At 41.7% G+C, this 72,089-nt stretch overlaps 1 protein-coding gene and 1 pseudogene across 2 annotated transcripts; one reads left to right on the forward strand and one right to left on the reverse strand.

Annotated features, from left to right (window-relative positions):
• Positions 1-8,156: 8,156 nt before the first annotated feature.
• On the forward strand, positions 8,157-11,663 carry LOC309808026 (dipeptidase 2-like; the record flags this gene model as incomplete). Its single annotated transcript, XM_082628040.1, has 6 exons — positions 8,157-8,349; positions 8,931-9,072; positions 9,329-9,443; positions 9,564-9,740; positions 10,120-10,409; positions 11,645-11,663. 6 exons carry the CDS (start codon positions 8,157-8,159, stop codon positions 11,661-11,663), a joined length of 936 nt encoding a protein of 311 aa, XP_082484166.1.
• Positions 11,664-21,575: 9,912 nt separating this feature from the next.
• Positions 21,576-53,662, reverse strand: LOC309808027 (3-hydroxyisobutyrate dehydrogenase, mitochondrial-like; annotated as a pseudogene). The gene is made up of 2 exons: positions 53,513-53,662; positions 21,576-23,495 (listed from the first exon to the last, which is right to left on the reverse strand). The product of its transcript is annotated as a 3-hydroxyisobutyrate dehydrogenase, mitochondrial-like (transcript).
• Positions 53,663-72,089: the final 18,427 nt, after the last annotated feature.

Genomic DNA, 72,089 nt, shown 5'->3' on the forward strand with positions numbered 1-72,089 from the left:
TTCTCCCAAGAACTATGTGCTCGCAGGGTTCGTTCAGGAAGGTGAGTGCCCTACCACATCGCAGTCGTATCTCATCACCTTCGGCGGGAATAGTTTACACTTTAACCTCACATGCAGGCTTATTAAATTAGTATTATTCATCAGAACTTGCTTGTTAATAAAACAAGCTGAATTAGCCACTGCAGAATCATATTTGGAAATTCAATGACAATTTTACATTTTTAATAAAGGCTCAGAAATATTATTGCAGAGCAGGTGGTACAGAAAACTGTGGTCAAATTTGACATTCATTAATCATTGAAGTGTCGAACGTGACAGGTGAAAATTGATATTGAATTCTTTCCTCTAATATTTGGAAGAGTTCTAACAGGTAAATCAAATGAGATAACAAGACATATCAAGTCTCACTCATTTCTTTGATCACCTCTTCCCCACATATCACTCCTTCGCCTGCCATGTTTTGAATAATTCAATGCCCATAGTCTTTCCACTTCAGTGCATTATAAAACACACTCAAGCTGGGTTTCAATCATATTAGACTGAAAGCTGAACATTTTATGGAGGATTATTTAAAACAAAATGCGACTTGAGCCCAACAGCGTTTGAAACCAAACAATCCTGGGAGTTCAGTAAGGACATGTCAACACTGTGGAGAACTTTTGGATTCAGAAAATTCAGTAATCCTATTTGATGTATGTTAACCTTATCAATATTAACAACCTTCTGCTGGATTTCAGCACTGATTTGAGAGCTGAGTTACTACTGGTCTTATATTTTAACTAGTTGTGAAAGCACTCAGAGAGTTGTTCTTGGGTTGAACTTGACTTGCCCCTGGGAATGCTCTCTGTTCTATCCATCTTGAAAAGTTTATTCAAGTGCATTTCTCTGCCTTCCCTATTCTCATCTGTACCCCTTGGGAAAACGAAAGATGCTCAAATATAGATGTGAACACTGCAGATGCTCTGCTTGGCAATGGCGTCTTTCAGCTTCCCAATAAAAAATTATATTGCTGACCACCCATTTGACTGAAAAGTGACTCATTTTACTGACAGATATCTGGATTGAGATGCCAAAAGAAATAGGTCATTTCACATTTCCTTTTGAAGTCATAGCTTTGCGTTGCCACACTACTTGTTCAAAAGTTAGATCATGAAGGTTCCTTCCTATGACCTCCAAGTAATTAATCAAAATATTCTTCAATAGGCTATATAAAAAGCAAGCAGAATATTCCTACTTATCAATATTTCTCTTGAGTCATATAGTTCTTGTAATTTCAAGGAAGAGAAACTCAAATGGAAAGTGTTACAATAGCCAAGCATACCAGCACTGTTATCTAACCATTCAGCAATTTTCTCTGCCAAGTAACTCTGAATCTTAGACTACTGAGAATGTCTTTTTAATTAATTAAGATTCTCTTTTGAGTTAAAAAATGGTCACAATTTTATAAGTAAAATTAAAACACAAATAGACCATCTGAGATATTTCCATTAGGCATTATATATATATATATATATATATAATTTTAATATATATACATATATAAATGCATTGGGATAAATCTCCATCTTCTGTGTCAGTCGGACATAGGTCCATTTTCTTAGGAATAGGGAACTCCTTTCACAATGGAAGTGGGGAAATTTGTTAGACCATCCTTCTAGAAAATAATTCCATGAAGCCGCCATTTAAGGTTGTCTGGATCTTGGTTCCTTCTAGCAATCTACTACTCCAACAGTGTGTAGTTCATCAAATTCAGGTCTTTCTGAAGCCAGGCTAGAAAAACAGAGTGAGCTGGACGACTGAGGTAACTGACCAAACAGGAGGAGGAAGAGGAGCAAAACACTTTCCCAATTTCATTCTTTCCCAGATTCTCTGTGCTTGACAAGGGAAAAAATATTCGGGTCTGAGTGCCTTTCATTCTTAGCCATTGTTGGTTCAAAGTCAGAGAAAATAAAAGAGGTAAAAACGAAAATATGGAGTCCAGAATTCCGTTAGCTCTCTTGCATGCAATGTCACAACATCAAAGGCCTTCCCAAATGAAGGGATAAACTTTTAAAAATATAGCCCAGGGCTTCCCTGGTGGCACAGTGGTTAAGAATCCGCCTGCCAATGCAGGGGACACGGGTTCGTGCCCTGGTCCAGGAAGATCCCACATGCCACGGAGTGGCTGGGCCCATGAACCATGGCCACTGAGCCTGCGGGTCCGGAGCCTGTGCCCTGCAAGGGAGAGGCCATAACAGTGAGAGGCCCATGTACCGAAAAAAAAAAAAATATATATATATATATATTTATAATAAATATATATATATATATATATATATATATATATAGCCCAATGCTTTCAATCTAAACAAGTAAACACTAAAAATATATTTTAGAAATCCAGCAAACACACTAACCACACTCAAAGCAAAGGAAGGCTTATGGCTTACCAAATGACAGCTGCTGTCTATGAGAGAGAGAAAGAGAATACTCCAAAATTCTATCTGACCTCGCAAAGCTCAGCACAGCAACTATTCTTCTTTCCTAACATCATGGCATAACGAATTTGAATAAAACTTGCCAAAATGTCATCCGCTGCCTCCAGAAGCAGATTAAACTACGGAGTGTCCAGAAATCCAGATGAAGAAAACTGTTTAGAGAAGACCCTTCTCCTATTAGTGGACCACCAGGGTTTATCTGGGTAATAAAATGATAATAGGCCTTTTTGTCATCTTCTTTTTATAATTTATACGTTTAAATTTCAGTTAACATTTTAAAAATATCCAATCAGAATGACAGGCATTTCCAGAAGTATCAGTTATTTTCATCCATTAAACGAATGTCCCAACTTTGCTTTTTCAGGGTCGGCAACAGGGAGTTCCCTCTTCCCTCCTAAAGAAGGTTCTCTCTCATTGCCACACTATCAAGGCTGCACCAAATGTGGTTGCTTCCTGTGGGCCTGATCAGGCTAAGGGCAGATTTGACTCTTTCCTTCTCTGAGTCGGACTAAATCGTCTTAGTAACATCTCTCCACACTGTTGACCATGTTTTTCACGGGGGCTGCTGCTGAGCCTTTATCTCATCCTTTCATGGTGGAGAGAGAGAGGATTCTAATGACTTTTACTTCTAGGGGAGAGGGGACTGTAGTGATTATGTTGTCATTTTGTATTATGTCCTTTTGTCATGAATTTGTTTTCCATTTCATGTTCAAATGGGCCCACCATTCCCACTTTGTGAGGTCATTCAGCACCCTCATTTTGCACCTTTAACATCTCTCTCAGTATCACTTGGAAATGTTTGAAATGGCATGAGCTTGTCCTTATATTCCTATCAGCTGTAAACCCGGAGCCCCAACATGAACCTAACCATTGAGCAGAACACCTCTCCACTACCTGTGTAACACTGTGTAGGCTCCTTAACCTCTTGGTTTTTTTAAGTCCTCAGTTGTAGAAAATTTCAGGGTGCTATGAAATTATATTTGGGGCAGGACAAGGTTGAGAAGAGTGTGTCTTTGCTTTTATTCTTCCAAACTGGAATGTCTTTCCTCTCTTCCCCATGGGTCCAAATCTCACTTGTCCTTCAGGCCCACTGCAAAGGAACCTTCCCTGATTCCCCAGTCCACACAAATCTCTGCCTCTTAGGGTCAGTGCCATACAACCTAGCTGTCTCTTATGTTAATCTTGCCTCTCAAGCCAATCTCAGAATGTGGCTCTCTCTTGCCCTCCTGGGGCCCCTGGGGATGGGCCCGCCCACCAGCATGGCCCACGTGGGGTGTCTAGTAGACTAGGGCATTGGTGGGAAGACCCAGGTGTGAGGGGTCAGGCAGAGTACCTCTGCCTCCACCCTGCTCTCCTCCACAAAACTGCCCCTCATCCTGAAGCCTGCCCCTCAAGTCACAGGTTCCTCATATGACTTCACTGGGTAGTGATGCCCTCACAGACCTTCTCACAGTTTCCATGGCAGGGTAACTATGCAAAAGTGCTGCCCTCAGAGAAACTTCCCTACCCGGGAGGGAACTTCTTTCCTTGGAGAAAGTTCTCCACCACATAGCAATCTCTTTGGTTGTCTGAGAGAGAATGTCTGACCAGATCTTCTATATTTACTCTAACCTGTCCTTTGTTCCCCGGGAGGGCAGTGCAGCAGGTACACCGAGACCGGGCATCTGTACAAGAGGCATGGTGTACACACAACCTCCCCTGGCTGCCACATGTTCCTGAGGGGCTTGAACACCACATACACCTCAGCACTCTCCCAGCTCTAAAGAATACCAATGACCTGGGACACCTTCAGTGCCCACAGGGCTCACTGCTGAGGACAAGTGAAAGGTAATCCCTGGACAAGTGTGCAGGAAGTTTCTGATCTTTGTAAATGTAGCCTTCCTCTTTGGGCTACAGGATGCTTGCATTCAGACCCTTTCCTGATTGGCCTCTTAGCAAAAGACAAGTGCATTTTTGTTGGCAAAAGGTAAATGGAGCAGTTTGAGGAAGACGGCCACTCTTGAAGCGCACTTTCAAACCTAGGCACCTCTGTGCTGTCATGCAGACATCTCTATCGGTCCCCTCAGACACATCCCATACTGAGTTGCTGAGTACTCGGGGAGAGGGTGGTGCCATATTGATGGGAAGACCGGAAGAATGAAGGGGGGTGATGAAATGCTAGTGAGACTGGAGGGCTGAGGAGATGGTGTCCCAGGAGGCTGGGTTGATGTGAGCCTAGACTTGGTACCCAGACCCCGGTTCTTAGTCTCCTGATCACTCTGCCTCAGTATTTCGCCCTGTTCTAATCTAGATAAAAGTATCAGAGGGCTCGAGTTCAGTGTGGCTGAAACAGGCCGTATAAATGGGGCCCAAGAGGGGTTGCCAAAGTGGGAGGGGATCTTAACCAATTTATACTAGATTATTTCTTTCCAAAACGTGAAAGACATTTCCATTAAAGCCTCAGAAGTGACAGACTGCAAGAAATGTTTCCTCTCTTGTGGAAGGGAGAGATGGGGAGGATCATGATTGCAATTTTTTTCGGGTTCTAGTGTTTTCCCTGGAAACGGTGAAGAGACTTCCTCATCTGCTACAGCCGTAGGCCCTGGGGATTGCTTTTGCAGCCAGTGTCCCTTCTCTAGGGACTCATAGAGGTGATGGGCCAAGGCTGTGTTCTGGGTATCAAGTAGATTAAAGGTCTTCAGCCAGAAACTGGGAGAGACAGGAAACTGGGAAATTCTGGCAGGAGACTGTGCACAGCAGAAGTGACTGATCAGTTCTGAATTTCTCCTTTGGCCCCGCCAGCAAAGGTGGAAGCAGAGAAGCCAGTCCTCAGATGTGCTCTGAAAAGAAAGCACTCTCCGGAAATGTCGGACAAAGACCTGGGTAGCCCCAGACCACAAATCCGGCGATTGTAGCATGATGCCAGGAGGCAGACCCCACAGAACCTTGCAGGTGAGACATCCTCAAGAGAGGGCAATGCTTTAACTGCGTAAGGCAGCGAATGCCTCTTCCTGCAGTGACCCCCCACCCCACCCCAGTGCCCACGGCCACAGACTAGAACCTGCATCGTTCTGTCTGAGCCTTCCCCAGCCAGGAGCCTCCTTCCACACTAAATGGCCATAAGCCAGAAGCCTCAGAAACTGAGGTTTGTAATGAGAGTCTGCCCTGAACATCCCAGGGCAGAAGCTGGCCTGGAAGAAAACCTGACGCTCATCTCCTCAATCCTCAGGGGCCCCGTTGTGAGCTGAAGAAAGAAAAGTCTACACTCGGTGAGCCAAGGAGGATGCAGGAGCAGAGACAGGGTGCAGAGAAGCCTTAACTGTCTACACATGGGCTCCTGCCCTGAGCCATTGTCAGCGGCCACCACCACAAACCAGGGGGGAGCTGGGCTTTTTGAAAGGGAAATCCTGCCTGGGGTCTCAGGAGGCAGGATAGAGAGACACAGGTGGACCTGCTCCCTGAAGCAAGAACAGGATGGAGAGTCAAGCAGCACGCACCCTGCCCCGAGGGTCACATGCTCCTTTATTGCCAGCCCTTTCTGTCCCCAGTGGGGTCCCTTACTGCTCAATAAAATGTTTTGGTATAATATTTCTAGGGTCGCCAGTGCTCAGACTTAGGTCACTACCCCTGTGCTAGGCACTCCTGCCACCTGGGAAAGGTTCCAAAGCTGGAACAGCTCCAGGGGGTGCCAGGGATCAGAGCAAAAACTTGAGAGGCCGGGGATGAAGGAGTTTGGGCACAGTCCCTAAAGCATCTCTGTGGTTGAGCTTCTGTGAGAAGGCACATCGTGTGTGTGTGTGTGTGTGTGTGTGTGTGTGTGTGTGTGTGTGTGTGTGTGTGTGTGTGTGTGTGTGTGTGTGTGTGTGTGTGTGTGTGTGTGTGTGTGTGTGTGTGTGTGTGTGTGTGTGTGTGTGTGTTGAGGAGACGGGGTCTCTAGAGGAGGCAGCTAGGGGGAGGGCCTGAGGCTGGAAATGGGGAATGGCGTGCGGCCTCTGAGTAAGCACAGGCACTTAAGCCCTTGAGGTTTCTGGGAAAGCTAGAGCCACAAGGGCCACGAGATAAGGCAAGTGTAGCAGCAGAACCCAGGTGCCAGGTCTTTCCTCAGAACCTAGACTTCTCCACGAGGCCGGGCCTTCCACGCTGAGGTAGGAGGGATCCTGGCCAGAAGGTCAGCCAGGAGCTCTGGGAGGAAGGTTGCTGCGGTGGGGGCTCTGCTACCATGGAAATCACTTCATTTCCTTCCACTCAAATAGCCTGCTGACTGGGTTCCTGCTCTGTTGAGTAAAAGGGTCGCTGACTCTCCCCAGAAGGTCGTTCAGTTCACATCCCAAAAGTCCCTCTATTCAGGCCCTGGGGAGGTGTAGCGACTCCTGAGGGCGCTCTTTCCTGAGGCTGGCTGACAGAAGTGGGGGAGGTTCCTGAGAGTTCCCAGGCGCTGGTTGAAGTCCCCAGAGAATGGTCACGCAGGTTTGGGAGTCAAGTAGGTGGAGAGAGACGGTCGGGGGCAGAGGGCCCCTTCCGGAATCCAGAGCTCACATGGTTACTCCCCCCCATTTCCAGAAACTATCTCTTCCCCCACACCAGCCCCCATGGCCCAGTCCCGGGAATCCGGGAGCCCAGAGCACTTGTGGCCACAGAGTCACTGGCACGCAGCCCTCGGGGTGGGCGGGGCCGGCTGCAGGCAGATGGGGACGAGGTGTGCTCCCGGGAGGCCTCGGGCTGAAGGTGGCCCTCTGAGAGAAGCACCCCAGCTTGGACAGGAAGGTTACAGGCGGGGGAGAGCAACCTAGGGCGCCCCCTCGGAGCAGTGGGAGTGGGAAGAGGGGCAGGGGTGGAGGGACCCCGCGATGGGAGGCGAGTGGGCTCTCCGCAGAGGCCAGCTTAGCCCGCGGGAGCTGCCTGTGAGCAGGGGGCGGGAGGGCACTGCCGCCCGGTGGCTGCTGGGCTTCCCGGATCGCGGCTCTGCACACGAGTCACAGGGTCCTGTGACTCTGTATCCCTCCCTCAAACCGCCCCCCTCGTGAGGCCCCGCCGCTGGGTGGCCTGTGTCGACAGGCCCACTGGGGATTCAGTCTTGTTCTGAGAACCTCCATTCCCCTCCCGACCCCAGGTTCAGGGGTCGACAGGCCCACTGCCCGCCCCTCTCAGACCCGCCTCTGCCCGCCTGCCTGGCCCTGCGCAGCTTGTGGCCCGGGGGCCTCGAATGTCCCCGCACACTCAGCCAGCGGCCTCTGCTGTGTCTGCTCCTCCTGCTGGGTCTTCTGCTGCGGCCGGTAACCGTGAAGACCACGCCGGGCACCTCCAGCACCCCAAGTCTGCGGGAGCGCTCGCGGGCCCTGATGCGGGACTTCCCATTGGGGATGGGTGGCTGCAGTGTGTGCGGGCTGCTGGGGGCCGCTCGGGGCCTAGCCTGGCCCCGGGCAGGGGAAGAGGTCCGGAGCATGCAGAGCTAGTGGGGAGGCTCCCTCACACCACCCCTGGATGTCCTCTCCATCATCTATGGATGCCCTTCCCCTTCTCTGTCATCCCCTCCCTGGTGGGAACCCCTAAGCCCAGGCCTCAGCTGCTCCTAGTACAGTCTGTGTGACAGTGTGAGGTGGGGGACCCACAGGCTGGCCCAGGCCAGGCAATGTGTCCTGCCTGATCCCAAGACCTAAGGAGCCCACCTATTTGCCTTGACCTCCCTCCAGCCACAACGACATGCCCCTGGTCCTGAGGCAGTTTTACCACCACGGGCTACAGGATGTTAATCTGCGCAATTTCAGTCATGGCCAGGCCAGCTTGGACAGGCTGAAAAATGATCTCGTGGGTGCCCAGGTACCAAAGGGACACACAAGGTGCCACCATGGCTGCTGGGGAATGTGGGGCAGTTTGGGGGCCTCAGAGACCACAGGTGAGTCACATTGGAACTAAGTTACCATAGTGACCTAGAAAGTGCCATGCCATGGATGCTGGGGGCTACAGGGGTCACAGTGAGCCAACCTGACGGGCATCCACGTACCACAGAAAAAGCAACGCATTACATGTGACTTCTGGGCACAGTGAGTGCTGTGCCAGCTGAGGAGGCTATGAGAAGCCCAAGGAGCTCCAAAGCCCAAACTAAGCCCTTGCCTTCCCTCAGTTCTGGTGAGCCTACGTCCCATGCCGGACCCACGAACGCGATGCTGTGCGCCTCACCCTGGAGCAAGTTCACCTCATCTGCCTCATGTGTGCCTCCTATTCTGAGCTGGAGCTTGTGACCTCAGTTAAAGGTAGACGGGGGAATTCCCGGGTAGTCCAGAGGTGAAGACTCCATGCTTCCACTGCAGGGGGCTCGGGTTTGATCCCCGGTGGGGGAACTAAGAGCCCTCATGCTGTGCGGCACAGCCAAAAAAACAAAAAAAAATGGTCAACAGACTGGTGGTGGTAGGTGTTAGGAACTTCAGTTAGCTACCCCTGCCTCTGAAAATGATCATCTGACCTACCTGCTCCCAGCTCTCAACAATACTCAGAAGCTGGCTAGCCTCATTGGTGTGGAGGGCGGCCACTCACTGGACAGGAGCCTCTCCATCTTGCGTACCTTCTATGCGCTGGGTGTGCGCTACGTGACACTCACCCAGACCTGCAACACGCCCTGGTGAGCACAGTGCAGGTGGTAAGGGCCCAGTGAGGCAGGGATCTGCCCAAGATCACGCTGGGGCCCAAAGCAAGTTTATCCCTGGGATCCAGCCCTGAACCTGGGGTCGGGAGGGGAATGGAGGTTCGCAGAACAAGACTGAATCCCCAGAAGGGCCCTCCTACTGCCAGGCACAGCCCAGTTTGGGTCCCTCCTCTTGCACCAGGGAGTTGCAGGTGTAGACGGTTCGACAGAACCTCTTTCTACGCTCTTGTAGCCAAGTCATGGCCACCAGTCAGACTGCCTCCTGGCCATCCTGCAGGGCACAGAGCTCAGCAAAGGGTATCCACCCCTTCTACAGCAATGTCAGTCGGCTCACTGGCTTTGGCGAGGTAAGGACCCGGCTTCCATACCCTGCCCCACATGAATGTACAGCCCCGCCTGTTCCCTACAGATAAATACACACAAGATAAATGCAGCCCTCATGCCCTCTCCCCATCCTGTCCCTGCAGAAGGTGGTGGCAGAAATGAACCGCCTGGGCATGATGGTGGACTTGGCCCATGTCTTGGATGCTGTGGCACGGCGAGCCCTCCAAGTGTCACAGGCACCGGTCATCTTCTCCCACTCAGCTGCCCGGGGTATGTGCAAGAACACTCGCAATGTTCCTGATGATATCCTGCACCTTCTGGTGAGAGACTAACCTGGCCCTCAAACCTAAAGCAAGAGATTCAAACCAGGAGCCCTTGAACCTGAGCCTCTTCTCCCTCCATTTCCTCAAACGCCAGGTTAAATATCTTCTGCCCGCAAAACCCACGGTCCACAGCCCCTGAACTCTTCAGCCCTAGGTGGGAGTCTAGGTGGTAAGATACTCCTCCAAACCCAGAAACCCAGGGCCAACACACCACCCAGACCAGGGCTGAGGCTCCTCCATTCACACAAACCCAGAGAGGAGACGACTCTGACCTCAAAGCCAGGGCTGAACACCTTCCTCACAGGGGCCGAGAGAGTGAACAGGCAGCTGGCTGTGCTGGGGGCCAAGCTGACTGTCCACCGGTCCACCCCTGCAGAAGAAAAACGGTGGCATCGCGATGGTGTCCTTGTCCGAGTGGGTGCTGCAGTGCAACCCGTTAGCCAACGTGTCTACTGTGGCAGGTGAGCCTCACCCTGGGCTCTCTGAAAACTCGGATTTGGAGCTGAAGCTGGGTCCAAATTTAGGGAGGACTTCAGAAGAGCCCCAGTGCTTTGACCCACCTGTTGGCAATAGGTACAGCACCCAAAAACCCAAGAATGGACAGTACACAGCACCTTGGCGCCATGTGGAACTGGAGCCACAGAATCAAAACTGCGATACTGATGGGTATCAGGGAAGCTGTCAGACACTGCTTTATGTCAAAAACATAAAGAAAATATCCACTATCAGAACCGTTGTTTGACTGACTTTTTTTCACATCTTTCTGACAAAATTCGTGAAGTTGTGAGTACCGCGTCATTACACTTCTGTTCAAGATGTAAATCTCTGGCTCACAGTCATTGTTTAGCTTCTGTATATTGCAGTGTACATGAAGGTCTGTATTAGTCTGGTTGGGCTGTTATAGTGAAATACTATAGACTGAATGACTTAAACAGCAGAAATTTATTTTCTCACAGTTCTGGAGGGTGGAAGTCCAAGATTAAGGTATTGAATACCATAAGAATTGGTTTCTGGTGAGAACAATCTTCCTGGCTTGCTGATGGCTGTCTTCTTGCCGTGTCCTCACACGGCCTTTCCTCTACGAGCAGAGGGAGAGAGATCTCTGGAATCTATTCCCCTTCTTATAAGGACACCATCAGTCCCTGTCAGATTATTACCCCACCCTTATGACTTCAGTTAACTTCAGCTACCTCCCTAAAGGACCTATCTCCTATCTTCTACAGTCAAATTAGGAGGGGTTTCAACATATAATTTTGGGGAGGACACAATTCAGTCCATAACAACAACTTAAGATAGCTTTCTCTGATTTTCAGTCTTTCACTAATACTTCCCTCTTTGTCTACGAATTATTGAAGTTTCCTTAATTAAATTTTTTAAATTTTCTTACATTATCCCTTCCCTTTAAATGCTGTCTTCACTTCTTAATTGGCATTTCTTGCAAATGAAGGCACCTTTCCTCACAATGTATTGATTACTCTCCCCACTGTAACACAGCGTCTTCTCCCATGACTTTCCTGAAATGGTTCCATTTTTGTTCATAAAAGTTTAGTCATCAAATCAGATGGTTTATTTTCAGTTCCCATAGCATTTTGCCTTTGGGAAACAACTGACTCCATTAAATGGTGCTTCTTTTAAAACTACCTTCCTTTATGTTTTATAGCAATCTTAGGATTTCTGTTGGCATACCACCTAGCTTCTTTCTGATCATTCTTTTTATTTTTATTTTTCAGTTGTTTCTCTCCTCACTCCTTAGCGTTAGATACTACATACAGTTGGCCTTCTTCTCGTCTCTTATATACTCTCTCTCTTACTCCAGCAGCTTTGTTTACCATTTAATATATTATCTGCCAGGCGCCTTCCATCTGTTACCAACATCTCTCCCTCTGTCTTTGTCATTTCAGCCTTCGCTATGCTCTCTGAGCTCTCACAGGCAGATCTATTGAACACAGGAATCTCAGTGGAAAATATGAGTACGTTATTTCTCTACTAAGTAAAGCCCTTACAGATCACATGGTCCCGATCCATCTTGCAGCCACGTCATCTGGACTATTTGACCTCCAATGTCACAATAGCACAGGACCAGACAAGAGGGACACTGGCTCCTAATGACCTCAGCTCAGAAGTGATACACTTTATTCTGCTTCTTTGCCACTGGCCACAACTAATCAAAGAAAAACAGTTTAACTACAAAGGAGGATGAAAAATGTAGATAAGCACATAGGATATTTGATGAGCACTATCTCGAGGTGACATCACCTCCCATCAAACTTTTATTTCACAGAGAAAACACAGACTATAAAGCAAAAACACCCCTAACTAACTTTTTCTCTTTACGGACAAGAATAGCTTGTCGACATAGTTTATAAATACCTATTCTCACTTCCTCAGTATCTTCCATTCATTTTCCCACCTCATTGGTATTGTTAAGCCTTTCCTCTTTAGAGATTTTATTTTGGCCCCCTCCCATTAAAAAGCTGCCCCCCTCCCATTAAAAATTACTCTTGCTTGATGCCAAGTAATTCTCTAGTTACCTTTTCTCTCTTCCTAATTTCACAGTGCAGTTTATCAAAAATTGTATTTATTCTCATTGTATTTTCTTATCTTTATGTACCTCGTGACTCACACAATTTTGCTATTTCCTTCTTACTTATCTACACTGGAATTGCATTCACCAACATTTAATTTGTGATTAAATTGAGTGAATATTGTTTGGTCATTCTGTCACCTTTCAGCAATATTTGATTTTGTTGATCAAACTTGTCATCTCAGAAAAATCTTTCACCTTAACAACAGTAGCATCTTAACCTGCTACTTCTTCCTCCTGCCTCTGGACATCCTTCTCTCTTTCACTGGGCACTCTCACTTTGCCCTCTGCCAAGAGATGTGTATTTCTCAGAAGCTCTCTTCTGCCCTTGATAGATGGTCTCATCTACTCTTGTGATTCCAGCCATCATACATATCACAGATCTTGACCTAAAACGTACATATCTCTCTCCTGAGTCTCTTACAAACTTAACTAATTGCCAACTGAACAACTCTGCCCAAATACAACATGGACACTTAAAATTAATTATGTGATGTTACTGAACGATTAATTTTACCTTCAATACTTACTTCCACTATTCATCTCTCTACATCATTTATACCACCACTATTTGTACAGTTGTCCAAGTTGGATACTGGGTGAACGCTGAAGACTCTGGACTCTGACAACCCTCAGAATGGGAGAAAATATTTGCAAACCAAGCAACTGACAAGGGATTAATCTCCAAAAAATAGAAACATAAACAAATTTGTAAAATATATAAGCAACTCAAGCAGATCAATATCAAAAAAAAAAACAAATACCATATAATATCACTTATATGTGGAATCTAGAAATATGGTACAGATGAACTTATTCGCAAAGCAGAAATAGAGACACAGATGTAGAGAAGAAACACATGGATATCAAGGCGGGGGGAAGGTGGGGATCAATTTGGAGATTTGGATTGACATATATACACCAGTATGTATAAAATAGATAACTAATGATAAACTATGGTACAGCACAGGGAACGCTACTCAATGCTCTCTGGTGACCTAAATGGTTAGAAATATTAAAAAGAGGGAATATATGTATAGGTATAACTGATTCACTTTGCTGTACAGCAGAAACTACCACAACATTGCAAAGCAACTATACTCTAATAAAAATTAATTTAAAGGAATAATAAAACTCTGGACTCTGTATAATCATCCCTCACCTTCACAATTAATTCAGTAACCAAGTACTCTCTAACCTAAATTCCTACTATCTCTCAATATTGTCTACTTTTATTCAAGCCTCTTGCCACTACTTGGTTCTGAGCTACATTTTCTCTTATTTATGGAACATAAACAGTCTCAACTTTTAACAGAATAAATCTTTTAACAGAATAAATATTCATTGAGTACCTACAACACTGGTAAATAACGACATTGTTCACATGCAGTTTACAATGTAGTAGGGGCAACGAACTATAAAATAGAACTATACCTCTCATAGGTAACTGGACAGCCAAGTTTTATAAGAACACGTAGAAAGGGAATTTAATCTCTAATGGAAGTCATGAAAAGCCAGAAATTCAATGTTTATTTTGAAACTTATATGATGAGAGTGCATTAACCGAGGATTGAATGAGTAAAGTATGATACAAATTGATGACATTACCTGGAGAAAGTTCAGCATTAAGAGAAGTCTAACCCTGAAGTCTACTGAGTATTGCTGAAAATTTATGGAAGAAGGAGATGCTAAGTAAGGATAGAGAAAGCAGATGAGGGTGGACTAGTAGGCAAGAGCACAGTGCTTGAAGCCTTTTCCCCAAAATTAAAGAGAAGCTATCAAAGAGCTCTAAGCCTTTGAGTGAAATTTAGGTTGCAATGCAGAGAATAAACAAGACAGAAATAATACTGGAGTCAGGGAAAAAGTGAACTGGGATGTTACATCCGAGTAAGAAATGTAAAAGATATGACAATGGACATAGAGAAGAATGGACATATATATGTGTGTGTGTGTGTGTGTGTATGTGTGTGTATATATGTGTGTATATATATATGTGTGTATATATATATATAGTATAATTATGACAACTCTTAGGGATTGTTCCAGAGTTTAAGGGAGGGGAGAAGAGTAAAGAATGACTCTCAGTTTCTTGCTTGATTAACTGGGTTAAAACAGTTTGCAATAAAAAAGATTTAGCTTAAGTCATTTAATCATTTTAAGTGCATTCTGAATCCTATACAAATAAGTTTGAGAAATTTAAGAAAATTGTGTTTCCTTAAGTTTTGCATATCTTTTGTTATTCCATGTAAATTCCCTTCTTTTTCATATGATTAAAGAAAAGTTATGAAAAAATGAGAGAAAATAAGATCTTATGAAAAATTATGAATGATCTTTATCTGTTTTTGTGCTTACTGTAATTTCTTATTGTTTATCTCTCTATATACATATTCTGAGATATCTTCTCAGACCTGCTGAATCGATCTGTGAGGAGTAAGTTTAACTAATCACTCAGATGAACCTAAAACTGGTTCATCTACAGGAATAACCAACATAAGAAAGTAGTCATGGTAGTCTCAAAATTAGAGAAGACTTCCCAATTATTCCCATTATGTCAAAGAGAGAATATGAGCAGGTACTTCAAGTATCCGAACTTCATATGATTAGATTCTGCAAAAGCATTTTAAATAGAAAAAATACATAGAAGAAAGGTTAAGACAAAACTTCCCCAGGATAAAATGGGTCCCATATTTTCACCAGATGCCTTTACTTAGGAAAAAGAAATGTTAAAGACTTGTAACAGTATCCAACCTGGAAAACAAAATACAGAAAATTTCACCACTAAGCCTGAGCTCTGTACAACTCTGATTTAGTGTTTTTTCAAGCCTTACACAGCAGTCTCTATTTTTAAAAGATTTATAAGTAACCCATTTTGTAGGAAAACACCTAACTTTCATCATAAGAATTATGACACTTTATACTTTTATTCCAGCCTAACTTTTATACTCTATTTTCTACCATTTGGCAACTTATACCCTACGCTCTAGTCAAAAAAATCTCATTTACAATCACTTAAATATACTGTGTTGGTTCTCAAGTCCAGGATGTTCCTTCTGCCTGGTATGCCCCTGACCTTCTCTCCACGTGGAAAATTACTACTGACATTCAAAACCTAATTAAAGACCCCCTCATTGTTGGCATTCTCTTTAATATCCCCTAGCAAGGTTATTGACTCCAAGTTCTGTTTTACAAACTTACATTTTTATGATCTATTTATTTAATAGCCTCTCCCTATTTGATTGTAATGAGTTGTTTATGCATCTCTCACACTCTCTTTTGAGTTCCTCTGGCCTTTATTTTTTCTTTTATCTCTTACCCGTAAGCACAGTGCTTGCCCCATAGTACGTGCTCAACGTGTTGGCTGAGTGAAAAAAGACACCTTTTAGCTCTTATCATTTGTGAAATTTCATTTAAAATGACATCAGATTACCCTTTGTTTCCTAACTTAATTTCTAGTACTATAGAATGTACACTCAGAACACCGTCAGCGGCCTACAGAAACAGTGTTCTCACTGGACTTCATGCATATAGTCAACTCCCTTATAACTTTCTCTGGCATACAACTGCCAGACATGTTATTAAGAAAAAAAAAAAAGATGTACCAACCCCTCACCTATTGGAAAACTTCCAGAAGCTCTCCATTCCTTATGGTATCTTTTCTACTTGATTTTTCAAATACCTCTGTCTTACTTCATCTATTCAGAACTGCCTTTTCCACCTTTGGCTTTTCATTTTCAATTTCATTCATATCATTATCTGCACTTACCCATAGAACCTAAGCATATTTCAGTATCTTAGGCAAGTTTCCTCACTAGAGGTCAAAGGGGCAAGGACTATTGTGATAAAATATTAAATAAATAGACGATAGAACTTTGTTCTATTGGTCTGGGAAAATTACTACCTGAAACAAAATAATTCTGGAAACTGAAGGGATCAGACCAGTCAGCTTTGTTTACTTCAGACTCAAATCAATGTCTTGTCTTTACCTGAGCTCTGGTTACATTTAGAAAAAAGTACTGTAAATACAGTGAATGAGCAAGGCCACTACCTGAGACGTGTCTGGGTCCTTAGTATAGTAACTGGGGGAATGGTAAGCGTTGGTCAATGTTTGCTGATTGATGACTCAATACATCTGGTTAAGCCTCACCATCAGAATTCCAGATTTTTTAACAAGCTTCTCAGTCTTTTCAACCCAAAGAAAAAACTAAAGAAAACCAGATGACAAGAATTTCAAATTGTAAAATATCCTGGTTGTCAAATTTAAATAGGGATATCCTGTGCAATGGAGAGGCTGGCTGCTGCCAATTTCACATTTTGTTCTCTAGTGTCCGGACGAAGCCTGCTCTGCCAGTGAGCTGACAGGTCGAGAGCACTCCAGCTTCCACAGACACCCGAGAACTTTCTATTTTTCATGGTCTTCCTGCCTTACCTAAGGGAAGGACTATATTCACAATGAAAAGAGTTATGATTAATCACCAATAGAGAGATTCTTCCACTTTCTGGGTGCCCACGTTAAAAGTCTGGTATAGTCAACACTCCCTCTAACATAGATCGTGTATTGAAATGAGAAAACTATCACCTAATATGGCCAGAGAGATGAAGGGACTTGGCCCAGCTGAGTCCAGGAGACACCTCTAATTCAAAACCTCAACCATTAACATAGTGATTGTGATCAAGGAGACTTACAGCACATAAGAGATTCAAAAAGCATATTAATCCACCTCCGGCAACACTGCCAGTTTAAAAGAATGATTAACCTTCTCTCCCACTTGATTCAACCTGGCTATGTATTATACCACTCTAAAGGCTAGCAGACTCTATGCTTATGGCTTCCATTAGGTAGCACTTAGTATACACGAAAACTTTCTTCAAGAAGTAATTAGTTTTGAAACCATAAACCTTTCAGTTGGGAAAAGTGAAAAAGAAAGGAGGTGCAAGTAAAGGGAACTAGGAAAAAATAAGAAAATACCCTCAAATATAAACATGTTGATTCAAAAAATAATTTAAAGGGGATTTAAACGATACTAGGTGAGCATTTATTCTGTTTCTGCTTTAAATAAAGCATTCTGTTCTATTTGTTAGGTGTTGTACTTGTTTAGTATCTAATGTCTGTTAAAAACCTCTCGAAAGAGATGTATTCATTCTGGTATCCTAAGCACCTATCTGGATGAACAGCACAAGCAATGGGAAGTCATGGGGCATAATGGACCTTGCAAAGGCTCTGGAATCCCTCTCTTACTTATGGTCTTTGAGACTCAGGCTCCTCCTCTATGTAGTGTTCATAAAACTTAGTGGAGATAGAACACTAGGGACACAGAAGGTCAAAGCAGGTATTTACTACGATTTTTCAAATATCTTCCTTTAGGAAAACAAATATATTTTATTTGCAATGAGGCTTTCTTGTGAATTTTATTCTTCTAAAGAAAAATATTTTTAGTGAACAATTGATTCGTTTGCCTCCCTGTGCTACTTTATTGACAATACTCAGGTAGGGGTGGTTTTCTCTCAAGCAGTTACCTCCATGTGATTTGTATTTCAGACCTTCCTAAAAGCATGTTTGCCTGCTCTTTCTTTCCACCCCATCCCAGCTCTACTTAAAATATTGTGATCCTCTATTAAAATGCACAGAACCCTGTAAGGAGAAGCAAAATGTTTGTCACTGCCAGCTCTGGTATGCATATATCAGAGAATAAATTATAACTGATGAAGACAGAAATGGGACCCATATCTGACTGACTTCAGAAACCAGAAGTGTAGGGCTTCCCTGGTGGCGCAGTGGTTGAGAGTCCGCCTGCCGATGCAGGGGACACGGGTTCGTGCCCCGGTCCGGGAAGATCCCACATGCCGTGGAGCGGCAAGGCACGTGAGCCATGGCCGCTAAGCCTGCGCGTCCGGAGCCTGTGCTCCGCAACGGGAGAGGCCACAACAGTGAGAGGCCCGCATACAGCAAAAAAAAAAAAAAAAAAAAAAGAAACCAGAAGTGTAGCTACTACAAGCTGATGAATTGGAACTCAGATCAAGGCCTAGAGTGGAGAGGAGTCTTCTGATCAGAAGGGGAAAGTAAACAAAGGGCAGCGTTTAATTATTTAATAATAAGTAAGAGAATGACTATGGTGTTTTTACAGAACAGGATATAATATTGAAATAAAACCCCCCAAAGTGACACAGAAACATAATGCAATCCTCTTAAGCTACAACCCTTCCTAAACCAAACCATACCATTCTCTTCACACAGCCTGGAAAGTCAAAAGAAAGGGAATACTGATCTGCATCACACTGGCATTAGAAGCAGATCTAGTTTTAATGAAGTTTTACTTCATGGACTGAAGTTTCCCCCAAAAAAGGGTAAGCTTTTTTCTCAAGAAACATCACTGTGTAATAATCAAGGAGCCAGGGATGGTGGTATTCATTGTTCTAAGTACAGGGATTTCTTTTGCAGAAAGAAGTACCAATCAGAAAGAGAACTGACCAATAATTACTTAACAAAACTGCTTCAGAAGTAGATTTCTAAATCTACTTTTAGATTGATAGTTAGAAAAATCTTACTAAGTTTATTCATTTAGAGGAAATCTGTGCAAGCCTCTGAAACCAAGAGGTATTGTATCAAAGGAGATAAGGTCACTAGACACTTATGTAAGAGCTACTTCTTCCTCAAATGGCCACCATATAGTCATTTTGACTATTACATTACCAAGAAGTAACAATGCACCTTTAGGAAACTAGTATGAAAGAAAAACATAATAAAATTTTTTGCAGGTGACTCTTTGATCTCATAGGTGTGTGTTAATTTTCCAAAGTTGGGACTGGATCCTGCCTTTACAAAATGCTCCTTGAAATATCGCATTGAAAATCTTCTCTTTTACTCCTTATTGTAAACACTGTATATGTTTTTAAGAAGACCAATAAAAAATATGGACTATGGGGCTTCCCTGGTGGCGCAGTGGTTGAGAGTCCGCCTGCCGATGCAGGGGACACGGGTTCGTGCCCCAGTCCAGGAAGATCCCACATGCCACGGAGTGGCTGGGCCCGTGAGCCAGGGCCGCTGAGCCTGCGCATGAGGAGCCTGTGCTCTGCAACAGGAAGTGCCACAGCAGTGACAGGCACGCGTACCGCAAAAAAAAAAAAAAAATATATATATATATATATATATATATATATATATACACACACACACACACACACACATATATATATATGGACTATGAAATTATTTTTCCAGTAGTGAAATTATGGAGAATACGACTTGCATTTCTACTATATTCCCGCAAAAAGAGGAAGTCCTTTTCCACAAAGACTCTCATCAATGTTAACTCTGGGAGAGAAGTATTTGTAGTTGTCTCATGCTTTGTGGTGAGAGACTCTCACTTTTCCCCGTCTCTATTGTGGGAAACAGGGCACACTTTGGGCTGAGAATTCATGCTGTGGTCGGAAAAGAAAGAAACGAAAACTACCCTCATTAACACTGCTCTTTAACAAGTTCAGCAAATGGGCCTCAGGCATTCTAAACAGCAGCAATTAAAAAATAACTCTAGATTTCATACATTTCTTCCAGTAGGATGAAAAGCTGAGGTATGTTAACTTTAATTTTATGGTTTGGGTGAATACAGAGTTCGATTACTCCCTGTCAAAGCAGAAATCAGCCTCTTACAGGGAATAAGTGCTAATTAAGCAAAACAGAGTAAGCATGTTATATGAAGTATATTTATTCTTTCCTGTGCACTGTGGCTGCACAAGCTCTAACCACAGTTTCCAGAGGGACCATCAGTGCTCCCTAAGAATGCCAATGCAGTGTTCCGTCCAGTTAGTGGGGTGCAGAGACCACTCAGAATGCTGATGCTTTCCACAAAGGAGATGGGGCTAGGGAGGCAAATGCAATCAGGGAGTATTACCTCTGTCTTGTGTGCCTGCTACAAAACAGTGTCCTCTCAAGACTACTCTACCCCTTCTTTGCTTTATACATGTATGTGTAAGTTTGTGTAGGTAAGCTTTACAAGTCTCTCATAAGAGAAAACTGAAAATGCCCAGGAAAAACACAAAACTGCTTCAACAGAGAAAGGTCTCTCTGTTCCAGTTGAAGAGGATATAGAGTTAATAACAGGAAATATCCATCCCCTGAAACTGTAGGAAACATGGATGCTTCCACAATTTACTCAAGGTCTCACTGACCAGGCTGTAATTTTTATTATTATTTCTTATGATTATGGTAGATAAAAAGTCTCAGTAGTATGCTAAAACTCTTGAACACTTGTTGACCTTTTTTCTTGATAGCTTTCCTCCTGCCAGGCTCCAGCCAACAGTAGCAGTAACAGATATCCAGATCTTAAGAGGATAGAAGTATAATGGTGCACTGAATATGGAAAGGAAGAACCAGTAATGGTTCCTATACATTCATAACGCGAATCAGCATCAAACTAAGGAAAAAAGCTTCCCCAAGAAGAAGTTGACAGCAAATAGTTTCGCCTCTTAATGCACTGAGGAAACAACTTTGAAGTTATCCGTAGCCACCGCTTCTGAAGCGACCAGTAGCTTTGCGACTATTACTTTACTTGTATTAGATTAATTTATATTAGAGTTTATTTAATGTAATTGCTCACAAATTTTAAACCATTTTGTAGAGTAGTGTTCTGTATCTGTTTAAATGAAATGCTTTCCTAAGCTCAAGATCAGTGTTTTTATGTTGTGTAAATTATGAAATTACTGTGGAATATCTGGTAAACTTGATAGGAAACCCCAGATGTCAGCACTTTGCTGGGCAAGATTTAAAGTGGCCCACACCACTAACCCTCATCAGGAGCAGTAGCAGTGGGCTAAGTCATAAGGGCACACCCATCCATTACATTCACCCAGGATACCGTGAGTGAGAATCAAAGGGCAGTGAGACAGAGACCTCTACGCTCAGATTCCACTGCCAAGAAATGGCCTAAGTCAGCTCTTGTTGTTGAAGAAAATAACCCTTTAGGAATCAGACTGAATCCTATTTTAAGTTTTAGAGGAGGAAGGATACTATTTAAACATTAATGAAATGTGCCTCTCTTTTTTTTATCAGCATAGAAATTTATTTCAATTCAAAAGAATATGGTTATATTTAGCATAGTGTAATAATTATCTAAAGCACGTATCATCGCTGGCTCTGAAACAGTTCTAAAGATGTCATTCTTTTGAAGTAAAAAATATGCAGTAAAAATGTACAAGGAAGCAAAAATATGAAAAAAACAGTTTGCTGAGTATGGGAAGTTGTTACAAGAGGGGCACACCAAGATAACTGTAAGAGTCCAAATTACATAACGTGCAGCAAGGAGTTCTCTTGCTTTAACAACTCCTAGAAAATAAACCAGTAATCTCAATGCAAGAATATCACCACTGGGATAACAGGACAAATTTTCTGAGGGACACAGGTAGTAATTCACTATACTTCCCCTTTCTCTAATACCTTTTCTCACACCAATTTCTTTTCTTTCCTCGAGGATAGATTTTATCCTGTTGAAAACAATTTTAGTTTTATTTGTAAAGTGGAGTAAATAATATCCTGAGTGAAGTAGGCAGCGTTTTAGCTGAAGATGCTCAGGAATCAAACTTTTGAAAAAGGCCAATCAGCTAGCTAGCTAGCAGTTACCATCAGTGGCTTGCAGAAAAAAAAATTACAGATGATATGTTTGTTAAATAGATAAAAAGAATAAGCAGTTTAAAATGGGTGAAAAATCCCAGGATCTATTGTGACCTAGACCAGAGGTCCCTAACCTTTTTGGAACCAGGGACCGGTTTCCTGGAAGCAAATTTTTCCAGGGAGGGGAGGCGGGGTGTGTGGGGTTCAGGCGGTAATGTGAGCCATAGGGAGCGGCAGATGAAGCTTATAGCTGGCTTGCTTGCGACTCACCTCCTGCTGTGCAGACCAGTTCCTAAGAGGCTGTGGACTGGTACCCGTCCGAGGCCAAGGGGTTGGGGACCCCTGACCTAGACACTCAAAAGCAGACAGTTGACCTTTGATTAAGCCCATTTTCCTGTGGAGTGAGCCATAAGGGGCTCCAAGACACAGTTTGGTTTCAATGTTTCAGTGTTCACAGCCAGAGGGCAAACTCAGAATGTCTCCTCCTCTTGCAAAAACTGGACCACGAATGAGAAGTCTTTTTTAGAGTAGCCCTTCACGCACAACATCCCTGCAGATCTGATGGGCTTGACTGCCCAGAAGGATTGGGCTCTTCGTGCTGGTAGCAGAGCCTCATGCTAATCCCAGATCCTTAGCCATGAGTGTTGCTCCAAATCCACCCTGATAGTAATTAGCCAGGTGAACTCCATCCATCACCCCAGGTACAGGATTTTAAGTGTCACTTGAGCAACATCGTCCTAAGCTCGTATTTAGGATTTTAGCCAAGAGTTTTGGGTCAAGCCCTAACCTGAGTCCCAGATTCATAGCTTCAGCAGTTCCAATCCTACTAATACCTAACAGCAAGTGTTTGCAGATCTTCGAAGCCTGGCCAGTCCCAACAGCTCTACGATGCACCACATGGGAGCCCCTGCACCACAGCAGCTCAACCCCTCCCATCCTAAATGTGAGGTTGCCAGACCGAGCTGTTCCCACACCACCAGAAACAGGGGCATCCGAGAAAACTGCTCCCATTTTCTCAACTTCTTTGGCCAATTCTCTCAAAACCATAGGATCAACAGTACTGGAATCTATTAATAGTCTTTCTTCACTTTTTTTTGAATTCCATTTGCTTCAGTATAAGCTTCTAGCGCATTGATGCACTGTAATAATTCTGTCACCTTTTTCGGCTACATCCGCTGCAGAAGACACTACCGGGTTCACTTGCAACTAGCAGCTCTTTGCATGCATCAGGGAACACATCAGCAATAGTGAGTGGCTAGCCATGTTTCAAGAGCTCTTTTGCCATTGGATTCCCCACGTTGCCTACTCCAATGAATCCAACTGGAGTCTTGGAAGCTACTGACCTAGAACACAGCGCTGCAAGGCTGGCCACCGACGGCTGCTGTGGACGACTCCCTGTACCAGAGGCAGGAGGTGGCTCCACGGAGACGGAAGGAGGCTGACACGTTGCCCGCGCCCCTCCTTCCCACGGTGACCTCCTCGACTCCCGGCTCACCCACTGGCTGCTATAGGGTGCGTGGTGCGGAGGGCCGGCTCGGCTGTGGCGATTCTTAATACCTCTTTGGTACTAGGTTACACATACAATTTCACCTAGTGAGCGATTTAACAGAAGGAATTTTTTTCGACGGCATTTTTGTGGCACAGCAGATAGAAGCGAGGTCACTATTTCTTTGAAAAACTGAACTAAAAATGTATAGAAAGTCATGATTCATTCTACAAATATGCTGAGTCAAAGAAATGTGGAAACTGATGCGATGGAGGAAGAGCGCTAGACTTCCCTGATGCTCAACTGGGACCTTTCTTCTGGTGTCAGAACATGGTTGTGTAACTCCTTTAATCCCAGTGGATTTTCCAAAAATTCCAGAATCTTCAGATTTTGGTAGTCCCTGTTTACTGCCTTTGCCCCCGCATGCCAAACCCCCACCCCACCCCGCACACATTTATTTTTGGCCAGTTGTCCTCCGGGGGGCTTTTCTTTATATAGTCATTGCAGCAGTTTGTTAGACTACTGACCCCCAGTGAAAATGCCCCTCCCCCCCGTTTTCTCACCCTGTGTAGTTTTGTTCCACCTTGACCTGGGTTTGGTCACATGACTTGCTTTGGCCCAATGGCATATCAAGAGCTGAAGCTTGGAGAGTACTCGTGCTTTAGGGCTTGTCCTCATGGAAACCTGACATGTTAGGAAGCCTGGCTAACCTAGTGGAGAATAGGCCCAGGCCACAGCCAGCATCAATGGCCAGACATGTGAAAGCAACCAGCCCCAGTCCAGCAACCAGATGATGGCAGCCTCAGTAGTCACCTCAGGTGAAAGCAAGATAGATCCACCCAGGGGATCCCAGCCCATTCTGCTGATTCACAAATTGTGAGGAGATAAAGTGCCTGCTGTTTTAAACCACCAAGCTTAGGAGTAGTTCATCACACAGGAAGAGATATAACTATCTTCACTGTTAGATTATCTTCCCATTTTATACCATGTTTCCCCTCAAACGACTGTTCCTTTATCCAAGATTCTAGAAAAGAAATAACAACTGATGACGCTGACAGAGCCTTAACATTTTTTAAAAGCTTTATAAACTTTTAAAATAACTATGTTAATAAAATCAATATTTATTTGATCACAAAATTATTTTCTTCAGTTGCCTTAAGAAGTAATGCAGACTTGTACTAAGTTTATAAATCTGGAGGCTCTAAAAATGTCTTATTCCTTGGATTCAAGTCCTAGTGTACTTTATGTGGGCATTCACATTTGCAAAATGATTCCAGGAAATTTGCGATTTCATTTTACAACTTGGGCCTAAGGAGTCTTATGATATTTTACCTGAGAAAAATAATACATTAATTCCACTTTCAGCTATTAAACCCATGGCTTCCTGTATTTTCTAAATTCCCTATCAGTAAAGAAGACTACAGGGCCTCCCTGGTGGCGCAGTGGTTGGGAGTCCGCCTGCCGATGCAGGGGATGCGGGTTCGTGCCCCGGTCTGGGAGGATCCCATGTGCCGCGGAGCGGCTGGGCCCGTGGGCCATGGCCGCTGAGCCTGCGCGTCCGGGGCCTGTGCTCCGCAGCGGGAGAGGCCACAGCAGTGAGAGGCCCGCGTACGGAAAAAAAAAAAAAAAAAAAAAAAAAGAAGACTACATATAGCGTACAAGGCTGTCATGATTAGGAGGAAGGTAGTACAGAAAGAACCTGTCAAATTAGGCATTGCCCAGTCATGTCAGTATACTAACGTGGGAAGCCACAGGCAGCTTGAAGCCTGGAAAAAAGACAGATACAATGTAATGATTATCCTAAGGATCCGGATAATGATTCCTATGATTTTCTTTTAAATATTAATGGCAGAGGATTCTGGGGAAATGATGGTGGCTACAGAGAAGATTTTTATCCCTGAATATGCCACCCCTCCCCTCAATACACAAGCCCCCACCCCCACAAAGAAGAAAGAAAAGCATCTAGAATAGCAAGATCAAAAACCCACAGACAACATCTACAACAAGGTGTCCACATTAACTGCAACATATAGCCAGGTAGGAACAAATCAACAACAGGAAAAAGACCTACATATGTGTATCCCAAGGTGTGTGGGAGGAAGACAAGGGAAGGACTCTCTCTCTCTTTCAGGAGAGCCAAAGGTTACTATGGTTCAAGAACTCACTGAGATTGAAAAACTCACTGAGAACAGCGACAGAAACCGGGTTGCAGGCTCCACTTTGCAGCTGAGTGCAAGAACCTTGAAATGTTCTGAGGATGCCAAGTGTTCTGGGGTCTGTGAAACCTTGACACCTATCAAACCAAAGCACCATTCCAGAACAAACCCCCATACTCAACAAGGAAAAGAAAGAGGAGCCCTGGGTAAATGGGCAGAGGAGGGCCGAGGAGGAGGATTTGAGAAATTTTAAGGTCATTTTTAAAAATTATGTTGTGAAAATAATAGAAGATAGTGAGCCCTGGAGTTCTGAAGCTAGAAATTATATTCTGATCTATGATTCCCTCCTAAAGTGGAAACTTATTTCATTTAAAAATGAGTGACAGAAGAGTATTCCACTCACATCCTGTAGAAAATCAGTGAGAAAAAAAAAGAAAAAAGAGGGTGAAAAGAAAGTTCCAGCAAATCCTGAAAACGTGACAGAAAGACACGTCCACAGAACAAATGAAATTTATTGCCTGATATTGCGGAAAAAGTAAAAGAAATTTTAAAAGGAATAGAAACTGGTTTTAAGAAAAACATAAAATTAGAAAAAATCAGAAATGAAGTGATTGGAGAATAGCAAGATTTGAAAAGGTGAAAAAATTCAGTAAGTAATTTGTTTAAAAAAAAAACATGTCTCGAGAGAAGGTTAAACTAGAAGGAACACAAGTTTGAATAAACACAGTGGATAATGCCTCCTTGGAGAAATAGCTGATTTCAAATCCAGCATAAGAAACGAACTAGATGTTCCTGTTACACCTTGTCGTACAAGAGAGCTGGGAAGACTTCAAAGACTACTGTGGTTGTGTGCAAAGGACTCAGGAGCCAACTTGAACAGGATCCGTGAGCCTAAGAGGGGACAATCTCTGCATCGATATTTATAACAACCTCACTGAAAACAACAACAAAGAAAGAAAATACCTCATTAGTCATCTTTGGAAGCTACTTTGCAGTCAACCTTTCTCTCTCCTGTTTTTTCTTTTTTTTGTAAAACTGGTAAATAAAATAAAAGAAACATTTATTCTTCCTTTCCTAATTAAACTGTAACTCAGGGCAACCAAGTAGTTGATGAAATAATCTTCTAGCTAGTAAATGAATAATAATCTAATTAGTAGAATATCACCATTTGGTACCCTTAAGAAATTAATGGATCTAGACATTGATCATTAATGGCTGCAACATCACAGTAAGACAGACACTTTATAGTTCCTTTTGGAATTCATCAATATTATCTATGAAGTAAACTTGACAAAAAATCACACCTGAATTATGTCAGTGCTCTAGATCTATCTACCAACTGACAGTAAATACATGGGCCAAAGGAGCATGATAAATATATAAGCATAAAGGGGATGCAATCAGCATAATCCAGACAGTTGGGAACCCTCCTGGATGAATGCTTTGAATTCAATGACAAATACTTGCAAGAAAAATGAACAAATTGAGTTCTTTTAAACCTATACTTTAAAAGAAATTGTGTTTGGATCAGCAATCAAATAAATAATGGTTATTAAAATAAAAATACATTTATAGGACAATCAAGGAAACATGAACTGACTGGCTATTTGTTGATATTAAGGAATTATTATTATTTGCGGATGTGTGATAATGACATAGTTGAGCTTAAAAAGGGCAGTTCCTGCATTTTAGAAATATGTATACTGACGTTTTCACTGAGAAAAAGAAATCTGGGATTTGCTTTAAAATTGCTGGGGATTATGGCGGTAGTATTCAGAGAGGGTGTAGAGAAAATGTATTGGCCTGAAATGGACATTTGATGAGAACAATTGATGAAAGTTTCTACTTCTTTCTTTTTACTTCTGTAGATGTTTGAAATTTTCCATACTAAAACATGTTTTATAAATGTAGATGGCTTGCAATTTGCTCTTCTGAGCTCTCAGAAGGCAAAAAGCCATTCTTAAATTAGGAGCTTTCTTCTCTAGCCAAGAATTCTAATGATAATTGTGTCCCAACTGGCCAGTGCACTCAGATTGCTCTGAGATCTGTTGGTGGAAGAAAATAAAGAAACTCTTTAGTCTTAGAAGAAAACAACAAAGAGTAAAGGCTGCTGCTAGGTCTAGGGCAATAGTGTAGTATCAGTATAAGGCAAAATATTAGTTCCTTCCAAAATCCACTTGTTACTACTGTGTATACTTTTGCAGCAAAATATCTTTTCTACATTGTCAGCATTAAAGTAAGTTTACTATTTAGGTGGCATTTAAATTATCATATGCTCAAAGCCTAGAAAGAATCCCCTAGGCTGAAGTGACATTAAATCTTATTTTGGCCATTGTAGTGTATTCTCCAGTCCTACTTGCTTTGTCTATAACTGTCCTAAAAAGGTGTGAGGAGATCTGCCAATATTAATGCCAGGATTCAAAATGAGTTCTTTGCAGCTTGCTTCCTTCAGGATCTTCTGCCCTCAGACCCATGTATTTACTTACTGCCTCAGATTATTGTATATGTCACATCTTTCCAACTAGAAGACAAGCTCCTTTAAGGGCAGTGACTAGTCTCATCAACATCGAATTTACTCCAACACCAGTGCTTTCAAAATGTGTGTTGCTTAGTGTACGTCTGACCGTAAGAAGTTACAGAAACAATTCTACTCTAACTAAATAATAATGATACTGCTGCTACCATTTCTACTACTGCTGCTAATAAAATGTATGAAATAGAGTATACACGGGAAGATAAAGATAACACTGGAAATCCCAGACTGTAAAATGAATGACCCCAAAGCCACTGGCCAATCCATTGACTGTAAACAGTTACTTGTGAATTGGTCAACGTTTGAATGCATAATTGAGAGAAGGGTTAAAACAAATTTTATTACCAAAAAACACAATTTTTATACCTACAATTTTTGAGCTCAACTGACCTGTAGTTTTAACAGAAATAGTGAGATTCAAAGTATTCATTCAGGTTCCTAAATGATCCATTCCCTATCTTTCCTTATGAAACAATCAGTTATACCTCTAATAATTTGTCAAGGATTCACCAATCTCTACTTCCTTTATTTTCCAAGGTTTGGTATCATTACAAAATCAAGTCCTTTGGCGGAATTTAATAGTTTCAAAATCCCTCATCAGTATTATTCACTGGGATAAAATAATATGAAAATTTAACAAACACTGACTATGTGCTGAGAAATGATCCTTCAGTGATTCACTCCAGGTGGAGACTAGCATTCAGGCTGCACCTGAGGTAGAATTTGAATTCCAAAGTGGACCTTTAAACCACAGCTCAGCTTCTCTTTTTAAAACCATCAGAAATAAGCCTGTTGCCTGACCTTTGAGATTCTGCAAAGAGACCATATTTACACCTTTTGTCTCTTTTAACTTCCCTAGTCCCCTTCTCTACTTTCAGAATAGTGATTCCCAGATAAGTACAATGAGTTCAAACAGTGTGGTTAAAGGGGTAATTAGTCTGCTCTGCAGCCAAGTTACTCACAGAAGAAATAAGTTGGCTTTCACAGTTGTTAGTTTCTTCCTGGGCTTTGTTTAGAGGGGTCTCAGCTCAAGCAAGCAGCCTGTCAGCAGCCTGAAATAACTCTGTGGAAATCTAATGGCATATATGTAAAATATGTCTATGAAACCTTTTATTCAATCTTAGGTGCATAATTTTACTACTTCTTTAGGCCTGGAAAAGGATATTCAGCTACAAAAGGACAGAAAAGAAAATGTGTATAATACCTCATGCCTGCCTCACACCCTAGAACCTTATTTTACCCGTTTCATCAGAAAATGATGGGACTTCCCTGGTGGCGCAGTGGTTGAGAGTCCGCCTGCCGATGCAGAGGACGCGGGTTCGTGCCCCGGTCCGGGAAGATCCCACATGCCGCGGAGCGGCTGGGCCCGTGAGCCATGGCCGCTGAGCCTGCGTGTCCGGAGCCTGTGCTCCGCAACGGGAGAGGCCACAACACTGAGAGGCCCGCGTACCGCCAAAAAAAAAAAAAAAAAAAAAGAAAGAAAATGATGTATGCTGTAAGAAACATTTTTTAATTATTTGATCAAATATTTAAGTGCACTAAGTCTCTGTATTTATTAAAGCAAATATAGTTACCTTTCTGTCCCTTTCTAAAAGAAAGCAAAAGATACAGTTCTTTTTTCTTAAGACTCAGGGTTTATGGATATTAATTATTACACTATATTGACACCCAGACATGTTTATAGGAGGCTTTTGAGACATACAGAGCTAGTTATTCCCATACCAAATGGCACTTCTTTTTCCTCTGCCTTCTGCTTGTATTTTTTCTGTTGTGATTATATCCTACTGAGGCTGCTACATGTCTTTGTTTGATTTGAGGTTCTAAAGCTAAGACTGTATAGTCTCCTTTTTACAGAATAATAATGGGTTTTATGACTGTTTGCCTTCAGAAGCCTCCTTTTCCACTCATTCTCATTTCGTATCTATGGTGAGGTGTCTAAAACAGATGAGTTAGTTCTGAACTGGTGATATATAAATCAATTATTATTTGATTCATATTCAAAGCAGCTCCTCCTAAAATAGTGGCCTTCCTGCCTGTGGGATGTAGTCTAACCTACTGCCTGGATTTACACCCACCAACATCCATATTTTGTCTATTGTTACCTTGGACACTTGTAGGAACTGAGTGAGTTTCTGTTTCTATAGTGTCCATTGACAGACAAATGAATAAAGAAAATATGGCACATATGTAGAATGGAATGTTATTCAGCCTTAAAAAATAAGGGAATCTTGCCACTTGCAACAACTTGGATGAACCTTGAGGGAATCATGCTAAGTGAAATACGTCAGAGAGAGAAAGACAAACACTGCATAATCTCACTTTTACGTGTAATCTAAAAACGCTGCTCTCACAGAAACCGAGTAGAATGGTGGCCGTCAAGGGCTGGGGAGTGGAGGAAATGGGGAGTTGTTGGTCAAAGGGTATAACCTTCCAGTTGTAAGATGAATAAATCCTGGGAGTCTGATGTACAGCATGGTGACTATAGTTAACCTCACTCTATTGCATACTCAAAAGTTTCTGAGATAGTAGATCTTACATGTTCTCATCACACACACACACACACACACAAAAGGTAATTAATTGTGTAAGGTCATGGATGTGTTAACTAACCTTATTGTGGTAATCATTTTGCAATATATACATGTATCAAATTATGATGTTGTACACCTTATACAGTGTTACATGTCAATTACATCTCAATAAAACTGGAAAGAAGAAAAAGATTCACATGGAGAAGGGTAAGGCTGGTAGAAAAAAGCCACTGCCTTGAGCAGTACCGAGGTGGGCGGAAAGCCATGGGGCTCTATGAGCACTGCTGGGGAGGCTCTGTTCCCACGTGTGGGGAGGGGGTAGGACAGCACAGCTGTGATCCTTATTGCAGACCCTAGGCAGCCTCAGGCAACTTTTCAAAGTTAGATGCTGAAAACCAATAAATGAAATTATAAGGAAGAATTACATAAATGCCTTTATTCTACTTCTGGTCCTCTTGGCAACCTTTTCCATCTAAAAGCTGCGCCCTGCACTTCTCAAAGCAGGCACATTAACATGGATCAGAAGTTTCCAAACTTTTCATCCTCAACCCCTACACCAAAAGAAAAGTTGAAATTTTATGACCCCTAGTATAGGAAGTATCTTGTGTGTTTTTAATATTTATCAAGAGAACATTTAACGGTTACCTACTATGTGCCAAGAGAAAATAAAAATAAGACACAGACTTTAAATGCAGACTTTGTTCCGGTATTATTCTTCCTTTTGACTTCAGTATAAGAACTACTGAGCTGGGCTTCCCTGGTGGCGCAGTGGTTGAGAGTCCGCCTGCCTATGCAGGGAACGCGGGTTCGTGCCCCGGTCCGGGAGGATCCCGCATGCCACGGAGTGGCTGGGCCAGTGAGCCGTTGCTGCTGGGCCTGCATGTCTGGAGCCTGTGCTCTGCAACGGGAGGGGCCCGCATACTGCAAAAAAAAAAAAAAAAAAAAAAGAACTATTGAGCTATTTGCTGTCCCAGTAAGGGGGTAAGCAAACAATTACAGAATCCTGTGATCTCTTCCCAAGTTTGCAACTATAGCGTTGGTCCTAGAATTGCTCAATAACTTTGTATTTTGATTTAAGGGGAAACTAAAAGAACTTCCTGTCCCAAAGTAACTCTGCTTTGTGGAGACTGGAGGTGCCGTGCAATTGACTCAAGATACTGTTTATTTGTTTAAACAGTTAAATGAGTAGTTTCTATTTAACAAGTGAGCACAAATTTTCACAACACTACCTACCCCATGACATAGCTCAGACAAAAACTCTGAGGGAAAGGAAAACTATATGGGCAAAAAGTCCAGGTTCCATCCACTGTACATGGGATATTGATAGGCTTGTAAAACTTACAGAGGTACCTGGGGGTACCCAGGAACCCTGGGTATTTAGTATACAGATCAGCAAAGGATTGTGGAAAATAAGAAGACACCAGGTCAGGGGACAAATTAAGCAGGTGAAGCTGGTCCTTTATACTCTTTTCCCTTCTGATATACCACTGCTCTGTCATGTGCAGAATACGTTCTGTATCCTCAGTAGACCTGCACACACACACACACATGTGTAACACACAAACATGCACGCATGCATGCGTGTACACATACATGGAGTCCCCAGTCTTCTCAGTTAAAATTCAGCTTGTAGTAACTAAAGAAAATGTATAATGCCCTATATTTTATAGATTTTAAAAATACTTGCACTTTAAGAGAAAACTTTTAATGTCTGAAAATCCCTTCTGACGAAGGAAGTTATTTCTGATATTGGAGGTTGACAGTTTCACAGAGAAAACTTCAGGAGCACAGAGACATGCCTGACCCTCTCCCCACGCACCATCTGGGGAGAATTCACCAACACAGAGGCTCAATCCCTCTGCTAAGTCAAAATCAAGTATACCAACATCATTATTTCACAGAGAATACCCTACCTCATGTTAGGCATTCATATGTATTTTATTTGTTGAAGAGAGGAAGAAGATATAAAGGAGGGAATCATCCGAAATTACAGAGGACAGCATTTAAGTCAATATAGATATTTAAATTTAAGGTAAAATTCAATGATAATTTGAAATTATATGTGGAGTTTTATTTACTAAAGAATATTTTGCAAAGTTCAACTCCTATTTTAACTTATATTTTCAGAGAAGGTATTTGGTCAAAATGAAGAATACCTTCAATTATTGTTCTTTCATTGCAAGCAAAAAAGGATTTACTTCTTTTCATGAAATATGGTTGTTTGACAACAGAAGGATAAATATTTTATATTTTTAGAAACAACAGTCAGGCTACTGATATTCTTAATTAGTTTTAATAAATATGAATGCTTCTTATCATCTACTCTTTAGCTTGTACCTGAGGAGTTGAATACCTCCGGGAAGATATGTGCTCCAGACCCGTAAATATGCAGTTCACAGAGCCCACTACCAGAGGGCAATAAAGAAGTCAAATCTTGAAACCATGGAGTGAAAATAGTGGGAGTTTAAATAAAAGCAACATTTCACAGTATGCTTTTCTGACCAACGTTATATCTAATAACTTAATGGATTGTATGTACATGGATTCTGAAAAGTCAGCAGCACACTTCACTGGTCAATATTCTATGATAAGGGGAACGTAATTGGAGTGTAGAAAAACAGTATACTTACATCTTAAAATTCCACCCCTACAGAATCTACTACTCACTATTGAAAAATGGTAAGAAGAATAGCTTTCTGTGTCTCAGTCACCAGTTAACATTTTCAAGAGTAGAATTTATCTTCCTATGATGCTCAAATATACAGGAAAAATGCATATCTAGGACAATGGATAAACTCTATATGACATGTGAAAATAATTCTTCAAATGGAAAAAGTAAAAGATCTACAAGGAACAGTTTTATATGCATTAGTGTGCATATATACATAAAGAGGCTCTAAGAAACATAAAAATCACTTCCAGGAAGTAATTTTAGGTAGAAGAGAATTAACATGGATGAGGAAGAAAAGAGAGTTGGTTTTAAGATAGTTTCATTTACTTGTTTTTTTGTGTTTATTTATTTGTTTTATTTATTTGGTCTTTGGAATATAAGGAAACAGTGGCTTTCACATCCGTATCCCAGTGGAACAAAGGGACCGAGGTCTATACTGGAGCCCAGCCATTGTTTGACTAGCTTGTAATAATACTGGTGAAATACAGCCAAATCATTTGAACTACAAGCATCCTCTCTGACAATAATCTTAAGACATCAACATTATAAATTAAAGAAAGCAAAGAGAGAATACTGTTTTCTTTAGAGAGAAAATACAGATTCTGGATCAAATCAATAATGTCAGCAAACCTCATGGCTATAAAATATTCTGCTGCCTATCATTTAGATCATGCCTCTAGAAGAGGGAAACTGGGTGATAATTTCCCCAGATTTTATATTTAATTCAAATATTTTAGATAAGAGGCATCTCTAGTAAAACACTGTATCATTGATTTTTTCCAAAATGATAGCTCACAGGAGTTCCTCTTTCCTTCTCAAATACATATGGGGAAATGGAGGTGGGTGGGTTAGAGGAACTATCTAAATAGAGCATAGTAATCAACAGTTTGTTTTTTTAAAATAGAAATTTCTATTTCAATTGTTTCCAGAGACAGAAACACACAGAGACAATTCCATGTGACAACAGTGGAAGAGACCAGAGTGATGCAGCTGCAAATCAAAAAATGCCAACACCAGTGATTGATGGCCACCACCAGAATCTGGTTAAGACAAAGAAGCATCCTCCCCTTGAGGTGTCAGAAAGAACATGGCCCTCTCAACACTCTGAGTTTGATCTTCTGGACTCTAGAGCTGTGATAAAATAAATTTCTGTTCTTTTAAGCTAACAAGTTTGTGGTATCTTGTTATGGTAGCCCTAGAGATAACAGTATTTGATTCCTGAGATGGCAACTGTATTCTGACTATGTAATGACTATTCCAAGATGATCAACAGACACAAAGATAAAGAAAGGCAAAACTGAGACTAAGCCCAGTTCTTTTTATTCCCAGAATAATAAATGATTTTTTAATTAATTTAGATCTCTTTGTCTAACCCCTCTGCTTTTCAAAAGACTATGTGCGACCAATCAAGTAGTAATATGTTATACTTTCATTTTAATTCATCTCAAAGTATTTCTAATTCCCCTTATGAGTTCTTACTTGACCCATGAATTATTTAGGAATATACTGTATAATTTCCATTTGTGATTTTCAACAAATTTCTTTCTGTTAACGATTTCTTATTGCATTCTGTTGTCATCTGAGAGCACTCTTTGTATTGTTTATATCCTTTAAAATGTACTGAAATTTGTTTTATGGCCTAGCATATAGTATATCATGTGCATTTGAAAAGAATGTATATTCTGATGCTGTTGGGTGCAATGTTTTATAGATGGCTGTTAGGTCTAGTTGATTGATAATGTTGTGCAAGTTTTTTTAATTTTCTTGTTGATTTTCTGTCTGTTCTGCTATTGAAAGAAAGGTATTAAAGTATCCAATTATTATTGTAGAACTGTCGGTTTCTCTTTTCCGTTGTGTTGATTTTGCTTCATTGTATTTGGAAGTTCTGTTGTTAGGTGCATATAAGTTTATAATTATTATACATTCTAGATGGTATAATCCTTTTATCATTTTAAAATATCTTTGTCTCTAGTAAAAATTTTCAACTTAAAATATTTTTTTCTGATATTTTCTTAGCCACTCCAGTTTTGTTGTTGTTGTCTTGTTTTGTTTTGTTGTTACTGTTGTGGTATATCTATTCCAACCCTTTTACACTTCACCTATATATTTTCTTGACTCTAAAGTGGGTCACTTTCTTGTTGATGTTATATACATATATAACTGTATATTACATTCAAAAATTACATATATAATAACAAATTATGGCAGACTTTGAACTGGACCTTTTTTTTTTTTCGATACGCGGGCCTCTCACTGTTGTGGCCTCTCCCGTTGCAGAGCACAGGCTCCGGACACGCAGGCTCAGCGGCCATGGCTCACGGGTCTAGCCGCTCGGCGGCATGTGGGATCTTCCCAAACCGGGGCGCGAACCCGTGTCCTCTGCATCGGCAGGCGGACTCTCAACCACTGCGCCACCAGGGAAGCCCTGAACTTCACCTTTAAATGAGTATGATTTAGACAGTAGAGCTTCCCTACCAAATGCAAATAACTCACTTGAACTCTCTTTTTTGTAAAGGACAGACCAATTCTTCCAAGGGGAATTCTTGAACTCATTAGATATGTGATATTCATTATAATTCGTTGCATTTAACACCACAGAAAGGACTTGATCAAAGGCTATTTTACTCTTTTCTTCCTCACTGGATGATTAGCTAGGTTCATTTTTAAATGGAAGATATACTCTAGATATTTAAATGTAGGGCATCTCTTCCTTTCAAATCTCAGAAAGAAAGGTGTGCTTCAGTTTCCCTGCAGAAACCTCTAGTATCTTGCCCCCCTTTTGAAAGAGGAACTAATCTTTCTTTCTCTATTCTTCTTTGTCTTCTTCCCTTCATCAGCAATGAGCCTCTTTATCATTTTTGTCAGCCCAAAGAATAATTTTTCTCTTTCCGGGCCATTCAAAAATTGTACACTACAAAGTAAACGGAAAGAGCTTTATTTATAAAAATAAAACAGCTATGGCATTAGTTCTTAAAGAGTATAAAATGTTGATCCCTCATTCCAACAAAAAGTCTTGTTAGCATTTAGGGTTCAATGAGAGGCAATAAACAAAAATGTTTTGGTGACTCCTCTGACATCTTTACTAAAAGGTTTGAACTCATAATGGTGAATATCAGACATATTTGTGTTAGGCAATTAAAATTAAATTATATCTAGACGTATTTTAAATTACCATATTAACATTAACAAGTAATCTTAGAACTCATCTTGAAAGTAAAAGGTACTTTTATACTTTATAATGAAAAAATCAATAAAATGTGCCTTTATGCAGAGAAAATGTAATTATAATACCAATTAATGTTAACTGGTCACTTTTTATTGAAGTAGAGTTGACATACAATATTATGTTAGTTTCAAGTGTTCAACATAGTGATCCAACATCTAAATACATTTGAATTGGTCACCATGATTAAGTCTAGTAACCATATATCACCATACAAAATTATTACAGTATTATTGACTATATTCCTTACGCGGTCGATTGCATCCCCAAGACATTTATTTTATAACTGGAAATTTGTACCACTTAATCCCCTCACCTATTTCTCTCAGTCCCCATCCCCCTTCCCCTCTAGTAATCACCAGTTTGTTCTCTGTATCTACAAGTTTGTTTCTCTTTGGTTTTCTTTTTTAGATTTCACATGTACGTGAAATCGTACAGTACTTGTTCTTCTCCGTCTGACTCATTTCACTGAGCACACCTAGTACTCTAGGTCAAGCCATGTTGCTGCAAGTGAAGAGATTTCATTCTGTTTTAGGACTAAGTACTGTTTCATTATATATGTGTGTATACATACACCACATCTTCTTTATCCACTCATCTATTTATGGACACTGGTTTCTTCCATATCTTGGCTAGTATAAGTAATGCTCCAATGAACAGAGGGGTGCATACATCCTTTCTTATTAGTGTCTTTGTTTTCTTTGGATAGATACTCAGAAGTTGAATTGTTGGATCATATGGTAATTCTATTTTTAACATTTGGGGGAACCTCTGTACTGTTTTCCATAGGGGCTGCACCAATTTACATTCCCACTAACAGTGCACAAGGGTTCCCTTTTGGATGATGGCCATTCTGACAGGTGTAAGGTGATATCTCACTGTGGTTTTGATTTGCATTTCCCAGATGATGAGTGATATTGAGCATCTTTTCATGTGTCTTTTGGTCATTTGTATGTATTCCCAAAGCAATGTAACCCCTATCAAAATACCAATGGTATTTTTCACGGAATTAGAACAAATAATCCTAAAATTTGTATAGAATCATCCAAACAAACAAAAAAACTCCAATAACCAAAGCTATATTGAGAAAGAAAAACAAAGCTGGTGGTATGACATGCACTGATCTCAGACTATACTACAAAGCTATAGTAATCAAAACAGTATGGTATTACCATAACAACAGACACATAGGTCAGTGGAATAGAATAGAGAGCCCAGAAATGAACCCACAGTTATGTGATCAATTAATCTACAACAAAGGAGGCAAGAACATACAATGAAATAAAGACAATAAATGGTGTTAGGAAAATTGGACAACTACTTGCAAAGGAGTGAAACTGAATTATTTCCTTATACCATATATAAAAAGAAACTTAAAATGGATTAAAGACTCACATTGAAGAACTGAAACCATAAAACCCCTAGGAAAAATACATTGACATCGATCTTAGCAATATTTTTTGTGGGTCTATCTCCTCAGGCATGGCCAACAGAAGTAAAATTAAACAAGTGTCATTATATCAAACTGAAAAGCTTTTGCAGAGAGGAGAAAACCATCACAAAATGAAAAGGTAACTTACTGAATGAAAGATTTTTTCAAATGATATATCTGATAAGGAGTTAATATCCAAATTATCTAAAGAAATCATACAATTTAATATCAAAAAACCCCAGATATTCCAATTTAAAAATGGGCAGAGAACCTGAACTGGTCACTTTTTAAAGTGTTTGATACAGTACTTAGATGCATTCTTTTTTCATTAGCCTTGAACATCAATACTCTTAACATCTCCGTTTATAAATGAAGAAATTAAGGAATGGAGAGATAAATGACTTGTCTAAGGTACAAAGCTTATTACAAAAAAGATTATACTAAACCAGACCTCTGATTCAGATTCCTATACTTTAATCATTATGGCTTACTGCAGAAGATTAGAGACAGAATTTGACATTGAAAGCTTAGATTCCAGTTTTTAATGAGACTTCTTCACCATGCCTTTATGTCTAAGGGAAAAAATTCTGGTCTGTACTGCCATTAATGATAATACTGCTTTAGAGAAATGTTCTGGAGGGAAAGGATATTATTCAAATTTATTTTTAAAGTTTTTCTTTGGTTTGACTTTGTTTCTTAATTTTCTCATGCTAGGATGGGAGGGCAAACAAAACCTAAACTAACAATACCAACTATACGTGTGTGTGTGTGTGAGTGTGCCTGTACTTGTAAGTATGAAAATACAACTTACAAGAAAAGGCAAGGCCAGAATCTATAAGGCTAAGGATTTTGACTTTATCTTAGATGCAAGAGAAAGCAATTAAATGAAAAGATAGTTGTGTAGATACTAGGCTGTTCAAGTAGAGCAAAGGAGAAATGGTAGTGGCTAAGATGGTGGCAATGAAGATGAAGAGAAACATTATATAAGTGATGAGAGAGAAAGAGATGAGATTCCAGAGGACCTAATGATGCAGTCTATGCAGAAAGTGAAGAAAAGGAAGGAACTGAGGATCATTCCCAGGTTTTTGCATGGAGTTACTTTTTGTGTGAATCATGGCACCATTCACTGAGGAAGAAAAGATTTGCAGGATGGAAAAGTTTGGAAGAAGGAATAATTGAAGTTTCATTTTAGATATCTTAGTTGTAGAGACGTCAAGCAGTGTTCCTCATATTTCTCCAATGAAAAGAATCACCTGGGGATCTTACTGCACATATGGATTATCACCTTTTCTGCTAGAACTTCTGGTATGGTAGTCTGAGTTGAACACAAAGTACTAGATTTTCTCACACTGCAGAAGAAAAAAAAACACACTGAAGGAGGTGGGAAAGAGCTAACCTAAGTAACTTTGGAAAACAGTATTTTAATATACTGTAATTAACCATGCACAATATATACTGAAAAGCTAAAGACAAAAAGAAATGTACACAAATACTGAACTTGTTAGTAAATTTATTTTTCACATGTGTACAGGTTAATGATTTTTAAATATTTTATGTGTATTCCAGAATTGAGCAAATGAATAGACTGCAAATAATGAGAATCAGGTTTCTAATTGTTAAAGAGTGACAAATAAGGAAAGGGTAAGGGAGGCTAGAACAAACCCTGTGCTGTTGGATTGGAATCAAGGTATCAATGTGAATTCATATATCAATTTGAAGTTATATATATATGTAGATAGACAGATGATAATGTGTGTGCGTGCACACGTGTGTGTATATACATACACACCCAGATAGATAATATGAAAATAGAGATACTTGTATATTTTTATGTATTCGTATATATATTTTTAGCTCTCTCTGATGAAAACACAATGAGGTAGCTTGGATAGTGATAAATCCACCTCATACCAAGATTCTGGTTTCTGAATACCATTATTAATGCAAGGAACAAGAACTCCATGGAGAAATGACTGATTCAAGGCTGAGACAGAGGAAAGTAAAAGATGGGTCTGGAGCATTTTGTGGTGTCAGAAAGTAAGATATTACTCCAAAAATTGTATGGCCATGTAGGAAAAATATAGGAGACAGCTAGAAGGAGTACCAGTGACCAAATATGGAACACTTTGAGAAACAAAACTATTAATGATAGTAATAAATTTTAACCCGTAGAATAAAATAATTATCCACAAGTTCATACTGATGTATGTATATATATGAACAAATAACCAGATAAATACATAAATGAAGGAGAAGAACAGCTCTTTCTTATACTCAAATTATAGTTAATAAATGTAGAGGGAATGATGGGAATAGAAAATGAACAATCATCAAACACCACAGTAATGGGTGGAGTCAAAAATTATTGATGGATGCTAAAATTAGTATGGGAAAATTAAACAAGAAGCAGAATATTTGAACAATCTCAAAAAATTACAAAGGGAAAAATAGTGATTTTGCAGCTATCATTAGAACTAAGTCATCAAAGTTAGCATCCCCAGTAGTGAGACATACAGATTTGTTTGTACCTCTAATATGTACTGAAAATGGCATAATATCTCTCCTGAAGTGTTCTTGTCAAGAAATACATATCCTCAGTCTAACCATGAGAAAATATCAAACAAACCCTATTTGAGAAAAATTCTACAAAATGACTGGCTAAGATTTTCCTTTAGTTCAAGGTCATAACAGACAAAAAAAAGACTGAGGAACTATCCTAGATTAGAGAAGAATGGGGAGATATGACAAGCAAATGCAATAAGGGATCCTAGATTTGAATCTGGACCACAAGACAATAGGCAATATTTGAATACGAGTCTATAAATCATTAGTAGCATTGTGACAATGTAAACTTTCTGCTTTCAATAATTATACTCTAGTAATAGAAAATGTTAACATTTGGGGAAGCTGAGTAAAGGGTATATGGGAACTCATACTGCTATGTTTGAAGTTTTTTGATAAATAAGATTTGATAACACAGTTTTATAAAAACTTAGTTTGGACATTTCTGAACCTCTTTTTTGTTTCCTTATGGAAGAAAGCTGCTTGTTTAGGGTTAATACTAATTCAATGGGGGTAAGATTTACACAGGACCAACCCTAACATTCATAGTGTGTGGCACAGGAAACAACTTTGAATGGCCATTTCAAGGAACAATATACTTAAGTGTATACAATGAGTAAAATGGATGAACTACACAAATTAATGAGTTGAAAAACCATAGAATCATAGAATTTTCTCACTGTAAAGGCTCTTACTTTCATAACTTTTCAGAACTTTTCCGTTCCTATGGGTAAATACCAAAGAGCAGGATTACTAGATCACTGTATGGTAAAAGTACGTTTATTTTGTAAGAAACTGCCAAGTATCCCGCTAGCCACAAATGAGAATTCCAATTGTTCTGCATCATCACCAACTTCGGTATTTCAGTTTGGGGATTTTAGCCATTTAAATAGGTGTGTAGTGGTATCTCATTATCATTCTAACTCAAAATTCACTGATGACATGGAATGTGTAGCATCTTTTCATATGCTTATTTGCCATGTGTCTATTTTCTTTGTTTAACCATAGTAGTTTTGTTGTTGTTTTTTTTTTAACCAAGGCCTGCTAACTCTTGTCCTCCTATGTCTATTTATGTTATCTTTTTTCTTTCTTTCTTTTTTTGAACTTTTGATCATTTAGTCTTTTTCCTGGTTATGTCCAATTATTTTTTATACTAAAACTGGGCTTAACTTATTTTAGGAAACTATAAAGATACCTCCACATTCTGGATGTTGTTATCTTTCTCTTGAAAAGATTTACTTTGGCCCATGACAGACAGTTACTATAGGGACTGGTAACTTTAGTCCATTCTCAGTTTGAGCTCATTCAAAGCCGTTTTTCAGTCTGTGTGAAGGTTGGTCTATTCCTGTCTTGTCCTTCCTCTACGGGTGTTGCCCTTTGGGATTACCATGTGAAAGTTTGGATTCTCCCTATTCCCAACTACCCTTGTATTTGTTAGGCTTTAAATGTAATGGTTCCCGCAGCCCTGTGAGACTAAAGATACACTTAGCTTGTCATTCCACTAGTTGTTGCCTTTAGCCTGAGCTGTTGCCCATTGGCTTCTGTGGTTAGAGTCTTTTGAACTCCTTGGCTTTTCAGTTCGTAGGCTGTAAGATTTGAATCAGCAAATGCCCAAAGGAGAAAAGCTGCACCAAATGTCAAGCTTGTGTATGTGTTTCCCTTCTCTCCACAACTTGGCCCACGTCTTGGTGTCTCTCTAACATTCAGATGGCAGCAAACAGATGTTTTCTTACTTTATCCAGCTTTTCTAAAATTTCTTTAGACTTCACCTGATCTTACGTTATTATTGAACTATCATCTCAATTACCCCTAGGAAGAAAATTTACAATTTTATGTTTTATTTTTTATTTTCTATATTACCTCAGTTTCTGTAGAGACCTTTTACCTCACTGTTCGGTCTAGTTCCTGTGTTAGCAGTAAGATGGAGATAAGCTGGAGGCTAAGAATACTGGGGGGAAATCACTGATGAATGATATGTCTCGTTCTTTTTGTTTTTCCTCTCCTTATTTATTACTCTGGCAGCCTACACCTGCCTTTCTTCATTTGACCCAGTTGCCCAGATAAGAAACCCACTCTGGTAAAGACCTGACTTTACTCTCATGAATGTCTGCATGTTAGGATTAGCTAGATGATGAACACCATGCCAGAGTTCTTTGTGTGAGACTTTTGCAGACTTTTGTTAGCCCTTTAGTTTGCCTCTTGCCAACGCTGCTCAGATTGTTGAGGTTTTCTAAGATTCTGTAGGTCAAACCTCTCTACCTGCATACCAGATGAGCCCTTCTCTCTTTCCTGACTTCACTTGTGGGAGGTTAGCCCTCGGTTCTTCTTTTTCCCCATCCAATCATAATTGTTCATGAATTCCAGAAGGCCCTCAAAGTATCTGTCGTCCCTTTCTCTCTTCTCTTTTTAATCAACACTGTTAAATATTAACCATATATTTGCATAACTCTTTCTTACTTACAGTGGAATATTGGAAGGCTCGATCATTAAGTGTGAGCCCCACCAAACTAGGACTCATACAACACTCTCCTCCAGGCCAAAACTTTTGATATCCACTGGGTTTTTTTAATACTATCTTATATGTATCTAAATTTGTAAGGATTTAGTTAATGCCTGAGTTATGTGACAATAAGAAATCAGTCAAATCAGCACTACAGAAGTGCAGCTTAGACCTAGGGACCGGAACCAAGGACCACAAAAACCTGTTAACCAATAAGTTTCACTTGTACTTCATGTTTAACAACTGCTGAGGGTGAATGGGAAGTGAGGGAAAAAGAGTTTAACTTCATATCACAGAAACTTGCACTAAAATGAAGAGGAAAATGACCCAGTTCCTGGTTCAAGTCACTGTAATCTGCTTCAAGAAATAATAACAGCACACAAGGAAAACAAACACTATATGATAGGAACAATGGATAATTAATTACCAGATCAGGGAGGACAGATTACACTTGCTATGGGATTTCATTAAAGAAGGATTCCAAAAAGTACTGGCTTCTTCTGAGAAGACTTCTCAGAACAGGTAGCATTTAAACTGAGTCTTGAACAAGTATATAGAGGGTAGGGAACAGGCCTTCCGGGCAGGGAACACGCACAGTGTCAGGAATGGCACAAAGGGCTTCTGGAATAGGGGACAAAACTGGCTGAACACAGGACTGCTACGTGTTGGGGAATATGGGGGAAGGCTGGCTGAGGTTGGTTAAATGAAACATAATTAGATGGAAGAGAAAGTAGGTGCAAAGACACACGGAAGACTGTAGAAAGCCCCTGAAGATGGAGGTCAGCATAATAATATGAAGAACTCAGTGGTACTTTGACACTGTATGAATGTCTAGGTTTAAAAAAATCAGGAAAACACAATAAAAGAATAAACTACTGATATAATGATATGTAACCAGAGGCCAGATACCAAAGAATACACACTGTGTGTTTCCACGTATGTCATATATGGTGATAGAGGTCAGCTTAGGTGTTGCCCTGGGAGAGTATGGAACAGAAAGAAGTAACAGAGAACCGTGTAGGGTGTTAGAAATATTTTATAATATCTTGATCTGGTGTTGGATACATGGGTGCACAGAGATGTAAAAACTCAGTTATTAGCAATGCAGTTAACCTACTAGAGTTTTTTTAATATATGCGTACATTAAAAAAAACTCTAGTAGGTTAATTAGGCTGTCAGTTGTGTGAAGTAAATTTTGGTCAAGGAATAGCCAAGGTAGTAATGCAGTAATAAGTTATAAATGTACTCACTGTGCTCTAGAATGTCACAATTGGAATACAAGAAATATGTGTAAGAAAAAAGACAAATATTCAATATTGATGGTTGGATGAGCTGAATAAGTTAGATCACTCTACTTTCAATTTAAGAACTTGGCCAGTGTTTGGATACCTTCGAACAAAGAAAAAAAAGAAATACAATTTTTATTACGCATATGCTATGTATCAATCCCTGACTTCTATTTTGACACATATAAACATGGGAAATATTGCACCTTGTAACTGAGACAATGAAGATGAGTGAGGTAGCTGGTTTTGACACTAGAGGCTGAGAAAACCATCAGCTCATAATCGTAAGAAGTCTGAAGTCGGAGGAAAAGAATCAAGAGGAAATAGTGGTAAGTGCCAGGAGCTTCTGGAAACTACATCAGAGATGAAGACTCCAGGATTGTTGAGCTTTCTAAGAGTCCCAATAACTCAGATAAAAACAGAGGGCTTAAAACTGAATCCTGGGGATATATGTATGCATATAGCTGATTCACTTTGTTACACAGCAGAAACTAACACAACACTGTAAAGCAATTATACTCCAATAAAGATGTAAAAAAAAAAAACTGACTCCTGCAAAGTAACAATTGTTACGACAAACAGTAAAGAATTATAAGAAGAATAATCACATGCCTGTCCCAACAAAGAAATATCCTAAGCTCCATCTCACCATTTCTCCGATTGGCCTTTCACAAAATACAGTCCCATCAGCTGAATATAGGTTTGTCAAGTAACTGTGAGTAAGACTGAATTAAACAAAAATAAATCAATTCCTTCCTCCAAAACTTTTCAGAGTATGTAATGAAACAAAGTGAAACTTGAATTTCATGTCGGGATGTAGAGTACAGTTCTTCCCAAATGCTTCTGTCTTGTAACTACATTAACATCATCTAAAACCAGTGTTCTGCAGGACAGAGATTGTGAAACGCTGCTCTCATCGTGTAAGATATCAAGTCTTTCTGAAAATCCATTCTTCCTTCTGCCCTTTCTCCTGTTGTCCCTGTCACCTGGAATGTCTGTCCTAAGCTCCACCTGCCAAAACCCTACCCATTTTTAGGATCCAAGAGATAATAAAAGGCTTACATTACTGAAAGGCAGAGAAAGAAATCCCTTCCTAGGGATCTACATTTCCTTCCTAGGGAAAAGAAAAATTGTAAAGTATACCACAGTGACCTTAAGTCTATGAATGTAACTACGTTGTGTTACTTGGAGTTCTGTAAAAGTCAATGTGCTACAATATACATGGATATGAATGTTTGATCTCTTACAAGTAGAACTTGCTGATAACTTTCATCATGAGCGAGGTTAATGATTAAGGGAGCCATTGTATTTGGCTCAGCCCTTATAACTAGGGAATATTAAAATTGGAAACGTCCCTAGATATTAGCAAATCTATCCACCTCCTATTCTAAGTAAGGAAACTGAGACCTTCATAGATTGGATACTTATATTAACAAAGGAAAAGGATATAAGATTGGCAGACCTACCTTTTAGATTAAGAATTTTGAGATTTTTATAGACTACTAGGACATTATGTCCACTGATATTGAGACAATGTGTTTCTTTTATTAATTAATTTATTTATTTTTGGCTGTGTTGGGTCTTCATTTCTGTGCGAGGGCTTTCTCTAGCTGCGGCAAGCGGGGGCCACTCTTCATCGCAGCGCGCGGGCCTCTCACTGCCGCGGCCTCTCTCGTTGTGGAGCACAGGCTCCGGATGCACAGGCTCAGCGGCCATGGCTCACTAGGCCCAGCTGCTCCGCGGCATGTGGGATCCCCCCAGACCAGGGCTCGAACCCGTGTCCCCTGCATTAGCAGGCAGACTCCCAACCACTGCGCCACCAGGGAAGCCCCGACAATGTGTTTCTTAGTCAACATTTCCTATTGCACTGACCAAGCGAGGTGCCAGTCAGTAGTTGTACAAAGGGAAAAAGAAAACTTTAGAAACTCCCAATTTATATACACAGGGAAATTCATCATTCATGTTATTTAAGCTAACTGGATGCAGTTTATCAGCTACATTGAGGAATGGTGAAGTGAAGTGTCTTTACAATTAACATGTTAGTTTGTGTCATGACCTCCCTGGTGTTCAAGTGAGTTAACGGTTAGCACTCAACTAGGCACTTAAGAGTCCATTATAAATCTGGACTAAACATTTATTTGTGGCATCTTTATTCTTCTTTGGTGCCCTTAGGCAGAATTAGCCCTCTTATGTTTTGATAAATTCAAGTATTAAACAGGACTAAGGTTTCACAAGTTCTTTGGCCTAAACATGGGGGTAAGGGAGACCAATGAGCTGGAGTACTTCTAGATTTAAGAATGGTCAGATTGAGGAAGAAGAGTCTTATGCCAGAGGTGAAAGAAGACTGATTATAATTACCTATTTTTAAAAATTCCAACCCTTTTCAATGTTCTAAAGTGATCAGGAAGTACATGGGTATGCTAGGAAGTAAGGGAGTCAAGCAAGAATATTCTCTAAGAGTTTGTGGATGGCAATGAAGAGGAAAGGAAGATAGAGACAATCCTAGAAAAGGTTTTGGTTGGCCATAATAATGAAGTCAGAAGGAGAAGAAGAAGAAGAAGAAGAATGACACATGCAATGGGAAAGAGAAAGCAAGAATAGAGAAGCAAAAGGGAGAGTAGAAAAATGAGACAAATTTGGAGAAGGAAATGAGGAAGAAAACTGGGTGAAAGAAGGAAGCACTGATGGTAGACCACTTGACACTCAAACATTAACACGATGCACATTTAAGATGTGCCATCAACGGCCATGGTCATTACCCTCAAATAGTTTACAGTATGTGTTTCAGAGACATTTATAAATTGAAAATGCCATTAAAATAAGTGCCAGGGTATAAGTATTCATGGAATTGTATGGGAGAATAAAAAGTCCCCCATCAAAGAGCCTTCTGAGACATCGGAAAAAAAGGAAAAACCTAAAAAGCATAAGACTCTTCCTATTTTCATTTCCAATGATACATCCCAATCTTGATGATCAATCAGCGATTTAAATATCAACTATAAACACAGTATTTTATGAGCTGCTATGCAGTATACTATACTAGAGCAATAGAACAGAGAGGACCTCAAACCCTCTGTTCCCTCAAATTGAAAGGCACGCTTCCTGACCTCTCCAGACCACTACTGGACACAGGGAACACACACTAATGTTTCAGGACCCCAACCAGCAGTCACCTGCTTAGTGATTACTTCCATGACACACCCTCACTAACACCACTGACTTTCCTGCTCCTACGGGACATGACACATATTTCCTATTTTAACACATACCACAGTGCATTATGATTGCAGGTAGATGTTCTAACAACTTAAAAGAGAATGATGACTTTTTTGCTCTTTACATCTTGTTATTTCCCTACTCATAATATTTCTTGAAGAGAAACCATAAAAATATAAACAAACACAAAAAACAGATAATATACAAAACGTGTGCTTTGCACCTTAACACAAACTTAAGTAAAATTAGTTCTGACAGTATCCGGCATGACAAACTTCCATGGTACAAATGAGAATGGACCAAGGTTTGAGCAGGTACAGGAGACAATCCAGGCATGAACACCACCAAGGAAAGGTAGACAGGAAGTAACATGGTGTGTAGGAAATCACGAGACCAGTCTGATGGGAAGAGACTTAAACAAGACTGAAACTCACTTTCTAAACCTCCATCTCCAACTGGACAATTCGCAAGACACAGGTGCACCAAAGTGGCCAAATATTCAATCCCTTTAATGGGGAGGAACAGTTTAAAATTTTATAAATTTAGTTCGCCCAAAAGCAACTGTCAAATGTTGGCAGGACACAATGAAGGCTTACCTTTGTTAACATAGTTCAGTCTCTCTCTCTCACAACTAGCCCACTTGGCTCCACGTTCCTTAGTGCACCCGATGCACTTACACAGCATTGATGGGCTTTACACAACTGGAAGGTCACATCTTTATTTCTTATTGCAGGAACACAACATCTGGAAACTTTATTTCTATCGGAAGCTAAAGCAAAATTATTGTAAAATGAGTCATTTAAACCATACATTTTATCACCGTTAAAAAGCATCTGCTCTGTGCTAAGGATTAGAAATGACTCCTGTCCTTAAAGCCTCATTAAGGAGGAAGATCTATAAAGTCAAAATTTCAATCACATGAGATAAAGCACAGAAGTGCCTATGGAGGCCAAAAGTTGTATCTAAGTGACGGCTTCATGATAACCCTGAAGTACAGTCTGGAAAGATGAGGCTACGCAGAGGTGGAGTAGGAGGTGCATTAACTGCACAGGGAGCACCTGTGCGAAGACACTCAAGCCTGACACCTGCTGGGCACTGTAAATGCTGCAGGTGGGGATGACTAAAGGCCAGGGGTCCAAGTGTGAGAAGAGACAGAAATAAAAATAGAGATGTTGGCCCAAGCAAGCCTGGGAGAGAGCATGGCTTGTATCCCACAGGTGATGAGGCCTGGGGCTACCACTGGCTGAGTAAGGGTGCCTCTGCTGATTAGAAAAAGGCGCCCCGCTGCTGAAGGACCAATTAGATAAAGGGAGTGATCACAAAAAGCTCCCCTTCCTCAGGGCCAAAGAGCCCCAGGAGGCTTGGCAAAGCACAGTTCAGACTACAGGCCTCTGTGCAGAGCACACGCTGGGCGGCTAGTATGCACTAACTCTGTGTGGGCAAGCCATTAGCAGCATTATTTTAGGCATATCTTGTCATGTTAGAAGATCACTCAACCCGAGTAGGCAGATGAACTTAGAGGAACTGAGACCAGGGGCCGCGAAACCACTCAGGAGTTTCTGCCATAGTCTGGGCAAAATGTAATGTGGATGAAGAAGCAAATTTAGGAGGAGGCCAAAATTTACAAGCTAGACCCACTGGATGAAAGTCATAAAGAAAGTTCAGTGAAGGAATTCTGAAGAGAATGGGCTCTACAATAAATTTTTCTTACATTCAATGTAAAATATTAGGCAAAATTAAGTACAGTGGCTTTTAAGGTCCCTTCCAGCTCTAATTTCTTATGATTTCTAACTTATTACTCTGGTTAAGTAAAGTCCCTTCAGAGGTACAGAACAGTTCCTACACCTGAATGGGATGCAAAGAATAATCTGACTTCTCTTCACCAGGGGATGAGTTGAACTGTCCTTGCAGAAGAGGTAACACATGGTGAGAACCCCAGATCCTAGAAAAGGGCCAGGCACACGATAAGTATTCAGCTTTTTGAAAACAAATGAACAATCATTTCCTCTTCTAGATCCTCACACCCTTTCTCTGCTGGCTGCTTTCTTTCAGCTTATAAACTTCCTCAGTATACCCACTTAAAAAGCCCTCAGACCTATGATTCTTTGGATCTTCTTGTGGGTAACCTAAGTCTCTCCCATGCCTTCAAACACCTCTCCTCCGCAAAAGCACAGATCTGAACCTTGGGCCCAGACCTGTCTACCAGGCCCCTCTAAAGCACTGAAGATGAAGTAAGATCCTCTTCCCACCCCCAATACCTTCCTACTGTGCTCTGTATCTCTCAAAAAGATGCAGCTGTAAACTGTCACCCACGCTTGCTGCCCTCCCTTTTCTAACTGGTCACCAGGCCCCACCCATTCTCTCTCAGATCTGCAAAATCCAGTCCAACCTTTTATAACTTAAGTGGGAACCTTAGATTACAATTCACCCTGCACCCAATCAAGTGCCTTGCACATGGAGGTCCGAGTAAGTCTCTAAACCAGAAGTCCATCTCACTGTTCTTCAGGGTTTCCCACAGCCTTCAGGATAAACATCTAAACTTCTGACAGGACAAACAAGGCCCCCTTCTCTTGGGCCCCACTAAGTTTCCAGTATCAACTCTCATTTCTTTCCCAAACCCTGAGTTCCAGTCCTATACCTTAGTTTTGCCATATTTTCTTATATTTCTCAAACTTTGACACACACTGCTCCCTCCTGCCACCCCAGGAGCTTCTACATATCCTTAGAAAGGATGGCACCTCCTCCAAGAAGCCTACCCTGAACTTTCCCTTCCAAGATTCTGTGCTCTGCAAAGGGGAAAGGTGGGGGGGAGGGATACATTAGGACTTTGGCGTTAACATAGACACACGACTCTATATCAAATAGATCATCAACAAGGACCTACCGCACAGCACAGGGAACTCTACTCCATAGCCTGGAACAAACTGTGCGGGAAAAGAATCTGAAAAGGAATGGATACATGTATAACGGAATCACTTTACTGTACACCTGAAACTAACACAATATTGTACATCAACTATCCTCCAACAGAAAATAAAAATTAAATTAAAGAAAAAAGAGATTCTGTGCTCTATAGCACCAGAACTCACTTCTTCCAGAGCACTGACTACTGTGCTTGTGTTTACCTGCCGCCCAGTAGAAGGGAAGATTACCTAGGGCAGAAGCATCGTCTCCAGCAGCCCTTGGTTCTGACAACTCATTCAAGTGCCAGGATACTTTACACACATAACCTGCTTAATTAATTCTAAGAACCCACAGAAAGAGTGGTTATTAACGTCATTTTACAAGTGTGGGGATTGCAGTTCAAAAGTAACCTGCCCAGGCCACAGACAGCATAAGCCCTGGAATTCAAACCCTAAGCTGCCTTCACACCAGTGCTCTTTCCACTATATGATACGACTACTGAAAAACAGATTTTTTTTTCCTGAGCCCTGTTTTAATGGAAAGGAAATAAAGCTGGGATATACCAATTTCCTAATCGCTTTGGCGTGTACCAGGCAAAGTCGTTCAACAGACCAGGTAATATCTGTGGAACAATTAACGATGCTCCAAACTGTCCTAAGTGTTCTACATTGTAGGGTCTACAAGCATTAACACAGTTCGACCTTGTAACCTCCAGAGAGAGTGAGTCCTGTTCAGCCCATGCTACAGATGAGAACACTGAGACCTAGAAGCCTTAGAGCACTCGGCCGGGGTCACCGAGCCGGCAGGAGTCCTAGGCCGCACGCCCCATCTAGCGCACGCACACCCGGACACTGGGCACCGGTTCTAGTGCCCACCCTCCACCTTGCACCATCTAAAACCCCGCTTCGCAGCGCCCACACAAGAGCCCCTGGAAGCGGGAAGTACAAAGCTGTCTCAAACAGATGAACCAGTTTGCAGGGCAGAAGTTGAGACACGGATGTAGAGAACAAACATATGGACACCAAGGGAGGAAAGCCGTGGGGGGTGGGGATGGTGGTGTGCTGAACTGGGCGACTCGGATTGACGTGTATACACTGATGTGTATAAAATTGATGACTAATAAGAACATGCTGTATAAAAAAATAAAATAAAATTCAAAAATCAAAAAAAAAAAAAGAATACTGTCTACTGTCCTCTGCGCCCCCTGGAACACTCACTGTAAATATCCAGGAGGTGCTTGCAGAATGAATGAATCCATGAACAAACAAGCTCACTCATTTCAAACGTGCAGTCACATGCGAAATCTGACCTTCTGACAAGTTAAGCTTCTGGAAGGAGCCCATTTTCTTAATGTATTCAGCATCGAGTCATCACAAAATATGAACTCTTATAAAGTACTGGCCCCTCACTTCCCATGAGAAAGCAAAATTCCTCAGCAGGGAAATGGGAGGGTAGCAGACATTACCCGCAAAGCTTTAGGAAGGCTGCGGCTCGCTGAGCACGTCACTAGGGCCCCTGACCGCCTGCCTGGTAGTAGGACAGACACACCAGGAACGGCTGCTGACCGGCAGAAAGAGCGCCCGGCCAGGCAGGCAGCACACCCCGCACCCTGCCAAGCGAGGTCTGGCCAGCAAGGGAAAGACGCTCTCCACTGCAGAACCGCCCATCACTAGAAAGCCAGGTCCTGCCACGGCCTGGACACACGAGGCCTTCCTTACAAGGGTTACACATCTGTGGCCTTGCTCTGCCTCGAAGAAAAGACAGTGACGGCGACAACGTGACCATCTCCAGATGAACTTTCAACTTCGTTTCAAGTGCCTGGGTGCTGGGTCACAGTGGATTTCTAAACTCTTCCAATATTCAAAAATACCAATTTCTAAGATGCAGAAGGGGTGTTAAACATACACTTAGCACAGACCCCAGTCCCACTCCTGAGTATTTTCTCAAGTGAGGTAAAAACCCAAGTTCACATGGAAACCTGCCCTGGGATGTTTACAGCAGCTTTATTCCTGATCCCCTCAAAACTGGAAACATCCCACAAGTCCTGCCACCCGCAGGCGAATGGACAAACGGAAAATGGAATACAACACAGCCAGAAAAAGGAGTGGCTTCTCATACCCGCAACAACAGGGATGACGGACTTCCCTGGTGGTCCAGTGGCTAAGACTCCACACTCCCAATGCAAGGGGCCCGGGGTCCATCCCTGCTCAGGGAACTAGATCCCCCACGCCGCAACTAAAACATACTGCACGCGGCAATGAAGATCCCATGTGCCGCAACTAAGACCCAGCACAGCCAAGTAAATAACTACCTAAATAAATATTTAAAACAACAACAACAAAAAAAACAAACCCGGGAGGAATCTCGCATAGGTTTTGCTGAGCCAAAGCAGCCAGAATCAAAAAGCTACATGCTGTTGTTCCGTTTATCTGACTTTCTGGAAAAGCCAAAACCTTCGGGACGGAGAGGAGATTAGTGGCCAAGAGGCTAGAGGCACCCTGGCGCCAAAGGGCAGCAAATGGGATGACAGGATTGCTCTGCCGCCTGATGGCGATCAAAACTCCTACAACTGTGCACTACAAGTGAACTACGCTTCACGGCTACTAAGGACACACAAATTATTACATTTTGAAAAATGCGCCGGCCAGCCATCCCCGGCATGACAAGTGCAGTAAGAGGGGCGGGGAGGCGAGGCAAGTGGATCAGCTGGAGTTCTGAAGGTTCTCCCCACTTTCAGTTTCCCTCCCCTGGCATGTCTCCCCGCCCGGCCCACTGCTGCTCAGGCCGCCCACCCGGGCCGCCTGGAGTTACCCAACCGGAAAAGCCAGAGCCCAGGCTCAGCCGCGCCTCCAGGCACAGGAAGGGCAAAAATAGAAAGCGCCAGTGCGCAGTGGAGGGCTGGAAACCCTCGGACCTCAGATAACTGCGGAGAACCGGGGCTCGGAGTCAACATCGGCTCCAGGCGGTCCCAGCGTCCCGACCCCGGCCGCGACGCACTTTCCACAAAACTGACACACACGCGCGGGTCGCGCGGGCTTCCCCGCCGGGTCGCCTGGAGGCCGGTCCCCCGCAAGCTGAGCGCACGAAAGGGCGCCGGCCCAAGCCGCCCGCTGCGTTTTCCCTCCGGAAGGTGGGCTGCGGGGCCCAAGCGTAAACCCTGAGACAAGGTACACGCGCACCACGCCGCCACAGGGGACGAGAGGCCGGGCGCCCACCTGGCCGGACACCCTGCATTTCTGCAATCACCGGACTTGTGTGTAAATTTCCCTTTGGCGTGTCATTTTCCAAAGGCCACTCAAGATCAGGGGACAGCACGCCTCCTCTCCAAGTGTCCTGCCAGCCCACCCACTCAAGATCAGAGGGACAAAATGCCTAACTAAAACAAAACAAAACAGAAACACAAAAAACTGGAGAGAGGGAGGAAAGGGTGCCCTCAAAAAAAAAAACACAAAAAACCTAAGCGCGTTGACAGCGCTAAGAATAAACTACCAGGCAAAAGAAACCCTACATGTCAAATCCTAAAGTACAGAAGGGCAAGCCCGCCGGCAGTCCAGGCCCGGGGAGACCGGGGTCCCCAGCCCTGCAGAGCCAACCGCAGACCGGCTCGGGCGCCCCTCAGAAGCGCGGGGTCCCCGCGGCCGAGTCTGCGCCCCCGGCCGGCGCCGGCTCCCCTCTGCCCACCCTGCGCGCGGGGGCTGGAAAAGGCCGCGGAGAACCACGGCGGGGCGGGAAGGGGGGCTCCAAAGAAGGTCTGGCGACTCGAGTGGCTCCGTTTCTCGGTGGGCTCAGCGCCCGCCGTGGGGGAAGAGGGGCGGGGGTCCGGGAGGAGGGGACGGGTGGCACTTACGTAGAACGGCAGCGGCCACGGGCAGACGGCGGGCTCGGCCCCCACGAGCGATTCCAGCCTCAGCTCCAGCTTCTCCCCCATGTCTTCGCGCGCCGCCCCCGCACCGTGCTAATCTGCCGGTTGGGGGAGGGGCGCGGCGCCGCCGGCGGGGGCGGAGCAAACAGGCAGGCGGGCAGTGAGGGGAGGGGGCCTGGCCTGGGCCTCAGCCGCCTCCGCCGCGCTCCTGTCCGGCCCCCGGCTCCCTCTTTGTGGTCACAGGCCCCGGGCCTCCAGCGCTGCTGCGAACTCAGGCCTGCGTGAGGCGAGCACAATGAGCCGGGGACCGGGCCGAACCACTCGCGGCGCGCGCGGCCCACCCTGTGGACACGCCCGCTCTCACGCACGCACGCACGCACGTCTTCGGCTGCCCCCAGCCACACCCACCGGCCCGAAGTGGGGACCCGAGGAGACCCCTCGGGGCCTGGGGTGGCGGGTTCGACTCCCGCCCTTGACGTACCGTGACCCCCCCCCCCAATAAGAAGACTATAATTCCTCATTAAATATGACAGCTGGAATCCCGGCTTCTGTTCACAAAAATGCCGTGTATTTAGCCTATGCTAGGCACCAGACCGCGGACGCTCAGTACTGGCAAAAAAGGAAATGCCCTGCCCTCGTGGCACTGCCATTTTAATTGGAATAGTAGGGACAATGGTCAAGGGAGAAAATAAAGTGTCATCATCGCCACGGGGATGGTTAATCTCATGTGCGCACTGCGTGGGGCCCCGGCAACCACAAACATTATTCCAGATGTGGCCAGGAAGGTATTTTTCAGAAGAGATTAACACTGAAATTGGTCCACTTTGCGTAAAGGAGACTGTCAATGCCGCGGCGTGGGTGGGCCTCGTCCATCAGTTGAAGGACTGGAGAGAAAAATGAGGTTCCCTAGAAAGAGGGAACTGTTCCTCCAGTGGCCTTGGGACATCAGCTCTTCCCTGTGTCTCCAGCCCAGAGTCCTGCCCGGACTTGCCTGCCTCACAGTCACATGAGTCAACTCCTTAAAACAAAACTATATATGTAAAAATACTGAATATATACAAGCCTATTAATTTGTATATGTGTATACATATTATATATATGTACACACATGTTTATATGTGCGTGCGTTTGTATTATATGTGTAAGTACTATATACAGTATACATACAAGCCTATATATTTGTGTGTATATATTGTATACATGTATGTATGTGTATATATATAGTATACATATTATAAATGTGAACATGCTGTATATATACACACACCCATATATTGATATATGGGTGTGTGTATATATATAGTATATGTACGCTGTACGTATGTATGTATACAGTGTATATTTATATATAGGTGGGTATATATGTTGTATACCTGTATGTGTATATGTTGCATAGGTATTATATGTATATATATATATACTATATATAGACACACTTGCATATGTATTTATATGCGTATGTACATGCGCATATTTACACATAGGTGTGTATGTGTGTGTATACATTGTGTATATGTATGTGTATATATCTTATATATATGATATATATGTATATATATGATGAATTTATATGTACAGTACATATATATTTTTATGCTACATGCTTTTATATGTAGGTGTATATATGTGTCTATATGTATGTACGTGTATTGCATATATTATATATGTATGTATACTGTATATATACACATCTAAATATCTTTGTATGTGTGTATATATGTATGATATATATGTACTAGGTGTGTCTATTGCATATGTTATATGCATGTGTACATACTGTATATATACAAACTATGCATTTTATGTGTGTATGTATAGTGTATATGTATATGTGTATTGTATGTGTGTATACATACTGTATATATACAAACGATGCATTTTACATATGTGTGTATATATGTATGTGTGTATTGCATATACTATATGTGTATATGTCTGTATGCATACTGCATATATACACAGCTGTATATTTTTGTATGCGTGTACATGTGTATGTGTGTGTGTGTGTATACACACACACACCCTATGGATTCTGTTTGTCTGGAGAAGCCTCACTGATACAGACACTTATGACAATTGAGCACCTGCTCTTTGCCAGCCAGGGAGCCAAACGCTTGTCTTTTCGGTGTCTCCCTTAAGTGTCACAAGTCCTGGGAGGGAAGGTGATGCCGCTCCTACCAGTTGAGGTGCCTCAGGGTCAGAGAGGTGCACAGGGCGGGGGGCTGGAGCCTGGTGGAGCCCAGGTGGAGTTCTAGCAGCAGTACAGCCTAGCAGTTCCACTTTCCCAGGTGCTTCTCACAAAGATGCTGAGGGAGAGACAGGGTCTGAAAGAGGGGATGAGGAAGCTTCCATGGGTCCGCAAGCCCAGACCAAGGCTGACTCGTCAAGGGTGTTAGAGGTCAGGACTGTGGTTTCCCTGGGGGTGGGGTTACACAGAGCCATTCCCATTTTGAAAAAGTATCCATTCTGCTCTTGTTTGTATGTTTACCCCCCTCCCCCAAATCTTTTAAAAACAGATTCTCTTGGCTGCTGGGAGCACACATGGGGAAGTTGTGTGTGAGGCGGTGTGATCCAGGGGACAGGGAGGATAAGCCCCCCACTCGTAGGGCCAGGAGTGGCTCAGCTTTGTGAGCTAAGGATGGCTCGCGAGGTCCCAGAGAGAAGGGTCCCTACTCCGTCCCTGCTCCGTGCATCCCATTCCCAGCCTGAGAAGCCCAGAGCTACCCACACACACACACACCAGGGAGGAGAGCCAGTCACCCTGGCTCACAGGCTGCGGCTCCAAGGCTCAGGGCACTAGGAGCTATTTTCAGCTTTCATGCCCTAGGACATGGCCAGAGCTATTGTCTCCGGAAACTCTCTGTCTGTCTCTCGCCCGCCCTCCCCCCCTCCCTCCTCTGCCTCTTCCCCTCCCGCTCCAGCTGGCCTGCCCTCCACCCTGCATTTCTACACAGGATGGCTCACAGACAGCTGCTCCCCGTTTCCACCTGCCACCATTCGATGGATGTCACAGCAAGCCCTGGGGACTTCCCTGGAGGTCCAGCGATTAAGACTCCGAGTTTCCACTGCAGGGGGCGCGGGTTCGATCCATGGGCAGGGAAATAAAATCCCACATGCCGCACGGCACGACCAAAACAATAAATGAATAAAAAATAAAGTTAGAGTGATGAAACATCCCTAGTGGTGCAAGGATGGGACGTACAGCTCTATGGTATAGAATGAAGGTCCAGAAACAGATATGTGAGAACCGGATATGACAGAAAGTGGGGAAATGAAGGAGCTTTCAATAAATGGCATTTGGACAATTGCATACCCACGTGGGAAAAAGTAAACTAGAAAAAAAAAAAAGCAAGCCCTGGTCAGGTGTGACCTTGGGCCCAGGGCCATTGGCACACGTTGTCGTGTGGGATGTTCTTCCTTAGACTCCTCCCTCCCTCCTGTGTCACTTTCCCCGCCAGGTAAAGAACTCTGCCTGGTCAGTAAGACCCTAGAGGTCCTTGGCCATTGCTATTGCAGTTGGAATTGTTACTGTTTACATAGGGTGACCAACACCCACCCCCAGTTTGCCCAGGACCGCTCAGGTTTGAGCGCTGGGACTGTGGGGAAACCCTCATTCCCGGGGAACCCCAGAGGGCTGGTCAGCCTATTTAGCACGGATCTCTCACTTGATCTCCCAACCCCCGAGAGCCAGAAAGGGAATCTCCCCCCTCCTTCCACGGTAACCTTCATTCATTCATCCACTCATCCCTTTATTCAACTCCTTTATTCAGCAAGTATTTATGAAGCATCTACTACACATCAGACACTCCTCTAGGTGCTGGGGACAGTAAACTGAGAAGGTGTGATGGATTACATGGGGATGATGTCTCGGAGACCACTGCAGGGCAGGGGAGGTGGGAGAGGGAAAGGGCAGTTCTAAATGCAGGCTCTGACGGGATTGGGGCAGACCTTGCCCTGGGCCAGGCTGGTTGCTTCAACACAGCTGTCCTCACCCAGGGCCATCCTGCCCCCGCCTCCCCCAGTTTTTTGGTGATGTCTGGGAAAATTTGTGGTGGTCACTACTGGGGTGGAGAGGCCCCTGGAATCAAATGGGTGGGGCCAGGGATGCTGCTAAACCCCACACAGTGCCCAGGAGGGGCCCCCAGCAGAGGATGACCCACCCCAAATAACCCCAGTGCCGTGGGGGAGACCCTGCACTAATATTATTCAGACCCGCTGGTGCCCCTAGATTCCTGCACAGGGAGGGACTCTAACAGGGTCACCTGGGTATCCCGAGGTGACCTAGAGTGGGGCAGCCAGGAGGGCTGAGTATCGGGGGTGAAATGATAAATCTCTGTGCCCACTCTCCCCACCACACCCCAGGGTCGATGGCCTCTATCTCCTCCCTGTGCAGGTAGCTTTTCCCTGAGCCATTTCTTCTTGTCAAGGTCCCTGTCGCAGCTTGGGTTCCCCGAAGATGACGTTGAGAGCAAGGATTGGAGTGCAGGTGGTTGATGTGAGACGTGCAGAGAACAGATACAGCTGCCATAGGGTCCCGCAATTCCACTCCTGGGCGTAGACCCGGAGAAAACTCTAATTCAAAAATATACATACAACCCTGGGATTTCCCTGGTGGTCCAGTGGTTAAGACTCCGTGCTTCCAGTGCAGGGAGCATGGGTTCCATCTCTGGCCAGGGAACTAATATCCCACATGCCTTGTGACAAGAAAAAAAGAAAGAGAGAAAGAAAGAAAAAGAAAGAAAGAAAGAAAGAAAAGATACATGCACCCCAATGTTCACTGCAGCACTATTTACAATAGCCAAGACATGGAAGCTACCTAAATGTCCACTGATGGATGAATGGATAAAGAAGATGTGGTACATATATACCATGGAATATTATTCAGCCATAAAAAGAATGAAATAACGCTATTTGCAGCAACATCGTGGATGGACTAGAGATTATCATACTAAGTGAAGTAAGTCAAAAGAGAAAGACAAATATATGATCTCACTTATATGTGAAATCTAAAATACGGCACAAATGAACTTGTCTACGAAACAAAAACAGACTCACAGACACAGAGAACAGACTGATACGGGTTTGGGTCTCTCAGGGCCTTGGCTGTTTTATCAGTTTATCAACCCTCTCATGAACCATGCTGAGTCTGAAGAGTTACTACGATACAATTTGATTTTACAGCACTATCCCCAAAATTTAAAAACAATCTCAAAAGCAAGCCAATCCCCCACTCCTAGAAGAGTGAAACTAGGCACATTTTTGTTCCCAGAATCCAGTACAGAATTTGACCAAAGAACATAGCAGAAACTCAATGGCATTTGAGAGAAAGAGAAAGTCTCTTTGGTTTTAGCCTCACTAGGATGTCCATTAGTCTATGCCATTTCTTTGAAATTTCTGACCTGCAAACCTCGAACCAGGAGGAATCTTTTAGCCTGACGTTGATTTGTCACCATGAATTTGCCATGTGCAGTGCACAGCCCTGAGCATCTATCACACGTGGACTCTTGAGCTATCCTTCCTGTTTGATGACCTTGTGGTTCATACTGCAGTACTGAACTAATTATGGGTTCTGTCTAGTGACATGACACCTCCAGTTCTGAGGCGTAGATTAGACAGTCCTATGCCGCCATGGCCATTTTCACTGCCTTCTGCTATGGAACTGCCTAGACCAAAGGCAGCTGCCTTGAAGAGAACATTTCTTTCTCCAACATAATTGACAAATCCAGTGTCAGCTTGGGTCCACATGTAAGGGGAGTCACTTGAGCCTACGGTAGACCATATGTGTCAATGCCGACAAGTTCTATAAAACATGTTTTCCTTACAATTGAGTCTTTGTCTCAGTCAAGCCTGCTTGGGAAAAACTGGACCTGAAGGGTACAGTTGGCTGTGGCTGCTATTGCAGCAGCTGGCTGATGGACAGCTGCCTGAGACGTTTCTGCCCTGTAAACTCCTGCACATTCTCAAGTCAAGTGCCAGGTATACTAAAGACCCTCCAGGTGCCTTATTCATTCCACTCCAGGTATTGCTCAGTCACCTGCAACTCCCTAATGCCCCTTTTCTTTATGTCAGACCTTTACTTAAGTGGCTCGAAAGAAACAGCCACTTTCCCACACCATAAGCTGCAGCCAGCAGCCAAAATCAAAGTATCTTACGGCTGGTAGAGTGGGTTGGATGGTGGCCCCCAAAAGGATATATCCATGTCCTCATCCTTGACGGTTACTTCATTTGAAAAAAAATGTTTTTGCAAATGTCATTAAGGATCTTGACATGGGATTTCCATCCTATATTATCTGGATGGGTCCTAAATAGGATGACAATTGTCCTTATTATACAAGAAGGGCAGAGGGACATTTGAGACACACAAAAGAGAAGATACAGACACAGAAAGGGGGTGATGTGAAGACAGAGACAAAAACTGAGTGATGTGGCCTCAAGCCAAGGAAGCTGGCAATCACCAGAAGCTGAAAGAGGCAAGGGGTAGAATCTCCCCTAAAGCATCTGTAGGGAGAGCAGCCTTGCTGACACCTTGATATCAGACTTCTGGCCTCTACAACTGTGAGATAGTAAATTTCTATTGTGTTAAGCGTCCAAGTTTGTGGTAGTATGTTACAATAAGCACGGGAGAATAATACAGCATGTCTTAAACCTTTTCTAGGCTTCAGCAGTTTACTGCACAAACTTAAATATTTTCAAACAGTCAAAGGTCCCAACATCCCACCATACATTAAAGACCAAGGCACTGGAATACCTTCCTTGGCAGTACCAAAAGATTTTCCACATGGACATTTTCCTCTCCAAAATGTCTGCTCCTTTCTTTTTATTTCTCAGTGTTCCCAAGTAATGCACCAAATGTTAGGGTCTTTTAATTACCTTTCAGCAGCTACAATGCCTTAATTCCATTTGGTTTGGCATAAATTAGAAAATAAGAGAAAAGATGGAGGGCCGAATATTCCTGTTACTGTTGATAACCCTGGCTTGAGAATCCAGTTTGAATGAAATGATCACATAACTGAACCCCAGAATGGGGCAGATTTACTAACTAGTAATACACAGAATGAGAGAAACAGAAGACACTCACTCACACTCTCAAGGGAGAGAACAGAATTAGTCAAGGCAAGCATGCTCACTTAATTCTTTTCAAGCTTTCTATATAAGTCACTTGATCACCCTGGGGCAGAGTCAGTAAAGAAGCAGCGCTGATAGGACCCTACGAGCTCTCTTGACAGGACTAAAACATCACGAGCAGGAAAGGAACATTCCCTCACTCCCCACCACCACCACCCCCAGCAGTAAAAAATGATCATCCACATTGACAATGTAAAAGAAATCAGAAGCTCCGTTAACTCTGATTTACTCTTAGTATACCAAAAGCTTATCAGGAGCCTTGTGCAAAAGCATCTTGATTGGGCTTCTCTGGTGGCGCAGTGGTCTGGGAAGATCCCACATGCCTCGGAGCGGCTGGGCCCGTGAGCCATGGTTGCTAAGCCTGCACGTCCGGAGCCTGTGCTCCGCAACGGGAGAGGCCACAACAGTGAGAGGCCCACGTACCACAAAAAAAAAAAAACCCAAAACACCCATCTTGATTAGTTGCTAATAAAAGTCTTTAGAAGCAGAATCCTCCACATGCAGCAAAGGGAAGATGCAGACCTGTATGCTTCAGGATTTTCTCACCAAAACCCCACACAATTTGTTTACTATTCCAGCCAAGTATGGCCTAGCCCTACCCTTATCCCTGTTTTTCTTGGTGTAGTAATAAAGAAACATAGATGGAAATAAAGAAGACATGTCAGGTAGAAAGATATAAAATAGTGGGGAAAATAATATGTGAAGTCAAGTACCACCACCATTTACTAGCAGTGAACTTTCAGCACCAACATTAATATTTTTTCCTGTTATATCTGTAAATGATAATAACTAATATGTACATAACAATTTTCAATTTAATCAAATCTCATTTTTATAACTAACTACTTCACAACAAGTAACATGCTAAGGCAACATCAATAGATGAAAAAAGGTAGTCCCTGGCCCCAAGGAATGTTGCCCAGGAGAAGACAGAGATATGTAAAAAATACAATTATAATACAGTGTAGCGAGTGCAGCAATCAGGCACGCAGAAGTGCAAGGGTAGCAAAAAGGAGCGTGTGATCACAACACTCAAAAGAAGACTGCACAAAAGACATAATATGTAAACTGAGGTTTGAAAACTGAAGTGGGTTTCCCAGGTGCCCCATAGGGAGAAAGGAATTCTTGGAGGAGGGAAAAGCATAAAAGAAGACAGTGAATTGTTCATATAATCCAGAAGTGAAGTAGGCAATGGCAGGAGAAATGATTGGACACAGGCGTCATGAATACTTGCAGGTCTGCATTTTAGCAAGTCCATTCTAAAGGAAACTTTGAGGATCAACTCGGGGGCGGGGGACAGTGGGGGGACAGAGCTAGTCATTCCTGCCAGAAACACTGGAACCAGTTTCTACCAACCCACCAATAGAACGACTTCAAAGGCAACATGGTATCACAGAAAGGGCTTGTTCTTTTGTTTGTTTGTTTTTAGTTCATTAGGCCTCACTTAAAATTCTGATTCCACAATGCACTTGCTTTGGGATCTTGAACAACGCTCATAACCTCTGCAAGTTTCAGTATAGTAAGTTTATGTGATTACCTTCATCTGTAATATCCCTGCGTTGCAATCTTAATGGAAACTCAAGTTCAGGTCAAAGACAAGTTTCTCTGTGACTTCTCCTCCGAATTGATTCAAAAGCCGTCTCTCCCATCCTCATATGGCTTCTCTTATGGAATCTCATAAAAACTTCTAAGACCTCTTTGGGTTTTTGTTGTTGTTGTCTGTTTGTTTGTTTTTTAATTTAAGTATAGTTGATTTACAATGTTGTGTTACTTTCAGGTGTACAGCACAGTGATTCCTTTTTCACATTCTTTTCCCTTATAAGTTATTACAAAATATTGAGTAGAGTTCCCTGTGCCATAGAGGAGATCCTTGTTGTATCTATTCTATGCCTTCTTTGAATGACCGTAGCACTTGTTGTCTGTATCATTTTTATGTCTCTGGTTGCTTTGTGACTGAAAATGAAAAATTTCTATTTGTTCATGTCCTGGCCCTTCCTTAAAAATCTGTTCATTTATGTATTTCATATTTATTGACTACATCTTAGACACCTTGTTAACTGCTGGTTCTAGATGTTAGTAAAATATAGACCTTCCTGCTCAAAAGGTCGCAGTATTTGTGGGAAAACAAAAAAATGAACAACCTATGTCTCAAAGAGCTTTGTACTTCCCAAAGAGAACACACCTAGTAGGTACAATAAATACATGTATCATACATAAATGTATAAATAGTTAATGGGATTGAAAACTAGAGATAACTGCTTTTCGATTCTGAGGAAATGATGATTATATTTCACCAGGAGCTCAACACCACTCTGAGAATGAGGGCTTAACCCCCATCCTGACTCACTGCATCGCTTTTCTGTATAAAAACACACAAGTCTGTACATACGCTCTAGAAAAAGGCTTATCTGGCATGAATTTCAGATAGCAAGAAGAAAACTTCAAGAGGTTCAGAGAAGCATCCGGAAGCTCAGATGATTGGCACTAATACAACTTGCTTGACAGGAAAATAGAGCTGTAAATCTCACAAAATTAGATGATCTTTGAAGAATTTCAAAACCTCCTGCTATTAATTGGAAATCCTAGAAGAACCGCTTCTTTTAAAGCACACTGATAATATGCTTTACAGCTTAATATTCAGAAGCCTATGTTTTGGCTAAGTGAGCTTCAGGAAAGAAGGAAACTTGTGGTTCAGTTCCGTCTACTCTGGAACCTCTGGTCAAGACATCTACTTCTGTGCTCAGCCATCTTATCACCTGTAAAATGGAGGCAACTCTAAGAACACATAGTTACACAGATGCTGCACAGTTTCACGTGTCATTGTCCTCATTTGTTTCAGAAAAACCAGTAACATCTAAGCTACGACTGCAAAGAGTGCAGTGTTCCTTGGGGTCATCTAGTGCAGCTCCGTCAAAGGAAAGAAAAGGAAAGGGGCCTAGAATAACTATAATTTTCCCAAGAGGACACTATTATTTTATGGTAAATCTGAGTCAAGAACCCTGATCTCTTTGATGCCATTCCATCGTTCTTTCATTGGGTTGTGAACAACCCAGAGAAAGAAAGAGAAATAAAACTCGTATGTGCTGTGTCACTGGTACAGGATGTGGCAAGATTGGAATTGGAGAACTACATATTAACAGGTATTTGGGAAATTCTTCAAACTAATTAAGATATATACCAGGTCCATAAAAACCAGTATGTTTTCTCAAGATGATTCTGTGGAATGAACAGAACTGGTAACTGAAGGTGTCTGTGTGCTGCAGTTCCAAACAGGATGGGTGAATGCTTATCTTCTGGCACCTTGAAGACTCCACCCCAACATACACATTAAAATAAAATTAACATTTCAACTGGGTCATAGTTAATTCTGCATGTTCTTGTAAGTCAGCAAAATATTCCATGTATCATTTAAGTTGTCACTCAGTTTTTTTTTTTTTTTTTGCGGTACGCGGGCCTCTCACTGTTGTGGCCTCTCCCGTTGCGGATCACAGGCTCCGGACGCGCAGGCTCAGTGGCCATGGCTCACGGGCCTAGCCACTCCATGGCATGTGGGATCTTCCCGGACCGGGGCACGAACCCGTGTCCCCTACATCGGAAGGCGGACTCTCAACCACTGCACCACCAGGGAAGCCCCATATCTGATTTTTGTATTAGGACTCTTCTAATTTTTTATATACATTGGAAAATAACTCATGTCTTTCTAAGGTGTATATCTTTGATTATATTTTCTATTTTCATAAAGCTTCTTGTATTCTCTACTCAAAACAGGTATAAATAATGGCTGCATGTAACTAATCAATAATCAGCCATTTTGTCCAGATTTTCAAATGTGTTCGTATAAAGCTACCATAGTATTCTTTTGTAATTAAAAAAAATTCACTCTGTTTTATAGCTAGTCCCATCTCTATCATATTTGGCAAATATTGCTTATTTTATTGGTCTTTCTAAAGAACAAGCTTTTGGTTTTATTTGTCAAGTTTACTGCTTTTCTTCTCTATTTTTGACTTTTCTCTTGATTAATTTTGTCCTTCCACTCTTTGGGATTTACCTTGTTCTTTTTCTATGTCTACTGTCCATTTCCTGTAGCTTCAAGAGCCATTTTCAACAACTCAACGAGTTCTGCCGGCTGTGTCAAGGCCACTTCATCATATGCCATTAAAACTTAATCTCATACACTGGGTGAAGACTCAGCAGTCTTATTTTGCTTTCAAAATTGTTCTATAGCCTTGGATCCTTCTTCTTCTCCTAAATTAGCACTATCATCAGGGAAAATTCTAGTGGGCCTAGAATTCTAGGCTTGCCTCTCCTGTAGTTTCATAATCAAAGAAAAAACATTTCCACCCTTTTTTTGATGTTGATCGAAAATTTAGCAACACTTCTTTGCACTGTATTCAAATCCCAAAATATAAGCAAGCCTTCATGCACACACGCTCACTGAAATGTCATAATTTTAAACTATGTATGACCTGGAACAATGACCTTTCCAAATACTCCACACTCTTCCTAGGTGTTCAGACTTTTTCATTCCTACAACATCTTTTACACATGGTCGATTTGTGTCATAAGTTCCTCCTCACTCCCACTTCTGAGTATATATCCAAAGGAAACATCATCATGATTTGAAGAGATATCTGTACTCCCATGTTCATTGTAGCATTATGCACAAGAGCCAAGGTATGGAAACAACCTAAGTGTCCATAGTAGATTAATGGATAAAGGAAATATGGTGTATATATACAATAGAATATTATTCAACCTTAGAAAAGAAGAAAATCCTATCATTTAAGTCAACATGGATAAAACTGGAGGACACTATGCTAAGTGAAATAAGACAAAGACAAATAGTGCATGATGTCACTTATATGTGGACTCTAAAAAAATAATGAAATAAATCAACTCTTCCCTCCCTGGACGTTTTCCTCAGCAGAATCTAGCAGCCTCTACTATGAGTCTTATCTTTTTTTTTTATTGTTGTACCAGATCACAACCCCAGGGAACCTATGTATTTACCGATGTATATCTACATTATAGTTTACCATTGTTCTTTTTCTTTGTAATTCATTCCTTCCACTTCTGGCATCAGAACCTCATTTTTACTTTGGAGAAGTCCTTGTGATTCACGTAGGCTGTGTGTCTCCTCCCTAGGCTGTGTGACTTGGGGCTGGCTAGACACAGTGTTTTACATATACTCTATATGTCTTAAGTACTTACTTCTCTGTTTTCCATCATTTTCCCTCCAAATTTTTGTGTAGTTATTTTTTAATTGACATTTGTATTCCTTTCTTTTGTTTGACTAAGGTACTGTTCAACCGATCTTCTGAGTGCTTAATTTCAGCTTTTTTAATTCTAGAAGTTTCTTTTGGTTGCATTTCACAGATCATTTTTGCTTAAATTGTACATGTTGTCCTTTTCTTAATACATAAATCATAATTTTAAATAATAGTTTCATTGAGATATAATTTACTTTCCATATTATTTAAAGTGTACAATTTAATGTGTTATGCATCTACCACCACAATCAATTTTAGAACTTTCATCCACCCCCCAAAAGAAAAAGAATCTATTATAGGTCACTCACTCCCCCATTTCTCCAAACCCTAGGCAGCCACTAATATACTTTGTCTCTACAGATTTGTCTAGACTGGACATTGCATACAAATGGAATCATACAATTACTTAGCATGTTTTCAAGGTTCATCCATGTTGTAGCATGCATCAGTACTTGATGTCTTTTTATGGCTGAATAATATTCCATGGTGTGGATATTATTATGTTTCATTTATCCATTCACAGTAAATGGCCATTTGGGTTATTTCCACTTTGGGGCTCTTATGAATAATGCTGCTGTGGTTGGATTTATGTGGAAGTTTTGTATGCAGGTCTAGATTTGATTTTTCAATTAACAGACTATTTCAGAGCAGTTTCTGGTTTACAGAAAAATTAAGCAGAAAGGACAGAGTTCTCATACCTCCTTACCTCTCTACCCAGTTTCCCCTATTATTAACATCTTACATTAGCGTAATACATTTGTTATAGTTACTGAACCCATATTGATACATTATTACTAACTAACGTCCATGGTTTACTTTAAACTTCATTCTTTGTTTTGTACATTATATGATTTTTTGACAAATGTGCGATAACCTGTATCCACCATTACAGAACCATACACAGGAGTTTCTTTGCCTTTAAAATTCCGTGCTTCACCCATCCTTTTCTCCCTCCCCACAACCTCTGGCAACCACTGATCTTTTGACTGTCTCCACACTTTGGCCTTTTCCTAAAGTTCATATAGCTGCAATCATATAATATGCATGTAGCCTTTGCAGATTGGCTTTTTTTTCACTTAGCAATATGCATTTAAGCTTCTTCCATGTCTTTTCATGGCTTCATAGCCTTTTCTCTTTATTGCTCAATGCTATTCCTTTGTACCGATATACCATAGTTTGTTTATCCATTCCCCTACTGAAAAACATTTGGTTGATTTCAAGTTTTGGCAATTATGGAAGAAACTGTTATAAATATCCATGTGCAGGTTTTATGCAGACATAACTTTTCAGTTCCTATGGGTAAATACCAAAGAGCATGATTACTAGATCACTGTATGGTAAAAGTATGTTTCGTTTTGTAAGAAACTGCCAAGTATCCTGCTAGCAGCAAATGAGAATTTCAGTTGTTCTGCATTGTCAACAACTTTGGTATTTCAGTATTTGGATTTTAGCCATTTGAATAGGTGTGCAGTGGTATCTTATTATTGTTCTAATTTAAAATTCCCTGATGACATGGAATGTGTAGCATCTTTTCATATGCATATTTGCGGTGTGTCTATTTTCTTTGTTTAATCATAGTTGTTTTGTTTTTTAACCAAAGCCTACTAGTCCTCCTTGTCCATTTATATTGTCTTTTTTTCTTTCTTTCTTTTATTTTTTTTTGAGCTTTTGGTCATTTAGTCTTTTTCCTGGTATGTCCAATTATTTTGTATATTAAAATTGGGCTTAACTTATTTTAGGAAACTATAAAGATACCTCCACATTCTGGATGTTGTTATTGTTCTCTTGAAAAGACTTCCTTTTGCCCATGGCACACAGTTACTATAGGGACTGGAAACCTTAGTCCATTCTCAGTTTGAGCTCATTCAAAGCTGTTTTTCAGTCTGTGTGAAGGGTGCTCTATTTCTGTCTTGTCCTTCCTCTATGGGTGTTGCCCTTTGGGATTACCATGTGAAAGTTTGTATTCTCCCTATTCCCAACTACCCTTGTATTTGTTAGGCTTTAAATGTAATGGTTCCCCCAGCCCTGTGAAACTAAGGATATGTGTAGCTTGTCATTCCATTAGTTGTTGCTTTTAGCTTGAGCTCTTGCCGTTTGGCTTCTGTGGTTACAGTCTTTTGAACTCCTTGGCTTTCCAGCTCCTAGGCTGTATGAGTTGAATCAGCAAATGCCCCAAGGAGAAAAGCTGCACCAAATGTCAAGCTTGCATCTGTGTTTCCCTTCTCTCCAGAACTTGGCCCACATGTCTTGGTGTCTCTCAAACATTCGGATGCTGGTGAACAGATGTTTTCTTACTTTATCCAAGTTTTCTAAAATTTCTTTAGACTTCCCCTGATCTTATGTTATTATTGAAGTATCATCTCAATTATCCTTAGGAAGAAAATTTACAATTTTATATTTTATTATTTTATTTTCTATATTACCTCAGCTTCTGTAGAGACCTTTTACCTGATAGTTCCGTCTAGTTCCTGTGTTACCAGTAAGATGGAGATAGGTGGAGGCTAAGAATATTGGGGGGAAAATCACTGATGAATGATATGTCTCATTCTTTTTGTTTTTCCTCTCCTTATTTACTCTGGCAGCCTACATTTGTCCTTCTTGATTGGACCCAGTTGCCCAAATAAGCAACCCACTCTGGCAAAGACCTGACTTTACTCTCATAAATGTCTGCATGTTAGGAAAAGCTAGATGATGAACACCATGCCAAAGTTCTTTGTGTGACCAGTCAGAATGGCCATCATCAAAAAATCTACAAACAAGAAATGCTGGAGAGGCTGTGGAGAAAAGGGAACCCTCTTGCACTGTTGGTGGGAATGTACATTGATACAGCCACTATGGAGTACAGTATGGAGGTTCCCTAAAAAACTAAAAATAGAACTACTGTCCGACCCAGCAATCCCACTACTGGGCATATACCCTTAAAAAAACGTAATTAGAAGAGACATGTACCACCATGTTCATTGCGGCAGTATTTACAATCGCCAGGACATGGAAACAACCTAAGTGTCCATCGACAGATGAATGATAAAGATGTGGCACATATATACAATGGAATATTACTCAGCCATAAAAAGAAACGAAATTGAGTTATTTGCAGTGAGGTGGATGGACCTAGAGACTGTCATACAGAGTGAAGTAAGTCAGAAGGAGAAAAACAAACATCATATGCTAACACAGACACATGGAATCTAAAAAAAAAATTGTTCTGAAGAACCTAGGGGCAGGACCGGAATAAAGATGCAGACATAGACAATGGACTTGAGGACACGGGGAGGGGAAAGGGTAAGCTGGGATGAAGTAACAGAGTCGCTTGGACATATATACACTCCCAAATGTAAAATAGATACCAGTGGGAAGCAGCCGCATAGCACAGGGAGATCAGCTTGGTGCTTTGTGACCACCTAGAGGGGTGGGGCAGGGAGGGTGGGAGGGAGATACAAGAGGGAGGAGATATGGGGATATATGTATATGTATAGCTGATTCACTTTGTTATAAAGCAGAAACTAACACAGCATTGTAAAGCAATTATACTCCAATGAAGATGTTAAAAAAAACAAAAAGTTAGAGAGTAAAAAAATTCAAAAGAATTGGCCACACTCCTCCAACAGATTCTCTAACCTTTAGCAGAACAGAATTCACACTGAATCTGGTTTATGAGTAAAAGACAAGTCAACTTTAAAGTGGATCAGAGATGACAACATTTCTTTTCCATGTGCCTGCTTTGGAGCCATATTTATGCTGACCACTCAAAACCTTCCTCTTGAGTATTCTGTGATATATTAGAACCAGGAATAAGGGGTGTTAGTGCTGCAAGGGTCAGCCAGTGCTCTGCGATTTAATTCACATATCCTTTCTGCACCAGACTCTTTAAGATCATTGAGTTAGCCTAAGAATTTTGAAGCTGTAGAATTCAAGACAGTACATTACAATAGGCCAATATTACTATTCTCCTGCTCTGACAGTCTCCACTGATGGACAGATGAAGGAGAAGGAAGGGCAGTCACCAGTAACTGAGAGTAAATGAAACTGGAATATTGTAATTCAGTATCATTTGAGTGACTGAATTGGCTGGCAGAGTGTTCTCCAGTTAAGGGTGAGGGAAGATTAATTCTGCACATGACACCACTACTGTATTTATACAAGTCTACTGGGACAGTTGTTTGCCTTGAATTGTTTGCTTCATTCATTTCAGACAGTTGTGTTGACTGATTTTCCTTTCTGATGTATGAAATGACTGTTTGACTGAATTTACCATTTAATTTACACTAATGCACTGTAAAAACGATACATTAGTCAAATTGGATTGGCAGGTGTGAAAATGTTTACCCCAGAACTAGACAGAAATATAATATTGCCTTCTACAGAAATGTAAGTCATATGCCCTGGATTCTGGGGAAATGTTCCAATTTTAACAATTTTACCACGTTTCAAAAATGTAGGGTCACTGATCCCATAGTAAAAATAAGATCTGTGAAGTCCAGAAAAACACAGTTTTGTGTGACTCTGACAATCACATAACACAAAAGAAAAAACTATGATGAGATAAATTTTACTGAGTTTCATACTTATCAAGAGGTGTTTCTATGTTAAACTTCTGAGTCTTATTCTAGAAGTTCTTTAGGAACAAACACTTCAAATATATTCATAGAAAACCCTCTTTATTTGTAATTTCATTCTTCCAATATTTATAGTTACTAAGACAGGCCATTTCTCCATGTCCCATCCCATGATTCTCTGCTCCTATTGAACATTTGGAAATTCGTGGTATGAGCAGGAAAGTGAAGAAGTTTTTGAGATTATTGAATAATGCTGATTTTATAAAGACTGCTTTGTTCCATAGTTGACAAACTTATAATGGTACCGATGGTTGGATACTACTCTTAGAGATGAGAAAGCTCTTAAGGAACCTTCCATATTCCATTCACCAATCTGTGTTCTTGTTCAAAGCAAAATTAATTCCTTTCAAAATTATATTACCTTAATTTTTAATCTTAAAATAAGATTAAAAATTAAAATAATTAAAAATTAAAAATAAAATTAAAAATCTTAATTTTTAATCTTAAAATAATCTATCTGTGAGAATGGGAATTTTGGGTAGGAAAAAGTGACAGAAGATGGGACAAAAAGAGAATTCATAGAAAGACAAAACAGAATTGTTTAAATGGTGGGTACAAACTTCTGTTTCCAACTATATCAGTTTACCTTAGGGAAACGTACTAGAAAGGCCAAATAAATCATAAGCAACATTGGACTGTGAGCGTTAGAAAGCTACTGAGGTAGCCATGACCTAGAAAAGTAAAATAGAGAAAGAAACTCACTGAAGTGAGAACAATATTCTGCACATGCTTTTCTAGCCCAGTCATTTAGAAACTACTGATGAAGAGCAAAAGTCTGAGAAACCAAA

This window comes from Mesoplodon mirus (assembly GCF_964341445.2).
Source record: "Mesoplodon mirus genome assembly, chromosome: 7".
Lineage (NCBI taxonomy): Eukaryota > Metazoa > Chordata > Mammalia > Artiodactyla > Ziphiidae > Mesoplodon > Mesoplodon mirus.